Genomic DNA, 72,089 nt, shown 5'->3' with positions numbered 1-72,089 from the left:
GACGTCGCTCCAAAATGAGTTAAAATGAACATTTTCACTCAAAATTCACTCCAGTCTCACTCGAAATTCACTCTTTTTTGTATTCACTCTTTTAAGAGTGAATATTTTCACTCTATTTTTTTTAGAGAGTAGATTAAAAAAAAAAAATCATTGCTCCCAATGGTTAACAGTAGGCCTACCTTAAAACGCGGTATGGGACTTTTCACTGCTGCGCTTGTAAAATTGCACTTTCAGTCTTCAAATTTCAATACTTTCGATTAAAATTGTATCTTTCAATTTTCCCGGAATTTCCCTTCTAAATAAATACCAAAACCGCAGAGGCCTACCTTTCTCTAATGACCGCCTGTCAGCGAAAACCGTCTTTCGTGTTTGCTTTGAGCGCCGTTCTGTAAAAAAGGTCTGACTTTGCCATAATGAATAATTATGATGCATACTTTCGAGCCTTATTATACCGTGCATATTGGATATATAAGATATATATATATATATATATATATATATATATATATATATATATATATATAATTTTATCGCAAAAAGAGCTACCTCCATTTTTGTTAGGTTGAGATATTTGTGATTAAAACTGCTTAAAACAAAGAAAACAACAAGAAAATACGGGATATTTTTAATCGTTAACTTCTAGATTATTCCTTTTTATGTGAGGTATTAAAGAAAAAGGCTAAATTTTGCTCTATCTGATGATGGACTTACTTTGAAATGTTTAAAAATGACGCTTAGCTCATTGGTTTTGCAGTGAAACCCTATATCGGAGAGAGAGAGAGAGAGAGGGAGAGAGAGAGAAGAGAGAGGAATGATATAATATATACATGTATTTCATTCCTCACTCTCTCTCGCTCTCCTTCTCTCTCCTTCTCCACCTCTCTATCTCTCTCTTTGTCTCTCATAAACTTATTATCTCATAAACTGTTCAAAGAATTAAAATTCTTTAAGAATAATAATCTGCAAACAACGAAGAATACGTGTTGCGAGGAAAATAATTATTATGTGTGGGGCTGTTGAGTCAATAATGACTAAATTACTTTGTCTGTTCGTTTCTTAGTAAGATGCTCTTTTGGTGGTTATGACATTCTTCGGTTGGTGTAGCGTGGTCTTGTAACAGGTGGGTGTAAAGTATTATAGTAAAAAAAAAAGTTCCAGAAGAGAGACTGATCCGATTGATTAGTAGTCACTCGAGTGAAGTTCATTTCAGCCTTTTAAAATGGCCGTATAATTGATTAGTATCATTACACACAACGGTAATGCATGACATGCAATAGACTTGCTGATTACACTATTGATAAACACATGGCACTCACTTGCCTGCTCCCAATCGGGGCCTGAGTGGATGAGAATATTATCATCTGCCGGGTGGAAAGAGGACTGGTAAAACCAGTAACTGCCAAATAATCCTGACGGCCGAACTATCGAGAACTACACGGTTGTGATACAACGGGTATAATAGTGTACCGGTGGCAAGGGGACTGGTAAAGTCAGTTTCAGGGTCGTGGAGCAGAATCCTCTCTCCCTTATAAGCATTATTCGGTTTTAAAAAAAAATGCGTCAAAGAGCGTATAAGAACGTGGCGGCACTCTAACTCGGGACCTCCGTTCAGCCTCATCATCACAGAACTGAGTTCTGTGCTCATCATCCTGGGCTCCCATTTACTGATGGAAGCGATAGGTGGCGCTTTTAAAGCACTGACGTTCGCTCCCATTGACGGCTTTCATAGTGTGAAACACGCCCCCAGCACCCTGGATTCCACATCAAGTCGACTCAAATGGAAAGACTACATCTTACCGGAAAACACAAATTGCTAGAAGCTTCACTTTATCAGTCAGTAGACTGGTTTTTATGGATGAAGATTTGAGAAATCTTCTTTCCTCAAAAATACGTTGCGTAGCTATTGCAATTCTACAACCTGATCTTTTTATTGATCATGAATAATTATGTCAGAAAGAAAATTTAAGCCAGCTTTGGATAAGTTCAGGTGAACCGTGTATGCGATGAATAGTATAACGTTGAGACTTTAAATTACCGACTCGTATAGAAACATGACAAACTTAGATATTTCATATAACTTTTTTTTTTAATTCTACGTGTGATTTAAATTATTGAAATTAATGAACAACTCGAGACACGAATTTCATTAATTTGAATAAATGCGCAAAAGACCTACCCGCTGAATGCTATAAAGATTAGATCCAGCACTACAGCGGTTGGGCGGAAGCTCTGTGGACTAGGATCAGGACTTCGTAGGTTCGAATTCTGCCTGTGCATATTTGCCCATTACTTTTTTTTAATTTGCACAGTTTACACAATAAAACACTGATTAATTTGGTAGGTACTTATACGTCGATGTAGGGTTATTAATCTATTGTCAATCAGTTGCAATAATTCTTATATCAAATGAATTTAGGGGAACAGTTTCATAAATCTTTTTTTATCCAAAAATAAATGTACTTATTTATTTACAGTCTATTCAGGACTCTTGCGATATCCTCGGGGAAAAAAATGATTTTGGTAATTTGTAGCAAAAACTTACTAAAATACAATGTATTTCTTACTTCGGTGTTCTTCGCTTTCTACATTCATCGCGGCTTAAGTTCTAATCTTTTGAAGAAAAAAAAATCTGTGGTGATTTTTCTTGTTATGCTATGGAATACAACAATACGAGAAAGTTGACATCATCTAAGGGTTTGGTCCGAAGAAGTGAATCTGCAGAAAACACCATTGTGCACTTAACAATGATCTCCCCTCAAGGTCGAAAAGAAGAATGGGAAAATAAAATAAAGGCACCGCAGAATCACTAATCTGTTTCCTGCTCCACATACCAGTGTGTGTCATGGCCAACTATGACAGAACACGATGTTATCTATCATTGCCAGTTGATGAGTCAGTCATCTTATTGACATAGCTTACAGCTATTTTCGGAGTTGGCGAGTCAGCGACAAACAAAAGCTTTGTACAAAACAACATCGGCAAGCGCAAGTCGCGATAGAAATCCGTCAAGGAGTATAATAATTATCCATATATAGCTTGGTTTTACCTACGAAAATGTTTTCCAAGAAAGGAGAGGTTAACTCGAAAAATTAACATGTGAACTCAGTGAACGAAGATGGACGCTTCAGTATTGGAATTTTGAGGAATGTTTGGACATGCCGTTTAAAAGTCATGAATGTTTATAAAGGTTTTGTTTAAAGCATGTGCCATGAGAGCTGGATATGAACAATACGACAATTATTTATACATGAGGTCACAATAGTACAACGATATGAACTAACAATCTTGGGCTTGAGTTGAGTTTTTGTGGAAATTCTTTATGATAAACAGAATATATACCAAAAAAAAAAAAACCAAACACAATGTTAGTTAATGATAATTATAACACATTTCTTGTTACAGACAGGAATTAATCAAGGCTCATTAAAATCTTCTCCTCCTTTTCTGAATTATAAAGATAAAGTGCTCTTCCGTCACACTTGAAAAATAACATTTCTTTACCTTACTGGACTATGACTGTTACGTGCACGTGCTGATAACTTTGCCATCCAGCCATGACGCTATCTATACGTGCATTTAAAGGCCCTGTTTACCTTTGGGAGCAGTGATTTAAAAAACTATTCAAGATATCACATTTGATGCATTTGTGTAGGTCAATTGTATCACAAAACATCCTACTATCATATAAAATGTTCGCAATAAAGCCTAAAATAGAGGAGACATCACTATTTTTTCTCATTAAAACCATAACTGTAGACGGTTTAGTCTGAACACATTATACTGATTATTCTTTTTAATAATAACTATTGTTCACATTTTGCATATTCAACAATACTTAACATCGATTATACTGGTTCTAATTTTTACATTTGTTGTTTCTATCCCTAAATCACAAATTAGAACTATTTGAAGCACTAATGCTGCATGGGTTTTTGTTTCATCTCCAAACGGTAATTTATGCCTTTAAGCATTTAAAAGAAAGAAGAAGAATCAATAACAAGAGCGTATTGTGGGATTTTCTTCCAAATTTGTGTTGACGTGTTCGTTTCTCTCAATCTATACATCTCTATGGGGAAACTCCCATTAGCCTGACAATGCAAAGCATTATGCACGCGTGGTATTTCCTTTCCTTGTGTTACACGATATGAGAGAACGACCTAGCATAAGGAAAAAAGATCATGTGACTGCTAGCTCACTGGTTTTCTCTTTATGACTTTACCCTCATGACCAACTATAAAGTTAAAAGGATGGTATAGTATTGGTGGGGATGAGGATTGAGTTTTTAACTTTTTGAAAGATACTGAGAAAAATCTTATGAAATATTACAGAGCATAATATACCACTCTTAAAGTAATTCAAAGTTTAATAGGAGGAAATAATCGGTTTTGCAGTGGCTGAGACATCCAAAAACAATGTAGAACAAAGAGAAAGGTGGGTCCCTCCATAATTTTATTTTGTATTGCTTGTTTTGGATATCTCAACCATTTCAAAACCAATTTTCATCAAAAATAGTCGTTGAATTTCTATGGCTCTTTCATACTTCTAAGAGGTTTTGCATTATCTCACCAAAGAAGTTAGAAACCTGAAGCCCGGGTCTCAACCATTACTACACTATCCCTTTAAAACCAGCAACCTAGCTAACTTCATTCATATTGATTTCATATCTCGAACTCCCCATGGGCGCCATTCAACACGAGGGGAAAATGCCTCGTTGGAAATGTGAGAATTGTTTATTTTATTATCATTATTATTATTATTATTATTATTATTATTATTATTATTATTATTATTATTATTATTACCATCACTGTTATCATGATTATTATTATTATTATTATTATAATTATTATTGTTATTATTAGTAGTAGTAGTATTTAGACAGGGCAGAGCCAGGCAAAAACTGCCTTTTTTTCCAGTCAAGGTTTTCTCACTTGATTCTGGTACTTTAGACCATACTTAACAAAATAAGCTTCTGCGCCATCTTGAAATCTGTCCTGAATCCAAGATGGCCGCAAAAAATCCAAAATGGCCGCCAGAGGACCTAAAACGTGCCTTCTGTGCTTAAGATTTGTCTGGGAATGGGTTTTTTTTTACTCTATTTGATGATAAATGGTAAGAGAAATAAGATTCAGTGGATTAAAATTAGAATCAGTTTCTTTTTTATTGCGAAAATCCAACATGGCCGCCAGACGCAGCTCCCGAAATTAATAAATGTCATAGTAACCGGAGGGCCAAACCCTAAAAACTTGCTTACTTAACGAGTGAGTTCCACTCTCTCTACAAACTAAGTAGACCATGCTTATTTTCAAATTTCTATTGTAACAAACAACATACCACTGGTCTACCTCAAAAAATTTGTTGCAAAAGCCTCCAAATCCAAAATGGCGTCCAAGATGGCCGCCATATTTACTGAATTTGCTATTTGAAAGATAGAATTTGATAGAAACATCATATTTCAACAAATGTGATGTCATATGAAAGAGAATAACATTTTCTACAAGTTGATACCATTTTTGTGGGAGATTGTGATAACTGGATTGAGATTTTAAGGAAAAATACTCATTTTTTAAATATTTTTCTGAAAAAAAGGAAAATCATGAAAATGCTTGATTCAGCATAAATCAGAAAAAGACTGAAGGATTATCTTAAAACGTTTTAAGAATTTTGCTTAACATATGATTAATATTTAGAGAAAATTAGGGGTCAGTACCATATGTGGTTCAGGAGTTATAATGTCTCAAACTTGAAAACTCACTATGTAAAAATTTCCACGTTAGCTGTGACAAGACCTTGTTGGTCGTAAAGAGAGTCTGCACGCGCCAAGACTACTACACGCACCACTGGCACTGACGCTTGTAGCAGTGCCAGTGGTGCGTGTAGTAGTCTTGGTGCGCGCAGACATTTTTGACAAACAAGAGTTTGTGCCTGCAAACTAGCTTTTCATACCAAGTGGTAGCTCAGGTGACGCCGATCGCTATCATTTCAAAGTAGATTGTTCTGGAGCAGATGAGATGAAGCAAAAAAATTCTTTCAAATAGAGGTAGAAGCTTGAAACAACCATGCTATAGAAAGTTTAAAACAAAATTTGGATCAATCACTCAAAAACTTCAAGATTGCAGGCCATCAAAGCTGACATAGTTTATTGTGCCAAATTAAATGTATTATTTTAATTTTGGTACAATTTTGTCTGTTGTCCTATCTATTTATAGTTTTTATATATTTTGAACATTGTAGTGCTATTTCAAACCGTCATGGGTTTTTATGGAGATATTTTTAAAACCAGTGATATTCTACTCCGAAAAAGGAAAAAAAAATCGAGTGGAAGTTTCATTTTTGAAGGAGTTAATAACGGAAATCAGTAAATTCACTCTTAAATGAGTGAAAATTTTCATTTTCACTCATTTTAGAGTGACCTTAGGGATCACTCGTCACTCTTTGAGTAATCCCTGAGATCACTCTAAAAGGAATGAAAATGAACATTTCCACTCTCGAGTGATCCTGATATCTAAAATGTGAAAGCATCTACCAATGGCATTAGTTCAATTCAATTTTGACACTATAACCCACATGAAATCAGCCTAAAACGATGTAAGAAAAATCTATTAACAGTGAATACACTTTCAGCATGCTTATTTGTAAATTCAATTCAATTCAATTCAATTCAATTCAAGGTTTTATTTCATTTTTCGACAAGAACATATAAACATCACTTCTTTTTTGGTAACAGAAAATCAGGTGCTCAAAACTATTTAGGATGAAAAGAATAAAATAATTGTAGCACCTTGCAATCATTACAGATTATCATAAAACTCGAGTGATTTGAAGTAAGTAAACATTGTGGATAATTCGAAAAATGGAGGGACCCACTAAAAAGACAAGTCTTGTAGAATGTAGGCCCCTCAGAAATGTGAATATACAGCATGAATAATCATTTTGGACAGTGTTATTTGAACAATATGCTGAAAAGTAATTTCGCACAACACATTTAAAAGCAACTTTGAGAAATTGCCGCCATGTCGGATTTTTCGGGGGGGGGGGGGGTGCTCGGATCAGAAGGGCTTTCAAGGACATGTACGGATCAGATATTATTACACGAGTAACATACAAGTACAAAAGCATATCTTTGATACAGAAGCATTTCTTTTTTAAATCAAAGATCGGGCCTTACCCAAACACTAAAATGAGCTCCACCCCCCCCCCCCCCCCAAAAAAAAAAAAATAATAAATAAACCCTCAATATGGTTTAAACAAGGACAATATATATGATAGACAGCAATACAAGAAATTCTAAAAATATATCAAATTATTAATTAAGATTTGACTCTGACGCAACACACTAAATGTATCGTTTACCATTGGAAGAGATATCACATTCGATTTATATGTGCAGGTTAGTTGTATCACAAAACATTCTACCATGTAAAAAAAAAAAAATATATATATATATATGTATATATATATAATATAATGAAGCCTAAAACATACGGAGATATCACCATTTCTTTTCAAGAAACCATAACATTGATAACTGTTGACAACTTAGTATAAAAAACTAGAAATGTCGCTACGGCGACTGGTATGCCTCCGCCATAATGCATGGTTCTCCTAATAGGTCTATAGTACAATGTCTTGTCAATGTGTGATGTCAGTTTCACACAATTGGCAAAATATTAAAATGACAGGTTTGCCACAAATCATTGTCTTGACAATGTGTGATGACAGTTTCACACAATTGGCAAAATATTAAAATGACAGGTTTGCCACAAATGAGCTGAATGTTCACTTTCCTAGAACTAGGTTCAATTGGATGAATGATTAAAACGTCAGAGTACAGGTATTTGGGGAACTGATGATTTTTACTTGACTTTTGACCCTTTTATAAGTTTATGCATTGAGTAATTTTCAAGGTATTGAGAAAAAGTATAATTTCAGTATCAAATGGCAAAATAGCATTATCTAAACCTGGCCTTTAACCTTTGACCTCAGTTCCGAAGAGAATCACTGTCAGGTAGAACATGCATAAATATGTAAGTTTCATGATGACACCTTGAGTTACTTTCGAGATATGGAGGAAAAAGTGCAATTAAGCACTTTCACTTGACCTTTGACCTTTTGACTTTTGACCTTTTGGCAAAAACTTCCCACAGAATATATATTTGGTAATACATGCATACATCAAGTTTAAAAAAAAAAACCTTCAGGCATTGCATAAATATAAGTAGTGATATTTTGAGGAGTTGACCTTGACCTTTGATCCTCTGACCTTTGACCCATGACCCCCAACTTTCCTAGATAATCACTGCCCATCGGTACAAGCATATTAAGTTCCATGAAGATACCTTGAACCATTTGCGAGATATGGAGAAAAACAAAATTTCAACCTTTTTTTCACAAAATAACCTGTGACCTGTGACCTTTGACCCCATGACCCTAAAATCCAAACAAAGTATTATCACCCAGGATATACCCTCATACCAAGTTTGATGTAAAACCACCACACGGTTCTTGAGATATCGACAAAAACAAAACGGGACGGACGTCCGGACGTACGTATGTATGGACGGACGGACGACTCGAAAACATAATGCCTCCGGCCACTTCGTTGGCGGAGGCATAAAAACATATCAGAACAATCTACTTTGAAATAACGATCAGCGTCACCTGAGCTACCACTTGGTATGTAAAGTTAGTTTGCAGGCACAAACTCTTGTTTGTCTAAAAAGTCTGCGCGCACCAAGACTACTACACGCACCACTGGCACTGTTGCAAGCGTCAGTGCCAGGGGTGCGTGTAGTAGTCTTGGCGCGTGCAGACTCTCTTTACGACCAACAAGGTCTTGTCACAGCTAAAGTGGAAATTTTTACACAGTGAGTTTTCAAGTTTGAGACATTATAACTCCTGAACCGCAAATGGTACTTACCCCTAATTTTCTCCAAATATTAATTATATGTTAAGCAAAATTCTTAAAAACGTTTCAAGATAATCCTTTAGTCTTTTTCTGATTTATGCTGAATCAAGCATTTTCATGATTTTCCTTTTTTCAGAAAAATATCAAAAAATGAGTGTTTTTCCTTTATATCTCAATTCAGTTTTCACAATCGCCCACAAAAATGGTATCAACTTGTAGAAAACGTTATTCTCTTTCATATGACATCACATTTGTTGAAATATGATGTTTCTATCAAAGTCTATCTTTCAAATAGCAAATTCAGTAAATATGGCGGCCATCTTGGACGCCACTTTGGATTTGGAGGCTTTCGCAGCAATTTTTTTGAGGTAGACCAGTGGAATGTTGTTTGTTACAATAAAAATTTGAAAATAAGCATGGTCTACTTAGTTTGTAGAGAGAGTGGAACTCACTTGTTAAGTAAGCAAGTTTTTAGGGTTTGGCCCTCCGGTTACTATGACATTTATTAATTTCGGGAGCTGCGTCTGGCGGCCATGTTAGATTTTCGCAATAAAAAAGAAACTGATTTTGATTTTAATTCACTGAATCTTATTCCTCTTACCATTTATCATCAAATAGAGTAAAAAAACCCATCCCCAGACAAATCTTAACCACAGAAGGCACGTTTTAGGTCCTCTGGCGGCCATTTTGGATATTTGGCGGCCATCTTGGATTTGGGACCGATTTCAAGATGGCGCAGAAGCTTATTTTGCTAAGTATGGTCTAAAGTACCAGAATCAAGTGAGAAAACCTTGACTGGAAAAAAAGGCAGTTTTTGCCTGGCTCTGCCCTGTCTATATTATTAGTATTATTATCATCATTATTATTATTGATGCTCGCTCTATAGCGTTTGAACGGCTAACCGAGGGATTCAAACAGCGTCGCAAAATGAAGAAGGCCCGATCAAGGGCATTTCGGGGTTCTTTCTTTTTCTTTTTCTTCTTCTTCTTCTGGGGGCAATCTTCCACTTTCATCCTGAAGATTCTTGCTGATATCAACCGGTTTATTTTGTTTTCCTTGTCTTTTATTCCCCTTGTTTTACCTTGTTTTTGTTTTGTATTGTACTGTTTTGCGTGTGTGTGTTTGACCACTTCATCGGGATTTCACTCCGCATGCTCTTTACGAGAGGAGTGGAGTGGGTCCTCAAGTGTAGGGCAGGGGGCTTTAAGTCTTCTCGGAAGACTTGGCAATGAAGATTGAAGTGCCTTGCCGAAGGTTACGTATACTGGCAGGCTTGGGTTCGAACACCTCATCCATGTCATTATTATGTGCGTGGAAGCCCGCGAACTTATCTGCATGGGTTTAACGGTCAGCCACGGCGACGGTTCATAGTTAAAGTTATTATACCCCACGCATTCAAATAAAACATGGTGAATAATAGGAGAGATGGGTGATTCCTTATCCTTTTGACGTGAGTGTTGTTGTTGTTTTCATCTTCAGTGTTTAGATAGAATCAACATATGCAATGAAGGGGTTTACATATGAAGGGATATGTTCCTTCTATTTCTCATGAATTCCTCCTTCAATACGTTCAACTTCAGCATCCATGCTCATGTCAGTCTTTATAGTAGTAGCCTATTTTACACGCTATAGAAGACAAAAGGTGCAATTCTCCTGAGCTTCAACGGAATTGCAGTGTATTCATGTTTAATGGCAAATTAACAACCTAATCTGTATAGCTTCCATAATCATCATCATCATCATAAATTAAATGACAATAGTGAATTTCTTTGTCAACTTTGGTGTGCATGAACAAGTATAATAGTACGAATATTTGGTTCGGGAGAGAAATGATGGCGAATCATGAATTACATCGATTATTGTCATTACGGGAGTATAGAACCTCGTACAGAATGTAATCGCCAGCCCTGCACGCAACGGATCGCAACGCACGTCCCACTTCGATAACATGCGAATCAGGGAACATTATCTTCTAAGAGCTGACACGGAAGACGATGCTCACGCAGCGGCGTATCTCGTCCACTGCAAGGACGCAATCAGTTCACGACGCCACGAGCTAGCCGGAACCAACTGGCACAGTTGTCTCCTCTTCTCTAATTGTTATTTGAAGAACTCTCCGTAGTTATACATCGTATCCACCAGTCCTCTTGACACAGTTCCCACTGGCAGCTTGGCGGTTCAATCCGGGAAGCGCTGTGCTCTTTCGTGCAGCACGAGTGTTTGCTGATGTAAACGTCGTTACCTCCGTCTCCCCATTCGGATACCGCATCGGCCTGTCGATCTATATCTTTGGTGTGCTCAAATATTTCAACGGACGATTGGAGGTATTTTGCTATTTGATGGAACACGTCTGAAACCATAGCCTTGTGGTTGAATAGAAATATTCTGGTAACAACTGTCAGCATGGGTGAATGACGATCGGCAAAGTTTAGACTGGACAAACTCCAACCGTCCATTAAGTGCGTTGTATGTAGATATCGAACAGACTAGATTTCTAGTGATGACGGTGACAACAAAATGTATCTTTTGTGCGCTTGCAACAGCCCCTGCTTCTGTGGGATAATCATGTGGATACATTAATCCTTTGCTTCTAAGCTTTATGACGGTTTCGCAAAGACTTAACACTTGCAGTATCGGGAGCCCAACGGGATCGAGCGGAATAAATGTACCGATAGAATTGATAGAATCTATAGAGTCCGGTATTTTGGGTAAAATGAATTAATTGTGCTCACGTCATTGGTCACGTCAGAAACGAGTTGCAACACAGTCGCATGACACGGCGGTCGATTCATCATTCACGGTGATTCGCCAGATTTTCGTCAATCTATAATCACGTGATCGGCATTACGAGAGAGTTATTTGTGGCCATCTATTTGCTTTATGTGTTCCTTCCCGCTCTAAACTCCTTGTCAACTTTTGAGTACCTCGAATTTCCTAAGGGGGTCGTGCCGCGACTATTCTTTCCGGGTGTACGGAAGCCCGCTGTTTAGTGGAATGTGTCCCAATACGTAAAGAGGTTAATAATAAAACTTTGGTTCCTGACAAGCACACGTATGTACCAATATTTGCCGCTGGAGATTCCTATTTTCAAGCCGACTCGGGTAAACAGCAGCAGCGACTGGTTGTCCTTTCGCCGTCTATACCTGTGAGGCGCAAGTCTGACATCGGAGAAATACTTTTAGTTCTTACAATCACACATTGACCCAGAATCTATTTTTTCTACACATTTTTTGTTTCGAAAGATACGACGCCATCTCGAGATATTGGAAAAGTGGGACAGTGATAAACCTGCGAAAGAGGAATATCATTAGAAAATGACAACGCTTTAGGCTGTTTTGTTCCCTTCCTATCGGCAATTGTATGACCAAGTTAGTGATGGAGAGACACGCGTTTAATGCTAACTGTGATAATATTTCTCTTCCAGCATTTGTTGCATTGTATGACGTCTTCGTACAGTTTCTGTGACACCTGACCTCTAGAAGACTGGTGAAGCTATTACATATTAACAAACGTTTTCTGATACCAAAACTTCGGAGCAGGAAAAAAAAAGATAATGCACTGGCATTTCCTTGAACTGAACGCCCGGATTCACCTTGTAACCCTGCTTACGGGATAAACCCGTGTATTCAAGTATTTCCAAATCAGTCTGCGATAGTATTGTTTGCGATACGGATTGGCATGTGCTGGATTTTTTTTCCCTTTTTGTCTCGTAGAACGAAATCTTGCTGGAGAAAAAGAGAGAAAAAATGGAAGATTCTGTCTATTCCCTCCATTCCAGCATGTTTCAAACGAGCACGCAGCATCCGAGTACCGAAGCATGGTGGACTGAGAATGCTACGGAAGTCGAGCTCGAAGTGAATGCGACGGACATGGCGTTCGTCACGCGGGAAGGACGGTCAGGTGACAAGGTTACGTTCGTCTCACTTCAACCCCCGAACATAGTCGACTTGGGCATCGGGTTCGGACACCTGGAAGGAGCTCAGCTGCGCGCCGCGCTTTCGATCATGACCATACTCGAACTCCTAGTCATAGTGAGCAACATCCTCGTCATCGCGGTGATCCGTCATCATAGATTGCTCCGTACGACCACGAACCTCTACATCATTAGCCTGGCTGTTAGCGATCTTTTCTGCGCGTTGGGAATGCCCATTGGACTCTTGGCCAAATACATACCGGACATCTTTCTGCATTCCGTTTACATCTGTATCTTGCCATTTTGTCTTTTAATGACCGTCTTAGCTTCGGCCATATTGAATCTTCTCGCTGTTTCAATCGATCGATACATGGCTCTTGTCAGGCCGCTTCGATACCAAGTCATAATGACTAAAAGGAAGTCATTGTTGTTTATTACTGGTGCATGGAGTTTGTCATTTCTAGTTGGGTTCATATCGATGGTGTGGCAAAAACCTCCGTACTACAATGACTCAAACATGGGATACTGCCAGTGGGACCGTGTAGTTACCGAGGGTTACATGTACCTGTACTCTGTGCTAATTCTAGCCATCCCAATCTTAGTCATCATAGGCTTGTACATCCAGATCTTTTGCATTGCACGAACCCACGCCAAGAGCATCGACAAGACTAGGACACGGGTCTTCAGTCCCAGGGCCGACGCTTCCACCGTCGATTCTGTATCGATGGCTGCCCTTCAAGCACCTGTTGTATCTAGACTGAAGAAAGCCTCGGATGATTGCAGCACCACGTCCGTTTCAACTAGTCGTCGACTAGTCATCAGTCTCGAGACCAGAGTCGCAATTACGATAGGCGTGATCGTGTGCACATTCGCTGTTTGCTGGCTTCCGCTGACCATCACTCTTTTGCTGAGTGTGTTTTGCAAGGACGACGGCTCGTGTGGCGTCACTGCCGAGGTACGCGGGTGGCTAGGGATCCTAACGCTGGTCAACAGCTTCTTCAATCCAATCATCTACACAGCCAGGACTAAAGAGTTTTGTGACGCCTTCAGAGAACTCTGTTCGAAATCGAAGGCGTGGTGTCTGACGAGATCACGTCGATGTTACCAATCAGGTTCGGACGATGATCATAGTCGTTCAGCGGCGTACTCCGCCGCACCAAGGGACTCAAAATCTAGTGTCATCTTCGAGGTCAAAGCCAGCATTAAGTGCCATGCGGCAACTCAGACAGCCTTTGACCTCCAAGGCGAGAATGGCATTCATATCATTTCTAAGACAACTGCATCATGCGATGCACATGTGTGATATCATGATGTCAACTATTTAAATAATTATTATACCAGGAAATTGTTATACTGAAACGTTAACCTTTAAAGCATATTATAGCTGGAAACGTCATATGAATTTAATCACATGCTTTACTAACCTGAAGCTGGTCAATAGAACCTGACTAGAGTGAGATTGTGAGTCGTACTGGTATAGCTTGTATATATGTAGATACACGCCGAGAACTAGCATGCCGTTAGTCAAAGTAGCGGGACTAGCGTGAAGCTAGCCAAAGTGGCGGAACTCTCATAAGCTAGTCAACACGGTCAACGTGATGAAATAGCCAAGCTGGCGGGACCAGCGTAAAGCTTTCGCCATACTGAGGGAGCAGTCTCGGGACATTTCCCATACATTCTAAGAAAAATTGGTTCAACTTTGCACCTTTAATTACCATATCACACTAGGACCACTTTTACAGGTGTAACTTTGCACCTATCAGACCATTGTCTTTATGCACCTTCCTGGTCTGAAAGGTGCAAAGTTCCACCCGTTAACATGGTAAAGATGATCCCAGTGTGACATTGGTCTGCTCCCTAAAGGTGCAATGTTGAACCTATTGTGTGTGTGTGTGTGTGTGTGTGTGTGCGTGTGTGTATAATGTCATGATTGCATTGCCTTATTTTTCGGTTTTTATGCACCCTCCTGGTCTGAAAGGTGCAAAGTTCTACCTGTTAACATGGTAAAGATGATCCCAGTGTGACATTGGTCTGCTCCCTAAAGGTGCAATGTTGAACCTATTGTGTATGTGTGTGTGTGTGTGTGTGTGTGTGCGTGCGTGTGTGCGTGTGTGTATAATGTCATGATTGCATTGCCTTATTTTTCGGTTGGAAATATTCTTACTTAAGGTAGAGAATTATGATACAAAATATTGGCGTAAGTACTCAGAATGCACTTTCAATCAACGTAGATCGGAGGCCGAGATTAAATACAACTGCCCGGGGCTAGTAACGCAGAACAGAGCATTACCACTATGAGAGTAAATTGTGTAAATGAAGTGTCGGTATAAAATTGACTCGCCTATACGACGTTTTAAGTTATCTTGAATGATCGCACACTATAACGAGAACAACGAAAGGATGCACGTGGTATCAATCCAACCAATCTCAAATCATGTAATAAATTCATTGTTTATAATGCGACTCGCTTGATTTTGTAGCATACGTATAGATAGATATTTATTTATTTTGTTTTTGGTCGATCGTTACAGCAATATTGTCGTGATTCTCGTAGATTAAATGTAGGAAAATATAACCCTATTCTGGGTTCTTTCTACCTTGAAAGAAAATAAGGATGAATAACAAGCAGACACTTTTAACTCATTGAATTTTTGCCTGTCTCTGATTTGACGCTTTCTCTTTAGCTGGTCTTAAGGGCTTTTTACACTTGTAAATTTTTGCCTAGCCCCGGACCAACGGTGGGGCTAAGGGGGGGGGGGGGGGGGGCCTTAGCCCCACCGTTGGTACGGGACTATCCTTAGCCCACTTTCTGTTTACACTCGTTTTTGCCAAAGTGGGCTAGCCCCACCGATAGTACGGTACTATCTGGCCCTGCAAAATAGCAGGGGTTAGCACCGCAATTGCGGTGCCAAGCAAGTGAGTGTAAACAGAACGAAAAAAAAATCCTGGGCTAAGCGACGGAGACGAAGTGCGACCCTCACTGACCAATCAGAAACGAGGTTATCAAGTGCTGCCGGTGCGTGCGTGTACGCATACAGTAAACAACGTAATTATGAATATTCATGTGGTTTGGAAAGTCCGGGGCTAAGAAATATGAGTGTAAAAAGGTTAGTTTTCTCCTTAGCCCCGGGCAAGAGATAGTACGGGACTAATTGGCGAGTGTAAAAAGCTGAAAAAATTGGTACGGGACTAACGATAGTCCTGGGTCAGAGAAAGTCCGGGGTTAAGAAACACAAGTGTAAAAAGCCCTTTAGAGGATTGATGTTCTCACTTCTTCGACCCCTTTTGTAGGCTGCAAGACAAAGTACTGTTTTATGATATTTTTTATGAGAACTAAGTTGTCACCTCTGCTCAATGCTGCCATAGTTTCACAAAAGCGCAAAGTTTCGAGTAATAATAGACAGACAGAGGCTAAAATCAAAATGTAACATTGTCGACCAAGAACAGGATCGAGTTATTTACAGTACAGTATACAGTACAGTACAGTACAGTACAGTGGGCGTTTATTGTCACCCTGAAAGTCAAATTGTATGATTCCAGATTGTTTGTTTTCAAGATCCCTCGAGCATGTTGATAGCTACTGAAATCAATTGTCATATTTCTTGTATTGTATTATTTTTTGTTTTTGTACAAAATGGCGTCAAAAATATTTACTTATTTCCAGACTGTTGTTGTGGGTCTGGAAAATACAAAAGCGCGTTGCCAAAAGTTATGGCCTGTGTGGTGAAAATTTGAAAACGTTATTGAGAGAAATTTTCGCATACATATCGGACTTCATTTAAATGTCTGGAACTTTTCACGCAAAACGAATTCCTGTTTTATCATGAAGAAATTGCTATTGTTTCTTTGTATTGTTCGTTTGGTTGTATTTTCCCGAGAAACACAAATTAGAAAGTTCTGCAATTCCACGACGTATACAATGTAGTTACGTTATATGCCTCGATTAAATTATATGCTTCGACAGCAGCCCTTTTGTTTCATTTTGTTGCGTCAGCTAAGTCGCATGTAATGTTCATCACATAAGAGCGTTTTGATTAAACAAATTTCTCTTCTTTCGTGGAAAAAGGAATGTCATTCTTTTCTCTTAAATCCTTGTTCCAGATGCACATGGAGAGGGAGAGAGAGAGAGAGAGAGAGCTTTAGAATGAATTTTATTTATTATCAAACTTCGCAGCCAATGGCTGAATTATATTTCATTTACAATAGGAACAAAGAGAGAATGTATCTTTTATATAGGGATTTATATACTACACAAAAAGAGAATATAATATATACACAAAGAGAGATTTACACAGAACATAATCAGGAAATCAAATTGCGTGTTTGTGTGTGAAAGAGAGAGAAATAGAGGGTGTAAGAAATAGTTTTTAAATTAGGAAATTAATTTCTGTGTGTCTCTGTGTGTGTCTGTGTCTGTGTGTGTGTGTGTGTGTGTGTGTGTGTGTGTGTGTGTAAGAGAGAGACAGACAGAAAGAGAAAGAAGGTAATACATAGTATTTTTTTGTAAAAAGCGGAAGGAGTAAAGAAAGGGATATCGAGCTTTTGCCGTCATATCATCACCGCGTCAATCGTGAGAAGTTTTCCTAGAATCAAATTTAAAGATAATTGTGACGGTGATTGGTGATGGACGCCACTTTTGTGTTTATAAACAGGTGGATAGGCATACAAACTAACACACACGCGTATGCACTCGCATTAATGGAATGGCTGCCTCCAAGCCATAGAATGTGACCTCGGAATTCAAGCAGCCTAACAAGGCGATTAAGAGTGCACTATGTGCGTTGACGGTATGAGACCACTGGCTTTTAATTAAGCATAATATAAATGCCGATTATGATCGTTGTCTTTCTGCGTAAGAGGAATACCACCCTTGTCAGAAGCAGGCGATGTCACTCTGGAGTGAATAGTGGCGGGTTGTTTGTTGTTTCGCGTGTATAGGCGTGTGCCTACGTTAACCAATGACACCATGGAAAATCGATCCAGTCAAGAACAACATAATAATATGATGCACCTAATACATTCTGGCGGCATTTCGATTTAAGTGTTCTGTTTTTAGTTTCGTTGGTCATTCGGATGTATATAATTATATGCCAGGGTGGTCACTCATACGACGAGTTTAAAGCCCATCGCGACGCTAATATTCTGTAGATATCATTTTCAACTTCAAACCATCTCCTTTGACATACAGTCCAATAAGTGGACACATTATACCTTAAAGAATTCCATGGAAATTTAGTCTGTAAACCATATACTAATCTTTAAGATCAGTACTTTGGTAATACCAAAGTACGCCCCGTATGTCCCGTTAGAGAATGAATTTTGAGAATGATTTTGGTGCCTTCTTGCATCATTCGTCCTAAAATCTTTAAGAAACTCATACATCATTGTCCGTATAGCTAGTATCTATTGCAAAGTCAATTGTTTTCTACTACACTGCAACGACTTTAGAGTAGTGATTGCCAAAAGTTAAATACGTATGAAGGCTGCAACGGCGGAATTCCATGTGTCTCTGCGTGAATATAAATATTGTATGATTTAGTTGTTTTTATGTTACAATTATCGTTACTATTACCCCGCAGGGTTGGCTTGTACAGTTGCACAAAACCGCTCTCTAAAATGTGCCCTGCAGTTTTACATGAATTTACACAGTCATCACGAAAATGTATGGAACATGAATTACACATATCGCGTTATAATACAACTAAGTATTAGAGTGTAAATCAAACGATATGCACATTACTATCATGCAGATCCAAACTAAGGATTTGATAATCAAATGAAGAGTTTATCCCAAAAAGAGCTAACTCCATTCTTGTTAAGTTGATAAAGTTGTGATTAAAGTTGCTAAAAACAGAAAATAATGAAAGATACAGGATTTTTTATTCATACATGTAACTTCTAGAATATTCCTTGCTATGCCACAAGTGAGGTATTACTGGAAAGGTATAAGTTTGCGCCATCTGATGATGGACTTACTTTGAAATGTTTGAAAATGGCGCTTAGTTCATTTTGCAATAAATCTCTTCAAATATACCATGCACTGAGAGGTTCCTGTAAAAACTATGGATTCTTCTATGACTGACACAGCAATATTTTCTGAGGGGCGCAGCCCCGAAGAATCCATAATTGCAACTGCAATTTCTCAGTGCGTGATTTTGATTATTTTATATCAGAGTTGGAGCGGGAAGAAACCTATAATAGATGTATGCATACACTCAACTTGGGAATCATTAACACATATAAAAAGAGATCAAGAAGAATCTCAATTGCATTCATTGAATGCATAGAGACGTTGATGAGAATTTTCTTATCAGCAAGCTTATGCTCAAATCAAGTCAAATATATAGGAAGGGCTTTTGAAAGCTGCTACAAACAAAGAAACGTAGGAAAATGTGGAATACTTTCAATCAAAAGTTCAATACCATTCCTTGTTATGTAACAAGTGAGATATCACTGGGAAGTTTTTTATTTTGCTATTTCTGATGATGGACGTAAAATGTTTGAAAATGGCCCTTTTGCGACGGAACTCTTCATGCATATTTATTATTTTGGGTTGTGTGTTCGGTATACGAGGACGATGAATTGTGACTGCGGGTATAGGAAACTTGTAATATGACTATATCTCGCTCAACGCTGCTCAAAGGGCTGAACGATTTTCACGACAATACATTTACACACGAGGCTGATAATTAGCACATTATTAAGCAGTCTACATTATAAGAGCTTTGGTGTGTGGAAAAATATTGTAGAGCTGGGGAAACGCGCTTTCAGGAGATGTGCCTGCTGGTTAGACTCCATTATGAAAGGACAAATGAGTGCAGATATATGGTTTGCTTTTGATTTTTTGTGGTCTCCTCTGCCTTTTTTTTTTTTTTTTTTTTTTTTTTTTTTTTTTTTTTTTTTTTACTGTTATCGTTGGCGTGTGTTTGGCATCTTTGCCATAATTATTATTGCTGCTTTAAATAGAGCCCGAGTTTGGTTTCTGTTTGCGTTGTGCGCAGGTGTGCTCTTAGTTTCTGAAGAATGATTGAATATACAAAATGCACAGGATAGAGTGCTTTAGTGGAGATGTAGCGCACTCGAGGGTATTTACAATTGTGAAACATGCACTACATTGTAAATACCCGAGAGTGAGCTGCATCTCCACTAACGCCACGAAATAATCCTGTGCATCATTTGTTTTATAAAATGGGTCGAAAACTAATAGCATTTTTCACGTACCTTTGTAGGTCAATACCAGTCAGCTACATGTAGCACTTGCTCAAGAGTCAAGATGTCCGAAGATGTTCGTCCCAAACATTTACGCACGTCGCACTCGGAAATCACGCACATGTAAGTACTGTACGTATAAGAGTACTGTACACGTACGCCACATAATATGTTATAATGCACACAAGAAAGGCCGGCCGGCAGCCCGAACTAGAAGTTGCTTACAGGATTGACAGCGCGTATAGTAGCGCGCGACGCACTTGTAACAATTGATTGAGTGCGCACTGCTAGTGTAAACATTGTGACGTCAGGCCGTGCATGTTATAGTGAGAAATTAATGCACGCACACGTGACTCATTTCAGCGCTTCCAATTGGCTACATTCTTGAACCCATTTTATAATCATTGCTAATGAATGATTGTATGTTGTTGCGTGTGTGTGTGTGTGTGTGTGTGTGTATGGGATTATATACATGGCTATACGATATGACATGTATGATCAATGTGTGTGCGTATTGTGTGAAAACACATGGGTGCGAACGCGTGTAGAATTTGACTGTCCCAGAAGTTTGAGAGAGAAAGAGAAGACGAAGAAGAAAAAGAGAGGAGGGGGGGGGGGGGGGGGGGGAGGGGAGAGGAGGGTGAGATGTCATTTGTGAAAGAGAGATGCAGAAGAGAGGATATTGCTCTCATCCTATAGACTGGGCAGTAACGGTCACTTGGCGACCTATAAAAGGTCTGCACGGCACAAGGTTTATTCCGCACCGATATTAAAACGCGATTAGCAAATTCCTACTTAGCCGCGTGGCGTTGAATTTCCACGAACACCATAAAACAGTCGCACCGGTTAGTTCCTTGTTTACACAGAGCGCTTTTTATGTCCTCTCGACAAACATTGAGTTATAAATATCACAAGCTGATTTACATTACTCGTCCCGAGAAATACAAAAGAAAGAACATATTACTAATGCTCTCTTTTTCTGTCGTAGGCCGAAGCTAAACTGACAACAATGGGGTTCACTTAATATGATATTCGAAAGCACTGCATCCATGTACATGATGTATGTCGTACGCTGCAGAGAGAAAATTATTGCGTTCTTAACTACAGTGAAGCAAGCATGGGGAATTTGGTCGAGATGTGGTCATAGAAAGAAGAATAGGAAATGCAAAGGAACAGAGGAAAAGGAAGATGAATTATATAGGACAGAGAAGGAGGAAGGGGAGGAGGCAGCACAGGGACAAGGAAGAGGAGAGATGGGCAACAAGGAGGAGGAGAATAAGGAGGTAGGGGGAGGAAGGGGAAGAGGGAAGAAAGAAGGGGAAAAGGGAAGAGGAAGAGGAGGAAATGGGCAACAGGGAGGAGGAGAATAAGGAGGTAGGGGGAGGAAGGGGAAGATGGAAGATGGAAGAAAGAAGGGGAAAAGGAAAAGAGGAGGAATAGGAGGAAAACGAGGACTCTAGGAGCAGCAAAAGGACAAGGAAGAGAAGAACTAGGAGGAAAACGAGGTGGAAGAAGAGAACAAGGAGATGGAGGAGGAAGAGGGGAGAAAGAGAAGGGAGCAGGAGAGGAAGGAGAAGAGGAAGAGGAGGAGAACGAGGTGGTGGAGGAGGAATAAGATGGGAGAGAAGGGAGGAGGAAGAGGAACCGGAAGAGGAGGAGGAGAACAAGGAGGTGAGTGAGGAGTAGGAAGAAGAGGAGGAAGAGGAGCTGGAGGAGAAAGATGAGAGAAGAGGGAGGAGGAGGAGAAAAAAAAAGAGGAGGTGCAGAAGGAATAGGAGGTTCAAAAGGAGGAGGAAAACAAGGAAGTGGAGGAGGAGGAGGGGAAGAGGGGGAGGAAGACAAGAAGGGACAGGAGGAGAAGGAGGAGTAGGAGTAGGAGGAGGAGGGAAAGAAAGAGTAGGAGAAACCAAACTTGAATGAATCAATTATATTGAATTGCATTTGAATTGAATAGAATTTGAATTGAATTGGATTGGATTAAATTGAATTGAATTGAATTGGATTGAATTGAATTGAATTGAAGGAATTGAATTGAATTGCTGCAATAATTACTTTTTGTATTATGTGGTGGTGGTGGTGTTGCTTTTTGCTTTTTTCAATTAGCGAAGCCAAATTGAACATGGTGAGTGGACCTTTAAGCTTCACCCAGAACAACCTATTGAGAAGCTCGCAACGGCTTCTTGGTTCTGCCGAAGAGAAAAGATTCCTCATATAATGGTCGCTAGCGATATGAGCCTGCCCTGGCAACGAAAATAACGTCTGAAAGTAGATTGAATTGTGTTTCTCCGGAACTTTCATCTTAGCGTGATGCTGCAGTTGTTTGTTTAACAGCTCGGCGCAGCATGACATGTTCATCCCGATCACTATTTAAAGCGGTGTTTGTTTTTCAACTTTCACATTATGAAAGTACAGTATATAATCAAGAGTAGGCTCTCCATTGCCAGCATTCTTGTTTTATCCCCCCCCCCCTCTCTTTCTTTCTCGGGGGGGGGGGGGGGGGGGCAATTAGAAGCTGAAGGGGAATTCCCGACCAATTAATATCAGTCTGAAAAGAAAAAGTAAAATCTTAGAAGCAAAACTGAAAGTTTGATAACGATCGGATAAAAATCAAAGAAGGTATGAAATTTTCAAGTTTCGTTTCGCTTTCGCAACTGCTCACGAACATTTGATATGAATATGTAAATGAGTGGGCAAATTATGTCATAACTTACCAAAAAAAAAAAAGAAATGGTAATACGAAAATTAAAAAAAAAAAAAACTGCCGCACATTCGACTTTAATGCTTTAAACATGTAAAATATAATGATTATCCTGGCTGAATAACTTCAAAAGAATTATCAATCAGACACATTTTATTACGATGTCACAACAAACAAAAACGGGAAAATTTAAATTGCAAGATTGTGTGTACAAACTATAGGGCAACTTGTGAGGCACTGACATCATCAACTCACCTTTTTCACATATACATACACCCCAGGTATTCACAATGACTGTCGTATTTCAGGACCTACATGTACTTTGTACAAAATAAGCGAAACTTTCTAATTTTACACCTTCTTTAATTTCTTATCTGATTTTAATCAGATTTTCACTGTTGTGCTTCCCATCTTATTCTTCTTATCACCCCAACTTTAAACTGGTCCAATACAATGTATTTCTTTTAAAGGTGTTATGTTATGTTTTGTTTTGTTTTTCACCCAAGCATGGCATTTTATATCTGGGTTAAGAGAAACTTCCGCGTGGGTGAAATTACCTCGTCTAGGGCATACTCGGAACCTCCCCCTTTATGAAAACTTTACAGCCTTGTCCAACGACAGAGCTGCAATAATTCATAAAGGTCAGCTAGCTGCAGAACAAATCCTGACGCACCAACTTATAACAAAAATACCAGTGATACGATAAAGTACGACAAGCACACAAGAACACACCAGACTGTAGACACTCGTTTCGTAAGACGGTTATTGCTTTTGCGTTCTTGTTTTTTTTTCCCCTTCAAGACATACAACTCTAGAAATACAACAAAAGTGCCAGTAAATATTGTGAAAGGACAAACTAAAACACACACAAAAAGTGCAGAATCGTATCATTAATTTACAATAACTTTATACATTCATAACACAGCTACTGGCAATTTGCTTAAAGAGAGAAAGATGTAGGGTCATAGCATACGGTAATTTCACCTCTCGAAAGAAAGAAAGAAAAATAAAAGTTACTCATTCTAACATGAATTCACCTGTCATTAAAATACTACTGGACAACTAATAGGAATGTCTCATCTTCTACAGCGCATGTACAGGGCCATGACAGTATTATCTACAACCACTGAAATATTTTTCTTTTCTCTCTCTCTCTCTCTCTAGACATAAAAGATGAAATCTAAAGAAAAAAGAAACATGAAAGAACGACTCGAAGAACGCCTACTACTGATCTGGCGCATCGGTAAAGACGAAGAGAAGAAGCAGCCATACATAAAAAGACAAAACCTGGGTTCAATCACATCTACAATTAGTCTTACTCAAGACCTGTGGTTGTTTTGTTTTTCTTCCCTTGAGATCGAAAGTTGAGAATGCAAATCAATCCTAGGTAAGAAAAAAATATTTTAAAATAATCAGAAAAAAAAAAATCAATCCCTTTGAAACGGATGAGTGGACTAACAAGGTATGGTCATAAAATTTGGCGTACATATTTTTTTTTTCTTCTGAATGAAAAAACTGTCACAAACTCAAACAACAATGGAGATCTACTAACAAATCACAATCAAATGAATAAAACGCCACAGTCGATCTGACAACGACCACAACTATCATGCAGGGAGAGGCACCAAAACACCTACACACTCCAGCGATATCAGCCCTTAAAAGCTTGCATAGTATCATCATATGCCTAACCTCAGAAAAGATGTCGGTTTACAATGTACATGTACAAAGGCTATTGGAAGAGCTCGCATTTGAAATTCAAGCAGTGAGCGTTTGATATTCCATCTATAGTATTTTTTAACTTAATGCTTCATTACACCTTTTAAGCTATTTCAGAACTTGTTTGGATTTAATTCTAATATTAAAATAATATTTATTGTGCTACAATGCCAATCATACTACTGATATGCAATACTCTGACATTTAAAAGAATAAAATAAATGCATAAATAAAAATGTAATGTCCCAACAAAGAGCATTACCTGTTATGACAAGTTTTGGTGATTGACTGCAAGTTAAAGAATACTATTCAACAATGATTGTAAGTTCACAGATGAGTTCATGAACTTGGGAAAACTGTAAAGAATGCTTCTTTATCAACTTCCCTCCATGGACTCCATTTTCTGACAACAACCCCTATTTTTGTGATGACCAAATGTTGCAACAACGCTTGATTTACATACCTGCATCTGACAGCAGGACATCCCACATTAACGAAAGAAATTGAGTTCTATACAAAATGGGTCATAGTTACAAAAGGAACCAGAAGACTCTCATCTACGATGGGACAATGAGAACATCTATTACAGGATATGTGTTTGGCCTAGGGTAGCGTCATTGGTCCATGTACCAGTCTCCCCAGAGAGTCAAGTCAGGTCAAAAGGTCAAGCCAGTTTCGTGACCGCTCACACAACCAGCCCCGAGAGGGGCGAACTTGCAGGTAAGAGTGGTTCAAAGTGGGCCAAACGTTTAATCTTCAGGTGCACAGCCTGGGTGGGATTTGAACCTCAGACCTCCAGCTAAAGAGTCAAGAGCCAAATCCGCCATACCACACCAATGCCATTCAAAGACACTCTCACGAAGAAGGAGGTTCATATTTCTTTGTAATTTAGAATAAAGTTTGTTGTGACACTTATCAAAACCTTTATGTGGAAATCATATTAATTGTATTCAAACTCCCATCACAGGTCAAGATTCATACAGCCCCATAAGAAAAACCTTGCAGCCTCTTTTGAGACTTACAAGATCGAAACTGATACCTTGCCCGGCAGCACCAGACCTTTTCAATGAGCTGACACTTCGAGAATGCTACAAAGTAAATCGTTCCCCACAGACACAACTGAAGATATGTACCAGGATCTGCCAGTCAATGTTGATACTAATTGACGTTTAGTACATGTCCCCTTCAGCACACAGCAATTAACCATAATCCTCCGATGGCGCTCTGCATTTCTTCAAACAAATGTTTCTCACACATCAATTTGAGTGGTGCTTAAAATGCATTCTTTTTCTTGGGGGGTGATAACGTTCTAAATAACTGAACCTGATAAAGAGTAATGTCTGAGCAAATAACCATATTACCTTCTTTTCTTCTTTCTTTCTTTTTTTCTTAAAATGATTTAGCAGTTATTACATCATTATCCACCTTTGCATAGTAAGAACGCAAGTATTTTGAATGCCTCTAGGAATTCTGCTTTGCACAAAATTATGCTGCTTGCCAGTCCTTCTATTTTCTGTATGCACTACACTCACTTCAAAGGTTAACCTTACTCTGTGCCATGGGTAGTGAACATCTTTTGAATTCTGAAACCATCTGCAATAAAAGAGGCTTTCATCTCAATCAATGGTCAACATATCATTGTGCAGCATCCACAAGCTGTGATGTTGCCCACAGACAAGGACCACCTATCAAAACTACATGAAACATAAGTGTTGACCTGGGGGGTGTTTCATAAAGCTGCTCGTAAAGTTACAAGTGACTTACGAGCCACTGGTGATCAGTTCTTGTGCTGAATTATGGAAATTCTGATAAGTATAGCACATCAGAACTGATCACCAGTCGCTCGTAAGTTGTTCGTAATTTTACGAACAGCTTTATGAAATAGGGCCCTGGACTGCACTCTAAACATCCACTTTCCATCACGTTTACAGACATTCATTATCATTGACACTTTGAAAAGGCTATGACTGGACCTTCTAGTGGACTTTACAGTTGACATACCTTGTAGGGTTATCGACATCGACCCTTTAGTTAGGGGTTTGATAAATTGACACATCTTCCCGCACATCTAATGCAAATGATCTCACACGTTTACAAAACCACACTTGAACATCAGACATTCAATCCACTATTCCAGTTTGAAAGTCTCAATAAGGAAGTGTGTACTGGATGCCTTCCTGTACTTCCCAATATCACTCTTGCTCCAAAGTGTTGGCTGGTGACTCATCTTTATAACAGATTTTCATTTTTTCCCCCTTAAAATTATGAGATTTCATGGGAGACGTAGAAACAAAACCATCGATTTTGAAAAATCAAAAGATTTGTGGTAATCACTGTGTGCTGTGGACTGCATTGGTCTCTACCTTAGGTTGAGATGTTGGGATTACCAAACATCCTTGAAAACTTATGAAAAGAAGGAAATTGAACCCAAGTGGGATGACATCAGGTCCACTGGTTCCACCGGCCGCTGAGATCGAGAGGCACGTGCTCTCGCAGCCGTATTGACCTTGGGAAACATTGCCCCATAAACACGTCGGGAGACCGGTGCGGTAAGACGGTCAGGGCTGACCGCAGGAAAAAAAAAATAACACAATAAGAAATCATGACAGGTACTGTACAGAGGGACTGGTGGACAGGATGAAAGGAATAACAAAGATGAATACACCACAACTCCTGCTATGCCATCCCAAACCGCTCTGCTCTCTTCCGTTTCTTTGCCTGAAAGAGAATAAAACATGCAGAAACAAATGAAGCACATTCCAGAAATTGAATTTCCTTAAGAGGAGAATACAACAACTGCATAGTGCTGCAATGAAATCAAATCTATTTGGGAAAAACAAACTCAAGGTTTGTATGCAAGAAGCCAGTGTTGTCACTTCAATGATCGAAGATGCATATGTACTTACACGGAGATACCTTGAGCCATTTCCAACATATGGAGAAGAAAGTGAAATTTTAAGCCTTTTCCCCCGAAGACCTTTGGCCTTTGACCCCATGGTCCTAAAATTTTCCCAAGAGAATCTTTATCTGGTAATACATGTACACATTAAGTTTCACAAAAATTGACCTTGACTTTGGACCTTGAACATGTGCACCCAAAAGCTGATAGGCACTTTGTCCATTCATGCATGCATATATGCCAAGTTTCATTTGGATACCTCAAACGCTTCTTAAGTTACGTCGCCCACAAAATTGATTACGGACAGACATAAATGTATCAACAGACAACCAGAAAACATAATGCCTCTGGCAGCACTTTGTGGTGGAGGCTAAATCAAAAATTTTTATCTTTATTATTACTGTCATCTTACCTCCGCATCATCACCGACGCTGACCTTGGTATTTGAGCCGGGGGCCAGAACAGCCCCGAACCGCTCCTTCCTTTTCCGTATCCGCTCCGCCTCCTCTGCCTACAAGTTGTGCATGGAAAGAAATAAATGGGGCTGCGGGTTGCTGTACATTTTTTGCTAATGTGGGGAGATGGCTTTACTTTCCAAGCTCCTAGAGGGAACTTGGGAACTTAGGTCGAAAATCACATAATGTAAATAAAATCATGAAACCAACATTGCCTGTTTGGTTCCAACCAAATTAAAAACTCATTTACAAGGCTTGTGCTTGAGCAATGATGCATGAAATAATATTCTATAATAGAATGTGATGCAACATTCGGATGTAGACACAATCAACCAAATATTCTTAAGACCTTGTATTCCTTGGTTTGCTGATGTGAATGAAGCAGATATAATACATGCTCTGCTGAAGAAGGGGGTCCCCTGCATTTCCAACTATTTCTCAACTCTTTATTCAAAGTGTTTGCGCTGCTAGTGTACCCTTAATATTGCTTTGTTTCTTTACCTCATATGTTTCTCCGATGACTGTATTACATGTACATACAATGCATAATGATGTACAACTGTATATTATTCCTATAATTATGCCGACGCTTTTTTAAATTTGGTATACTGTACTAAAATGGAAGGCAGAAACAAAACTGAACTGAACTGAACTTTGACATACTGTGTCAGGCGTCAATGCTTTCACCTAAAATATCTGTAATTTTACATCATGAAAACTGTGGTCTTCTAAAGTATTTTAGATAACATCTTCCCTTATGTTCAAGGGTGTGTACAGTTCTGGTTGAGGTGAGGATTTAGCTTTTCACGCTTCGAGAGATATTCAGAAACCCCTCTTTTAGATGTCACAGAGCATGCAATTCTAAGGGGTATCAAAAGTTTATTTGATGAAAATCCGTTTTGAAATGGCTGAGATATCCAAAAACAAGGTGAAACAAAGAGATCCTAATAAAAGGTATGGCCTGTCGCCTTTCATTATCATCATTTTTTTTTTTTTTTTTTTTTTTTGGGGGGGGGGATATCTCAGCCATGTAAAAACCAATTTTCATCAAATAAACGTTGAATCCTTCTTAAAATTACATGCTCTTTCATATTTCAGAGGTTTCTCATTATCTCACTTACGATTGTTCAAAACATGAACCCCCACCTCAACAAATACTGTAGAGTCCCTTCAAAGGGTACTTCTATCTCAAAGTCCATCATGATAGCAAAAGAAAGGGGGTATGGTTGCAAGAAGCTGCAGGGAAGCAGGCGGTGTACACGTATATATATGCACATATAAAAGAGTATCTCTTACCTTCATAGCAGTGGGTGATACCGACGTGCCAAAACGTTCAGCCCTCTGTTTCAGCTTTTCTGTATCTACCGACTACAGTGAGAGAGAGAGAGAGAGAGAGAGAGCCATTGTAGATTAATGTGTGTTTGTGCGCATGTTTTCTTTGTTTTATCAACCCCATGACATGTCACGCCACGTCATTTGATATTCTAAAATGAACCAAGACTAATTTTGTGAAATAAAAAAAGAACTGTCACACCATATTGTAGCAATGCTTTTGTGAGGGTACTAGTGTACATTACACAAGATATTGCAAAACATGCACGTATATTACTTCTGTCTTTACAAACTAACACACAGCTGTAATAATAGATACATTGTGGGTAGCAAATGAGCAGCAACAGGGTTCCTAAGAGGACAATCTTACATCCATATCCTGAAATCTAATCCCTAATCATTGTTGCCATAGAAAACATGAGACCCAGGGGTCTCGTGCTCACCCGAGTATCGCAAGTTCACCTTTCACGCAGTCACTAATTAAAGTTACACAGAGCTCTACTAAAATTTGACTAGGCATTCTCAAGTAGAAGATGAAAAAGTACAAATGAGGGCCCAAATTTGGAACCCCCCCGCTCCAAGGGGGGGAGCACCCATTGATCCACCATGAACAAACTTGAAACTACAGTCATCAATGTACTTACTCTTAGCTCTGTCACTTCTGGTTCTAGAGAAGAAGATCCCCTGGAAAGCTTCCTTAAAGGGGGAGCATATACCCCTACCTGCCAAGTTTGGCAAAAATCCATCATGGCGTTTTCAAGAAGAAGATGAAAATATACAATTTAGGCCCCAATTTGGACACACCTCATCCCCCCCCCCCCCCCTCCCTGCACCAAGAGAGGCACCCCCGACTCTGCCATGAACAAACTTGAAACTACAGTCATTAATGCACTAACTCATAGTATTAACTTATCTCTATCACTTGTGGTTCTAGAGAAGAATATTGTTAACAATTCTTTAATTTTGGGGGTTTGGGGCCCCCATGGGTGGGTGCATGGTGCCCATGCTAACAAATTAAGATCCTATTCCCCTAGGGATGCCACCTGCCAAGATTGGTGAAAATTCATCATGAGGGTTTCGAGAAAAAGATGAAAGTGTACAATTTAGCCCCCCATCACATTGACAAATTATATTCAAAATAACCCCCCCCCCAAAAAAAAAAAAAAAAAAAAATTAAGTGAAATAACTTAAACCAATCAGTCACTGAAATGCCAGAAACCGCCTGTTTGTTTTATGCTTATGAATATAGAAGTATGTAATTTGAAAAAAAAAAAAATCAAAGATCAACTAAGGTATGTCAGAATTACTTCTGTGACACAGAATTCTCTTGGCAAAGTCTAGGCTTTAAAATAAACATAACTTAAAACAGACAAAACTAAACATGCAGTGAGCTATTTTATATCATTTAGAAAATTGTCCAAATGAAAGCAATATTGCTGTACTTTCCAGTGAACCATGGCCATTATGTACAGAATCTTCAGGGGCTAAAAGGTTTTAAAAAAATGTTTACTTCAGATATAAGTAAGTCTTCAAAGAGGCTTTAAATGAAGCCAGTGTCAGAGACTGACTAAAATCTAAGCATCATATACTGTATATGACAGCTAATATACAGCTGAGCTCTGATGTGATCTGTTGTCTTTGCATTTGCTGTTCCCCTGCACTCCACACTTTTTTCCTTTTATTACCTCCGCCAAGGGGGGAGGTTATGTTTTCGTTACTGTTGGTTTGTTCGTTCGTTCGTTTGTTTGTCCGTGCGCAAAATAACTCAAAAAGTAGTTCACGGATTGGGATGAAACTTGCAGGAAAGGTTGAGAATGACACAAGTACCAAACGATTAACTTTTGGTAGTGATCCGAGAATTTTGGGGGAATTTATGAAGGATTTTTTATATTGTAGCAGGTGGGGTCAATGAACTTGCGAGTTCAGGCTGCGTGCATTTGAGGTTTGCATGCGCGCACTAAAGTGCGTGCTCTCGTCTCTGTTAGGGCGAGGCGCGCCGTGCAGCTGAGGGTTTATGACGTAACAAAGGCTTCTATATTGGGATTCAGGCGACTCTGCACACAATGCAGTACATAATAGAAGAACAAGATCAGTGGTGGAAATGAGCTGCATGCTTGGCGGAGGTCTGCGCTCTCAGAGTGCTTTTCTAGTCTAATACTGCTTTGCCAATCCTAGCTCCGAGTTACAACCTTCTTGGTCTAACTGAGGCATTCTATGCAATATCAAGTTTATGCAGGTCCATCGACCACCCATTGAGCTCACCACAGATATACCCTTGGCCTTTGGTGCTGATGTGATGCCCTTGGGTGCCATTCCAAACCTGCAAATGAAAAAATCAATACCAGGTTTGTTTGTTTGTTTGTTTGTTTGTTTGTTTTTTAATGGGGGGAGGGTTAATATGGATTTCTTTTTTTTAATAAAAATTAGTAAATCACATAATAACTCTATAGAGATACATAAACAAACTTGAAAATGAAGTCTATTGTAAAAGCAACCTACAAATGTACATGCTATATAGGATTTATTGAATTGATTGAAAGTCTGAAGTCACTCTGTCGGTGGTGTTTGGAGTATGACTTTGTTGAGTGAGTTGAGTCTTCATGCGACGATGGTACTACTACACTTTCAGTTGAGTCCTTTACAATGCAACTTTCTTGTTAGTTTTTTCTCCATCGATACCTGAGATATTTAATACATTCACATATTTTTTGAACAAAGTTAAAAACTTGATGGATATAAGACAGGTCAAAATTCATCATATTACCTGGCTGTCAACAACATGGTATTAAACTATGCCCTATTTTCACCGATATCATAATGATGGACAATTTTATGCATGTGACCTTGATCCAAGAATCTATAACCGAAACCGATCTGGTAGAAATGCTGGTACCCAAAAGAGAGCGAAGTTTATCGTGATAGACAAGTACTGACTCTAAGCATGGCTTTAAGCATGGCTTCACCTACACGTTAACTTTAATAAAGCAATGTAATTAATAATGTGTTGACTTATTCAAAGGTAACTGTATAGAGAACTGAAGTGATAATGTCACAGTCTTTTGCTATCGCTTGGGTTGAGATAAGCTGCGTGCATGATTAGCAAAAACAGTGTTTACAGACATTCGGGCCAGGTGAGATTGTTTCAAACCAGTTTCCATGGTGATGAATGGCTATGACATCACACTTTAGTACTCTTAAGATATCTTTTCTTATCAAAATATCTAAGAAAACAAAAACAGTCAAACAACCAAAACATAGATATATATCTAAAGGAAGTTGCAAAAATTGGTGAATGACACAAATTATTACTATCACTGGATTCATACACCATTTACTTAAAAGTAAAAACACTTTATTTTTGTTAAGGTATAATGGTGCATTTCACACTAAAAAATGATGAATACACCTCCCCTGTACGCAGCCATTTATACAATTTGAATGCACAGACATGCCATTTGGGAGAGAAGAATAAGGAATTTAATATAGGTTTTGTCTCTGATATCTTCCATATGTAACCCTGCATCACAAAACCAACAAAAAGTCACATGCCTTGATTTCACATGAAGACGCAAAATAGGTGATATGTGTCAACTTAGTCAATCTTTAGATTTTTATATTTCCTGAAAGAGCGATTCTTTTTCTACATAACTCTAAAGTTTGGGATCATAAAATGAGTGGGAAATCATGACTTTTGCAGTTCTTCTACATCATGGTATTGTAGGGAAAAGTGATTCTGCATGTTTTAACGACCCCTTTTAGTTTCTCGAAAATCCTTTTAATACACATGCTTCACTTTTCACTCGAAGCAACTTTTGAAAGGGTGATGCCACTGCTCTGAAAGTTTATTTCACTAATGAAAAGAATGCGCATAATGAGTGTGCACTGTGGTTACTATGTAGTTTTACACTGTGGTTTTGGCCCATTCACTTTGTCCTATTCATTACTCAGTGCACAGCATGGTGAAGATTAAGCCCTTGAATAGACCCTGAATTTCAAAGCCTCTTTTCTCAGTAAACACTTTGCTGGACAGTGAACTTTCTATTCCTTATTTGGATAGGGCAGGAAACTCATCTGTATTGAGTTATACATCATTTTAAAGCTTGGAGTCTGCTCTTTCTCAATCTGTCCTTAAAGGCATAATTTACCATTTGCAGATGACACAAAAACTCAGCATTAGTGCTTTTACAATATTTCCAAAATTTGAGTTAGGGATAGAAACAACCACTGTAAAAATTTGAATCCATATAATTGATGTTAAGTATATTGAAATACACAAAGTGTGAACAAAAGCTATGATAAAAATGTTTCCAGACTTAACTATCTACAGTTATGGTTTAATGAGAAAAATAATGACATCTCCTTATATTCTAGGCTTTATTGTAAAAATTCTACATGGTAGGGTGTTTTGTAACACAACAGACCTACACATAAGCATCAAACGTGATATCTTGAACATTCTTTAACCCTTATCAGGCTGGGCTTTTTTGGCTATGCTATATCTTGGGGGGGGCGGATTCCGCTCCCCCTTCAGATCTCGCCTATGGAACGCGTGATCGCCGAAAATCGGCACATGCGACGCCCGCGACGTATACTATCAACATGTATGGTTGCTTTCTCCGAAAAATTTTTCTTATATTTTTTAATATATTAATTAATTATTGTAATTTATGCATAAAATCAGTTTTGGGCTCTAAATCACTTATTAATGCTCTAATTAAGCTAATTTCTTTTTAAAAATGTTTCTTGTATCATTCTCCTGAGACATAGGGGGAAAAAAAATCAGTATCGAAATTAATTTCTTATGTATTTGATTGTTTTTTTAATTTCTTATGTATTTCATTGTTTTTCGACCTTTTGTTTTTGTTTGTTTTTTGGCCAAAATTTGTCACAGACATTTTTCGAAGCTTTATTATGTTAAAATAGATTAATTTCGTCCATTCTAAGTCAAGATATGAATTTTCATGTGAATTAATTGAAAAAACACAATTTGCATCGGATTTGTACACAAAATCACGTTTTGGAGCAATTTTGGGGTTGACAAATTTTTTTCGAACGGGCATCGGGTCAAAACGGTACGCGCGGGCGCAACAATTTTGGTCTCAAGCGTTGCGCGATACTTGACAGAAAAAAGTCATGAAACATCGCGGCGGGAGCTTATCGCGCTGCGAAGATATTGCGCGAAACGTCAATACTGCTCCCTAAGGTAAACAGGACCTTTAATTAGAAATCCATGGCTGGCAATTTTTTGTTGGCTTTGTGATGCAGGGTCACATAATTATGATACCACAGATATCTCTCTTCATTCAGATCATGGTTTAGGATATGAGATGGACTCTCCAGAGGAGTTAACTGGGGAGTAAAATGAAGCCTATTGAGAGATGACAACTCACCTCTCTGCTCTCGCCTTCTTCCTGTCTGCATCTGACAGCGGTTTCTGTACCCCAAACTTCTGTGCCCGCAGCGTCTTTTTCTGTAACGACGAATCAATAGTGCTACAAAGTGATGTGGGGGGAATCTTGGAAAGATACATGTAGTCCAACAGTGATTGCATGCACAGGTTTGCTCATTGTCAGACTTCAGCATTCATAGATTTTTTGTTTTAATATATTCTTTTCCTCTTGCTCTTTGACAGTAACATGAGATGCTTGTTCTGTGGAAAGGAAAGAACAAGAAGGGGACTTGAACCCTACAGCTTATGGACTTAATAATAACTGACTTGTCATACCATTACTTACAAACACACACTCTTTCTCTCTGGTTTTCATGTTGACTGTCCCGAAGCCAACAGTCACACTGGCAAAGTTGTAGGCCCATTGACAACCATGATTCTGGAAAATGGAGGGTGGCATAACCTCACTACAAGTTTTGCAAAGATCTACCATCTGTGGGAAGTCTTTTTTTTTTTTCATCCGTCTTATATCATTTCCCATACATACAAAAGACAGAATCTGGGACGATCAGTCCAAACAGATGGACCACCTAACACATACCAGGTAGTAAAAACAATTTGCATGGTACAGAGAGGAAGGAATCTCATTTTAAGACATTCAAACATGACACCGTCCCTCTCTCTATCTTTTATCTGATTCAGGTATGAGTGGGAGAAGTATCTTCCAAGAAATATCCGCTTGAGTTGATGGTACATTTTCATATCTCATGACATGATAAAAGAATATCAGCTATGAACCATATCTAAGAAGTTTGTTTATGTTTACACTTTCACTGTTACATCAGAATAAATCTCCTTTGCATTTTCTATGTAATCTCTGTGTGTATACTATTTCCCCTATTACTGATAGACTCAGTAAACAATAAAACAATTCTTTTTAGGATGCAAACAGTGGCACAATATGACTACATCAGAATCTTGGGGTCCTACAATGTGAGTGCCATGCATTACCTCGTCATCTGTCAGGGGTTTGCTTGTCGCCATGGTGACCCGTTTGATTTCTACCGTCTCTGCTTTGGCCGTCTCCTCCTCCTCTTCGAGCTGAACTACTTTCCTTTCAATGTCGTCTCCGTCTTCATGATCGCCACCTTCCAAGTCCTGGGATGGGGGTGGGGGGGGGGGGGGGAGGGGTTACAAAAAAAAAAAATAAAGACATCAGTTATGTAAATGGAAGATGGTCACGCATGGAAAGCCACAGGGATGACAACTTTATGATTAAACAGAACCTACTACATCTTGAAGTGCACAGTCCGTTGCCCAATTGGTATCTCCCTTTCTCAGCCTCTTGCAGAGTGTCACACTTTTAAACAGTGGTCTAAGTTTTTATCGGGGGATGGGGGGGGGGGGGGGTAGGAAAAAGTTTTTTACCCATTTAAGAGGTACAGACCCAAGCAAATCATCCCTCATGAAACCCAGTACAACATAACTTAAGATTTTTTTACCAATGGATTTCGAAGGCAACATGTGCACGTGTACTACAAATTATGTAGCAGACACCCCAAGACAAAATGGCGACCAAAACTGAAGTGCATGTGTGAGTATGAGCAGATAGATGCTCGATATCACTGTCAGCACAATGTCACCCTATTGTGTAGTCCCACAAACTACAGTACATCCGACTGTAAATCAGGAAATGTTTTGGCTGTGCAACTGGCAGAATCTATCTCATATTGGTACAAATAAATTTTAAGTACACTCTACCAATGGCTCTGTTTCCTATAATACCATGCACAAAGTTTGGTCCACTTACATTGCTTTCATTCAGCCACTGACGTTACAATAAAAAGCAAGATGTAACGCACACTGTAGGGTCAAAGTGAGGTAATGTTATCCCTTGCGGGTATAAGTGATTTTAATAGAGGAATTGCAGGGAATTCAACTCTTTGGTTTGTTTCCTTGCAGCACACAGAGCTGTGAATCTACCTTGCATGAAATCTAAACTCACCTCCTCCTGATTCAGTAAGTCTTCTGCATCGTCGTCTGCAGTCAGGACAGCTGTATGGTATGGAGAAAATGATTACAGATGTCTTATTATCATCATTGACATGGACGCATAAATTGAATGGTTTCCAAAGATCTAACTGAGTTACTAGGTGATTGCAGATCTAACCATATCACCTTGAGCAGTAATTCTTTATACTCACAAATGTGTGACTGTCCAAATGTATTAAATCTATTGGTCAACATTCTGCAGTCTCCAAGCTGCTTCTGTTGAGCTACGTATAGAGCAAGTTACAATGTATCTGTGGCTGCATATTATACAACTGTCATAAAAATGACACTGCATCATTTGGTGTGTTATCCTGCTGTATGTGCTCTACACTTTTAATTTTTGTTCTTTCATTCTTTCCTTTCTAAAGCATGCAAGGACAGTACTGTGAATATGGCCTGATGACTGAAAAGTAGTCATGTGATTTGTATCATATGTGATCCTGCATCATACAAAACCAACAAAAAGTCGCCAGGCATGAATATCTAGTTAAGGGCAGATTCTATTTAAAGAGCAGACTTTAAGCTTTAAAATAATGTATAAATCAATTCATATGGACTCTCCTAACCTATTGAAATAATGGAAAGAAAGCATGCACTCTGGAAAAGTGTGAACTGAGAAAAGAGGCTGTGAAGTACAGGGTCTATTCAAGTGTTAAATCTTTACCAAACCGTGCTGGCTGTGCTATGAATGGGACAAAAAAATGGATGTAAACCACCATAGCAACAAAAATGAAGGGATTATCAGATTAAGCAGAAATTGAGCATGCTCTACACATTCTGTCCATAATTGATGCCAACTTTCTAGGCAGTAGCACTTTCCTTTCAAAAGTTATTAGAGTTGAAAGTGAAGAGTGTGCAAAGGATTTTCAAGAAATGAAAAGGGACCTCTACAGACATACCTGATCACACTACTCTACAAAAAAGGGTTGTACAAAAACTGCTGAAAACACACTTTCCCATTCATTTTATGAACCCAAACTTTTAAGAATAATGTAGAAGAAGAATAGCTCTTTCAGATTATATGAAAAACGTAAGATTGACTTGGTTGACCCGTTTCATGTTTTTGGAGTCCTCACTTAAAATCAAGGGGCACGACTTGTTGCTGGTTTTGTGATGCACAATCACATGGTCATGATATTATGGACATAGAGTGTATAATATGTGACAGTGTGAATCCCCTGGTGAATCCTCCCCACTCATAAGCGGATCGGGGGGTGGGGGTGGGGTGGGCTTGCGCCCCCATTCTTTTTTTTTTTAAACAAAAGAAACTAGAAATGTCGCTACAGCGACTGGTTATACCCCCACCAAACAACATTTCATAAGCTTTGGTTAAAACAACATTTCATAAGCTTTGGTCAAAAAACTGAGGAAGTAGTTAAATCCGCAAGATCTTTCCTTGATCTTCTGCCATTAATATGCCGTTACCATGGCAACGTACTTTCGGGTACTGTCAAAAAATGCGTCTTGCACATCTACAACCAAAGGCACACATCTGTACCAAGTTTCATGGAAATTGGGCAAAAACTGAGGAAGTAGTTTGCAACACAAAATTTTCCATCATTTTGGCTCATAATATGTGAGCTGTTACCATGGCAACATACTTTTTGTCACTGTCAAGAAATGTGTCATGCTGACCTATATCCTAAGACAAACATTCAATATGAATTCCATGAGAATTGGAAGAACACTGATGAAGCAGTTTTGCCATGAAGCATTGTGCCCTATATTTTACCAATAACATGCCGTTACCATGGCAACGCACGTTTTGCCACTGCGGAAATATGTGTCTTGCACATTAACATATTCAGATGAACATCTGTACCTAATTTCATAAAAATTGATCAAAAACTGTGGGAGGAGTTCGCGACGCAAGATTTGTACCCATTTTTGCCCATAATATGCCGTTACCATGGCAACGTACTTTTGGGTACTGTCAAAAAATACGTCTTGCACATCTGCAACCCAAGGCACACATCTGTGCCAAGTTTTATGGGAATCGGTTGAAAACTGAGGAAGTAGTTCGCGACGCAAGATTTGCAACGGACCGACCGCCCGACCGCCCGACCGCCCGACTGCCCGACCGACCGCCCGACCGCCCGACCGTCCGCTGATTCCTATATACCCCCTTCAAACTTCGTTTGGCGGGGGTATAAAAATGAAAAAATTGAATGGGGGCATGGGCGCCCCCTTTAATTTTTTATTTTTGAAGAAACCATTTTTGTCACCTGATTGTAGTGGGAGCAAAAAATTGCACTGAAGCCTGGAAGTGGCACCAGAAATATTTTTGCCGCCCGCCCCCTTTTCGGAATTCCTGGATCCGCCCCTGCCACTTAATGGTGCTATGTGCAATGGTTCATCTGTACGGCAATTGTAGGTGGAAAACGGGCTGAAGCATCACACCAGAGTAAGACAGAATGTGGGTCGCAAGGGTGCATATTTGCCAAAATTAGTACAAATATTTCTAAACATGCATCCACTACACAGGTAAGCCCTGCAGACTACGCAGCGAATCACATCTTTGTAGTGACCACCAACCAGTATCACTTTGTATGCGGGAGATCTGCAGTGCCCCACCTATATACACTACCACATGGTGCTGTGCATTGCACACAGAATTAAAATAAGACTGCAACCCATCATTTCTGACACAGGAAATGTTCAAGTATGCATATGTAGTTGGTCCTTCGTCATGCTGCACACAGTATACCACAATGCAAATATCTGCAGCATTTGCAACACACACACAAAAACCCACATCAAACAAACCAAAACTACAAATATAAACAACACATCTTGCTGATGGTTCAGTTTGCAACTGTACCATGTGGTACTACGTACCACAAAGTGCCACTGCAAACCATCAATGCTGACAACACACAACAGAGCTTTAGCAGCCATTGGAAACAACCAATCTTGGTTAAGAGTACAAAGCTAAATGTACAAAGAATTGCATGCAATGGTATATAACTGTTGAAAGTAATGAGTTTGAAACACACTGATGGAACATTCAAGGAAGATTTTAACAATGTTTCCAGTGCACAAGATCTACATGTAGACTGCATGGCCCTTCATGCTTCTAGAGTCTCAGATTTTGCAAACATGTGAAGCTATAAAAAGATTAGGGTTGAAGATGAATGTTAAATGCTTCCAAACAGTGCAAATCTGTGAGTAACACAAAGTGTACATGTATTTCCCCACTGTAAGCAGTGTTACATATTAGAATAACCATTCAGGAAATATCCCAGTAGCATGGTGATGTTTTGCTTTGTTTTGTTTTGTTTTTTCATAGACCGCTTGATAGTGACATCATTCCAAGCAATTCTCTAAAACCTTTTTTTAACGGTGAAATATAGTTTTCATGCATTTGAACATTAGAATACCAGCTCAGTAAGCAGAGTTTGACAATCGGGACACTGAATGACCACAATGTGTTATGGTGTCTTTATCATGCACCTGCCACAGTATACTAAAAGCATACTTTACCCTCTGGCATACCTACTGCAAAGTCGGAAAAGCAACATGCATATATCGACATGGGTTACTCAGTCCTGTGACATGCATCTGAACTTCACTACATTGTCTCTGTCAAAGTCAGTGCATTTTAATGCTTCACAGGACATCCTAGTGGAAATGGTAATTTTCTACAAAGCAGGAAAACACTCATGCTTCCCCTTTTTTCCCCACATGTCTACTTTGGAGGACAAAAAATAATGTGCAGGCTACACAAGAAGTTTATTGTGCAGAGCGTGAATACAAACCTTGTATGTGGTAAGCCTGCAGTGTACAGTACCTACTGCTTTGGTGAAGGAAGCTTGTCTGAAGGACACTCGTTTATTTTGACAGTATAGACAGACCCCTATTAACATTTCCTTTCTTTTTCAACACAAACATTGTTGAACTCATCTGTAGATGTTATAGCTCAAGACTGTGTATTTCCCTGTTGGAAAATTACACATTAGGAAGTCCTGTGTTGCATGGCCCACCCCAATGCCCCCCCCCCCCTCGAAAAAAATATAAATAAATAAAAAATGAAGTTTTCACATATGTATACTATTTGCTCTTACGCATAATATTTGGTATAAGACTCATATACCTTTATGCCAAATATTTGATAACAATCTTTCTTTCTGGTACAAAAAAAAAAAAAAACTTTCTTTTTCATAAAAAGGATAATTGTACATTTTTGTACAATGTAGCATTTCAATCATATTCTCTTCATCTTGAAGTGTCCTCTAGTCAAATTATTGACTAAGATTCTTTGGGGTAATCTAATGCTATGATTCAGCATTAAATAAAATGTGGTGTTAAAGGATCATGACAAATTTTAATTTATCTTATGAGATGTCAGAATAAAGTTGATCAGCCGCTTGCTAAAAAATCCACTGTACACTTGAGAAGACCTTGTTACAGGTGTATAGAATGATATCAAAGAAAGAAAAGTGTGCCAGTTTCCCTGAAATCAAATTGAACTACAAATTCAGAAAATTATTGAACTTACTAAGAGTTGCACATGTTCTCGCAAAGTAGTCCATGGGCCAAGACCCGAAAAATGGGTTGTTGGTACCATCTGAGGTGGCACAACCTTTTTGGTGTCAGTTTGTTTGTCGGGCATAGATATGCTTATCAAGCTATGATAGCATTTCCAAATGAGTAGCTTAGTCATAATAAATGAATTTTTAACCAATTTGGTCTCGTTTTTATATCCCTATACGTCTGAATCGAAACTAAACCGCTATACAAAGAAGAGCACTGCCTTCTGTATGTCCACAGGTGTTCTGTTGTAAACGCGGTGTGCTTAGTCTTTAGTCAAGGCAGCGAAGGGAATATCCAAAGGGTTATGATGTCCACAGCTGTCACGCGGTGCGCTTAGTCTTTATCTAGACCAATGTACCGTTATCGTATCTAAAGTTCCTCATAAAAGGGATTATCTATACTGTTTTTATACTACCCTATCAACAAATACATCAGTTTTAAACAAAAATCACTCTGTTCATTGACAATATCATTCATTATAATGTATCGTAGTGTATCGGTACATTGTTTTTGCATTATCTTATATTGTTGGAGGGAAATAAAGCGACATTGGCGTGGTATCAGCGTTTTCACCGTAGCGTTTTCGTCGGAAAATGATAAATAATTGAAAGATACGGTAAAATTAACGAGGAATTGCTTTTGTTGTTGTTGTTGTTTTTAGATAAAAGGATATACACTGTATCATACGCTTTGGATATTCCCTTCGCCATCTAGAATAAAGACTGAGCGCTGTGGACATCATAACCTTTGGATATTCCTTTCGCTGCCTTGAATAAAGACTAAGCGCACCGCGTTTACAACAGAACACCTGTGAACATACCACAGAGCTGCATTTTACAGCTCTATGGAACATACAGAAGACAGTGCTCTTCTTTGTATAGCGGTTAGTTTCGATTCAGAAGTATAGGGATATAACAACGAGACCAAATTGGTTAAAAATTCATTTACTATGACTAAGCTACTCATTTGGAAATGCTATCATAGCTTGATAAGCATATCTATGCCCGACAAACAAAATGACACCAAAAAGGTTTTGCCACCTCAGATGGTACCAATATCTGGCCTGGCCCATGGACTAAAGTAGTGATATGGTCCAACCATAAATGCATATTAGATGAAGAAATGATGTGTTACTCTACTATTACTCATGTCAACTGGAAATGTGGAAGTGCACTTTCATGTAAGGGGGTGGTGCAGTGTATTTCATCGAGATCTACAGTGTAAAGACCCCAAATACCAAACTAGCTATAGATGTGCAACAGTGAAGAAGTGGTGTGATGGTCAGAAATACAAATATGACATATTCACCCTCAGCATTAACATCACTGTCTAGGACAGGATCAACCCCGACAGCTGAAAGAACAGTTAATGGGAACAAATGTATAAGTGACAAAGCGAAATAATATTACATTTAGGGGCATGCAGCATATGAAGGTTCATGAAGCAGACCTCCCAACCTGATTGAAAAATAGGCACAATTTGGCTCAAAAGTAGGAAAGAAAGAGCAGTTCCCATACATTGTAGGAGTGTGTAGTAAAATCATCCAGAAAAATAGGACATTCCTGTTGAAACAAGAGCTGGGAATGGTCGAAATTCAGATTCTTTCCTCCAAATTCAGTGTGGTTGAGAGGTCTGATGAAGAACAAGATCGACAGTGAAATTAACACTGTGGAACAGTTTGTATTTAGACTAAGACACAATCCATGTAGACAAGGGATGTCCTACATCAATTTCACTGAAAATACAAATTGTACAAGTACAGCTTGTAAGTCAAGCTTCAGCAAAGCATCAGAAGCATGCAATCACATCCCCTACGTTTGCACATTATGTGTTTGTACATCGATTAAATCAAAGGTTAAAAGGGGAGGGGAAGAAAGGTGTTACAGAACAGTGAACCACAAAATATAGAGCAAACAGACACTGTCTCACAGATGAAGCAATTACATGGTGTACACACTGATTAAAAAAAAAAAAAAAAATTCTGATGAGGAACATTGCAAAGAAATACTTGTGAAGGGACATGACATTCACATAATGGACTTAGAACTGTTCAAAAATTGTGTTCGCCAGTGGAATTCAGGATGGTTGATTGATGGTACCAGAATGGCTGATATACATGTACATGTCTTTCATAATGTACAAAAGTATGATCTGTTGGTCTACAAAAGGTAATTCTCATAATGGTAATGAATTTCCTTGGCTGTATCATGTTGTTGTTTTTTTTTATTTCATTTGATTGGTAATGCATGTTCTTATTTATGACTTAACCCTAAAAAGACTGGGGGGGGGGGGGGCCTAAAAGGCCCCCCCCCCCCTCGACATTTCGCGCGATTACTCAGCAACACGCAATGCTCTCGCTGCGATGCTCTATGACTTTTTTCTTTCGAGTTTCCCGCACATTTTGACACCAAATTTGTGACTCCCGGGGGTACGGTTCTGAAGTTACATAACTTTTTGTACATGCACGTGAGACCGAAAATGGCTCAAAAATGTGATTTTGTGTACAAAGTCAATACAAATTGAGTTTTATCACATGGTTCATATAAATATGCTTATTTTTACTCTCAATGGCTAAAATCAATTTGTTTTAGTAGTATTATGCTTCAAAAAGGGTCTGCCACAAATTTTGCTGAAAAAAACAACAAAAACAAAAGGTCGAAAAAACAAAGAAATACATAAGAAATTCATAAAACAATAAAATAAATAAGAAATCAATTTTGATACCGAATTTTTTTTCAAGTACATTTGCTAAGAATGCTACAAAGAATATCTAGACCAAAAATGAGCACTTTTGGAGCTTTATTTACTGATTTAGATAAAAAAGTCTGATTTCTCGCATAAATTAGTATAATTAATCAAAATAAAATAAAAGAAGACTATTTTGGAAAATTTAAATATACGATCTTGTAGATTACATCGCACACTATCATTGTGCAAATTTCCGCGGCAATCGCGCGATCCACGGCTGAGATCTTAAGGGGGGGCCCTTTAGGCCCCCCCAGTCTTTCGAGCTACCAAAATAGCCCAGTCTTTTTAGGGTTAAAAGTTATCACAGATACCTACCATCCACATCTAATGCAGCTGTGAGTCTCTCCACCAGCTCTGCCTTGTTTCCCTTTGAATTAAGGCCCCTGTCGGTCAGTTCCTTTCGTAACTCTGCAATCTGCAACATCGGGGGAGCAAAAGATGTTATGAAAAGATTAGAGGGGGGGCAATAGATGTTAAAGGGGCATAGTCTCGGCAGTGTAGAGGGCGCTGTTGATGATACTGCTGATCACCGTCAGCATTGATACGAAGATAGCCGAAGTTGAGCTGTCATCAAGAGTAAAGCGCGTACATTGTAGGTGTTGCTAAGTAATGTTGCCTTCGTTGTCTTCTCTGCGCATCGCGCAGTCTGTAGTAATGCCAGGGTGCGTGCATAATGTGCTTGTTATCATGACATCACAAAAGAAGTTTGCTAAAGCTGTCATCCCCCTCAGCCGAACCATGAGCCGAACTGTGATCGGACCACTGACTACAGTAGATCGGACTTCTTCGGACTCGGGGAAGTGGGCCAAAGCGTAAGCGCTAAAGAGGAGTCGATAGTGTAGGTCTTTATAGGAAACTTGCGCATTTGACTTTAAACACCGGGACCATGCACCTTTAAAGATATAAGAATGGGGGAATAGATGTGTACAAAGACCAGAGGACAGATTCAGTGTGAAGAATGCTCCTTTGCTGTTCACATAGTTTACAACCAACAATTATCATTTCAAATCAATGGGAAAATTTCATGTCTGTAAGATACCCTCTTGTACCCTTACCATTATTTTGACTCAGTGGGTGTTGATATAATTTCTTTTGCTAATCTAGTGCGATCAATAACAATAGATAAGAATGCAGTAGCACCACCCCCCCCCTCACACACACACACACACACCTTTCTTACAGGCAAGTACTCCTAATTTCACTCACATTATACAGTATCATTTTCTTAATGAGTGTATCATCATAAGAAAGATTTCTCACTCCCTCAAACACTCCTCATGTTTAGTTTGACATTCTCTCGTTAAGCTTTGAATGGGATGATATGCAAATTATCCAGCTGACAACTTCCAATCCACAAAGCCTAGGCACAAAGAATGTTTCATAACGAGCTTCAGAAACTGTCACTCCCACAGGACACAAAGAATCAGCTTTTTCCTTTCACTTGCATGGTGTCACAAAGCTCCACTGATATGACATGGTACATCATAAATGTATTTGTGATAAAATACTCTCAAAAAACTTTTTTTATTACATGAATTTGTTGACCTGTTCTTCTTAATACAGTAGGACTGTGACACATGAACCATGGTGTCTATACGACCAATGGAGGCAGCCATGCAATGAACCCCCAAGGGTGTTTCCATTTCTTTGCTTGATGCGTTGATGGTGCATAATAATGTAGCCTACACTGTATCTATGGCATGCAGTTGCTATCCCTGGACAGGAAGCTGCAGGAACAGTAGAATGCTCTAACCTTAGTCTTCATATTATTTCAATTGGAGCCGAGCCCTAATCATGTTTTTGTTTTTGTTTGCTCTTTTGTTTTGTTTTGTATTTTTGATGGACACTCTTGAATTGAATACATTACTAAATACTATCTACATTGCATTGGGTACAATGCACAACTGTAGTGTAGACTACACTAGTTCACTCCAGTTGCACTGACTGCCATGGCCCATAGCCATACATGCATGCCATGAGTCTGTCAGTCATGACTTTTCAGTGTTGGCCAATCCAAAGCCGAAGGCAAAGGCGAACGCGAATCACCAACTTCAATGCATAATTGCACCAACCATCTCAAGCCAGGTCCAGCTTGTAAATTCTGTTAACACAACAGTAAGTGACTAACAGTGCTACGATGTCGATGTGTACACTTAAATTGTAATTTACTTAAATTTAGATCTAATTGTAGGCAGGGCTGCCAACCTTGAGTGAGAGTTTGGCGTGAGACACTGCGAGGGAGTGGAGTGACCTCCTGGCTAGCGCCTGGCGGCCTGCTGTGCGGCCGTACGTACGTACATACTACATACACAGTCAGTGTATGTAAAGTGATGTAAAGCACACTTCATAGCCATACATGTACTGTATTTTGCCAAAAGAACAAGCTACGCTCACGTGGTATAGGTAGAAACCAATCGTAATCCAATAGCTTGTCTTTGCGCGCAAACCGAAAACGATTATTATTGGTTAAGCTTTACACCCGCGCGGGAAAATCTCGAAATTTTTGGGCTTGGGCATATCGATATTCGGAATATCAGAGAATTTGGAGATATATTTATTTTTGTAGTCATGTACATCCCATTTTGGGGGTTAAGCGTGAGATTTCGTTTATCAGAGTGAGACGGTCAAAATTGGTTGAATTGCGTGAGTCTCACACTCAATGCGTGAGAGTTGGCAGCCCTGTAATGTAGGTTGCTAGGTGAGTAGGTCGTGTAAATCTACATTAGGCCAACAGGTAACACTACACAAGGATTACTTCCTTGGCCTCGGGCTTCAAGTACACAAGTATGTTCTAGTCAATACGGCGAGGTGTAAATACATGTATGAACACGTACAACAAAACAACGAGGAGTATGCCACGTGGGCAAAATCGTCAAATAGGCCCCACTGCAGTGCGCGTGCACCCGTGCGTTAGCAAGCAAGGGTAGGTCCTAGGGCCAGGGTTAGAGTTAGGGTTTAGGGTTAGGTAGGGTTGTACTTGTATTTATGGTTAAATTGGCCGTGGCGTTAAATTAGTCGAGGGACATTAAGGAGTCCTTCCGAGAATAAAAAGTTGAAGATCAAAGCAAAAAAAACGGGAGAAAGATGCTATGCTGTGGAAATCGGCCCAACCGCTGTATTCAATCTCGCATAAACGCCGTTTGGTGGGGCCGCATTCACGAGTATTAAACTTTATACTGTGGAAGGAAGCCCCACCGCCGTGCTACTGCTAGGTCAGGTGCTTACCTCCCGATGAACGCCACACGGTGGGGCTGAATTCACGAATATAAACAGGCGAGCTGCCGTAGTATTAGTACGGGCACGCAGTGGTGGGGCCTATTTCACGAGTATGCCACAACGTGTTACTTGTCACTTTAAAAATCTACCAAGTAGGGCCTATGTTTAGTGTATCGTTAGACCGCCTACCTACATCTACACTACGTACGCGTACGCTGAGGTGCAAATGCGGTTTTCAACAAACATGCAAGCCAGCGTGTGGGACTACACAAATAATCTGGGGAGTCAAAAGACGCGTTGCACAGCGTGATCATCTTGCCTACATCACAATTTCTAGAAAGATTTGCAATTTCTGAAGTAGTGCAACATATGGATTGATACCCTACCTACACGTCGATACCCGTAAATCCTTTACATATGAGAGTATATTTATGATCACACCAAATGAAATGTGGCTTACCTTCAGCTTTTTAACAGTGCTTGCGTCCGCCATTTTGATAGTTAGTTTAGCGCCCTCTTCGGCAGAATTGGTCGCTCAAATCTTGTCTACTGTTTCCCACCGAACTAAAACATATTTATGTTTCCCCGTATTGGTATGTGGAGGATCATGCAAAAAATGTGTTCGTTGACTACTCAATGATCATTTTTCCTCTCTTTCCCCATCATAAGCGATGATTATCAAAATAACAGCAACAACAACAGCAATCATCATTTTCAATATCTGCACTGAGGTATCGTTTCACAAAGCAGTTTGTGCAATAATCGGAACAGGTATAACCAAAGAATATAGCTATACTCTTTGGGTAGAACTATTAAGTAATGTCAACACAAATTCATGGTAATACTTCTGGCTGCTAGTAACTCAATTAATTTGTAATTCCGGCCTGCACCAAAGACCTATATAAAATTAGGCAAATTCACTGTTTGCGGCCCCAGTAGAAAAACCCATTACAAATCAAAGAGCAATTCAGAAATTGATGATAATTAAATGACTTAAATGGGCGTATACAGCAGTATAATCGGTAATGTACTGGTCATTAGTGAGTATTGATACCAAATAAACTTTCGAGATAATTGCTGCTTACACAATATTTAAACGTTTGTCGTAACACTATTATTCCCCCACTGTAACATTTTCTTTTTTTATGAAAATTGCGAGTCGATGGTAATGTTGTAGTGTTGTAGTTTGCGTCCACTGAAACAGGCAATCGTCCAAGGTTCCAAGGTGCTTTTTTTTTTTTTTTTTTTTGGTCGTACATAAAGATATAAGAGCGTGTTATTATACTGGGGGCACTGGCGGGGGGGGGGGGGTGTCTAAGTATAAACTGTTGTAGGTGTATTTGTGTAATTCTCTTGGTGGATCATAATCATTGTTGAAGACTTGTGACGGGTGGGGAACAGTCTACTATGGTGTCTTGCAAAAATTGAGTAATGGTCGAGCTGCACGTGTTCGAAAACAACACCTGCCTTGACAATCCCTATCAGATTTATTAAACCTCCTCTCAAGTCTTTAACTTGTTCTCAGTTTTAGGAGGTCGTAATGAAATTTTTGAGTAATAGAAGAGTATAAGATTTGAATGAATTTCATGAACGATGATGTTTAAGCCATCAAATCCAGCCAGCGCAGGTGCACTAATCTTCTTCACAGTAACTCCACCGCGGACATTATTCTAAGGTTTCACGTTGCTTAGTGACAGGAGGAGGGTGGTTGCGTGACTGGCTGTACGCCTACTTGGCTATGATAGGACGCTGGCGACTTCCGGGGAAGAAGAGATAATACTAGGTGGCTGGATGGTCGCCTCAAGGGGACGTCCAGGCCGAGCGTGACCAACACGAGAGCAGCGCTTCTTCCTCAGTGGTTCTACGATTTCACCTCTGGCGCAACCAGCCTGCGTCAGAGGCGTTGGATCTCCGATATTCACACGGGAAGATCGTGTTCCGGTTACGTTGCGCCACTGAGGCGCCGAAATTTATACGCCCGACACCCGCTACCCGGACAATGAAGGATCGGTGATTTTTGGGTGGAGATGGTTCCTTAGGTAGCTTTACTTTTGGAAGCATTTATCTTTTGAGAGTTTAAGTGACGATCAGATCAAGGCAACATTATTTCTTCATTTTACAATGTACAAGACAAAATAATTTCACCTTCGGAGTAATCAGACATAGGCCGACTGATGTAATATTGACATTAGGAATTCAAGACAAATCCGTAGCTCCACGGTCTTACCAGTCAATCTGCTTATCTGTACAGTTAGGCCTAATCCCTTGCATAAATATGCTGAGCAACCACTGTCAACTGTCTGGCAACATAGTTGTAAGCCTTCAAACACGTTCTTCGTGGTTATTGATGAAGGGTATCATTCTTGCTGTTGTCATCAACGCATCAACATACTGTACACTGTAAAAATATCGGTATTAGATTTAACACCACGGGTGTTAAATCTAACACCGATCAATCTTCAATAGAGGACCACACCCACAGGTGTAGAAAATGTATTGTGACGGTGTTAAAAAGTGTTCACCTGGCACTTCGTGGTGTTAATTTGACACTGTATAGCTGGTGATACTTTTGACACTGCGCTAGAGTTAATTCATTAATGACACCGCGTGGTGTTGATTTGATATTGGTGGTGTTAATTTCAATGGTATAACACCCGTCCAGCTTTAATAGGAGACCACATCAACTGGTGTTACTGTGGTGTAAATTTGTTTACACATTTTTTTTTTCAAAAATCAAGTACTTTATCGGAAAATTCTTCATCGTCTTGTTGAAGTTCAGAATTAACAAGAAATTCAGTAACTAAGAAACTATTAAAAAACAAAACAATTTTATATTTTGAAATGACACCCGGAGGTGTTAATCTAACACCATGAATGAGCACCGGCAGTTTAACACCAGCTCGGTGTTTTACATTTAACACCGGACTTTTTGCAGTGTAGCTCCTATTCTGTTTCTTGTGTAAAACATTCCAGACCGTGAGTTCAGGAATGACATGAAATGAAACGAAATTGAACTTATTCATAAGAAATCTCCAGACATGCAATAATAATTTCGATTCTAAAGCACAAACCGCATGTCAGTTCGCAAAATCATTTATACAATAAACGTGATAAATGACTAAAGATCATGCCATATTGTGTATTTCTATAATTGTTTGAGGAGGCTAACTTAATAAGTGAAGAATAAGTTAATGGCGGCAAATATTTTCGTCATTATCAATTTTTGCCGATTGATTAGCAATTACAGAGAGTCGATGAAGCCTTTACTTTTCTAAATTTAATCCAAAATGCTTTTAAAGCGAACAATAGTTCATATTTCCTCTGTTTTCTACCTCTCTTCTCACCTTGCAATGCAAGTTTGTCTTCATTATATGGAGACAAATTTACATAGAGATTGAAGTATGGCAAGATCAAACACTAATCTAGTTACAAGCATTTTACCCACTACTATACTAGTAACTCCTCAAACTTTCCCATACATGTATATATTGTCACTATCCATTATGTAGCCATCTATCTATTTATCTGTCTATTTATGACTCTGACATTTTCCCTCAGTGTTAAAACATACACGTTTTCCTTTAATCTGTTCACGTTTTTTTTTACCCGAAGAATAATAAAGAGCTGCAGTTGCGAGTCACGCGTAATTTGTAATGATAATGATAATTGATGACTGACGATTTACACCTCTTAAAATGCGTTGCGTGCGTTGCGTGAGCAAACCATGCTGAGAGCAGTATCTAACAAGTCTAATATTCAAATTGTGTGATCACTTTGCCTAAATCGGGAACCGCGTGGGAACGGGTTGGAATCAGCAGGGAAATTCCCAGACTGTAAATTCCACGTGCACTGAACATGAATTACAAATAATGATCCTCAATCGTGATTCGTGCTAAACCCCTTTCAAGGACACATGTGACACGACTTCAGAAGTACTCAAAATGAGCTGTGAAAATAAACCTGATATTCTGGGGGGGGGGGGGGGGGGGGACCCGGATTCATTACCTTATATAACAGGAAATATAACCTATTCGTTGAAATACAGAGCCCCCTGTTTGTATCGCTCCTATGAAGAAAGAGATAAAGCAAAACAAACTAATCGGAACAAACGCATTATAATCCCCAAAGAGGCAGCGGCAGTGTGTCTGTATAACTACGAACGTATAATTGGGAAAAATGCAATCGATATCATAATACAAGAAGGTGGTGCAGTTGTTTCAGTCCTGGGCACCATTTCATGAAAGTTATCAATCCATGCTGTCAGCGTCTGACAATTTCTGCAAAAATTATCTTTTGTCTTGATTGGTCAAGAGGCTCTGGTCACCGACTGTTACGATGGCGATTGTCAAAAACTGACAATTATTTGTCAGGGCCGACAATTTTCATGAAACAGTCTCCTGGTGTCTTGTATTTTAATATACGTATATTTTCTCCACATGGGCGATGTCACAGTTAATGTTAAATCTCTGCACGTCACATTTTATCACCTGTCCATAGTTATGTGTAAAATTTTTGCATAATTTGACTCAATGGCAAAGAAAGGCTTAAACATCAGTGCGAGAACACATTATCATTATTATCTTCGTACAGCAAATATGGCAACACACAAAAAACATACAGTTGCGGGGGGAGGGGGGGAATCCACCAGTTTTTATTTATTTCACAAATACATCAATGCCTAGCAACAACTGAAAGCGAATTGATCCAGTCCTGGATTTCAAAAACCGTTTTCAATTGCTAATTTGGTGCAGATTACTCATGATCCAAAAGAAAAAAAAAAAGAATACTGCTTAGGAAGAAAGTCTGTTTCAATCGACAGATTTTGTGGTAGCTGCAAAATAGCAATCATTAAGATATTCTTACTGAAAATGTACTCCAGAATCCTATATCATTTCAAACTTTCTGAGGAAATATCTCATCACAATATGAGACAGCAGAGTAAAAGGCACGATCAGATATCTGGAAAGCAGGTCACAATCAATTCAGATGACTGGATCATCGTAAATTACCATAACAGTGTAAAGTCAGAATGGCAGCCGTGAAATGGATACCAGTGGTGTGGCTTACCCCACCGAGGGAACGCAGATTTCATTGCGAGTCATGTTGCCAAAAAGTCACACCCGCCACCCGCAAATATCCAACATTTGAGAGTAGTCTAGTCTTTGGGCAAGACTTATATCGTTTTGGTGCATATCAAAGAATGAACTATTTCTGTGATGCAACATTTCATCGTATTTTGTCACTCATAATCATGGTAAATCATACGACATAATTATTTGGGTGCTATAATATGAAAGAGTTATTCAACAATCCAACATTTTACCGTTTGGATCAACGCTCTAGTTATTTTTGAAAGTCTGTTGTAATAAGTAGGCCTATTTTAGACTGAGAAGTTAGAATTTTTCGTTGCCCATCAGCATGATGTGGTTTCACCTAGACGCACTCCAATTACAGCGACACTTACGTATGCGTGGTCACACATGAGGTAGAAGACGAGACGAGATAGAGATTGTGTGTGGTGGTCGGTCAGAGTATGGTATCCTCAAGTCGGCGATTAGGATTTACATGCAGGATCATGTTTCTAGTTCCAAACCCTTGCGGGCGTAGCGAGTTTCATATTGGTGGGCATGAACACGTCCCCAGGCTAGTGCAGTGTGGTAGACCGTAACGCTGCCCCGCCTGTGCTAAATATGGACTAGAAAACAGCTTGCGTAGACTCAAAGTAGAAAAAAAGAAGTTCTATAGAGAAGACAACTTTGTGAGACCAATCTCTTGTGTAATAATCAGAGCATTTGTTAGTTGTTTCATTTGATTCTTAAAGTGGGGAAGAGAACATCTGCCTTTAAAGTTGATTGTGTTTGTAGATTTACGCCTTTTGATTAGAACAAACAAACAAACAAACAAACAAACAAACAAACAAACAAACAAACAAACAGACAAACAAACAAACCGGACAGAAGACAATCCTTCATTAGTAATTAACGAGAAGACTATAAAAGCATCATTAACATTCTGTCTTTGCAAGTAGTCTTTTCTTCAAAATGTGGAATTTCATTTCCATTTTCTTCAAAATTCATTTTACATAAGCATCAGTCATACATAGAATGGGCTAAAAGAGTATGAAGAATCTCAGGTTAATTTGATAATTCCTTTATTGTCTTTGCTACAGAGTTTTGCATCCCATTCTATGTCCCATTCATTGCATATAATTATCACAGCATGGTGAGATTTTTGAGAAGACCTTAAAAGTCAAAGCCTCTTTTCTTAGCACAAGCCTTTTCCATAGGATGTAGGCCCTACTTTCTTTCCATTATTTAGATAGGTTAGGAAAGTCTATTTTTATCAGGTTATGATATACATAATTTCAAAGCATCTAGAGGCTGCTCTTTCAGAATCCATGTCTGGTGACGTTTTGGTGTTTTTGTGATGCAGGGTCACATTTTTTTTCTTTTCTCTCCCTCCCCCCCCCCCCCCCCTCTCTACGAAAGAAAACACACGCTACTGCACGAACCCTTTGAAATATGAATGTACTTGTGAAACAATACTATACTTTTTTTTTTCATTCAATGCCCTTGAGAACGTAAGAAATGGTCTCGCTTTCAAAAAAAAATCAGAACTAAGTTTTCATCTCTATTTTGAGTTAGCCTTTACGGCTAACAAGATTTTACCAGTACTTGTTACCACAGACTCAAGAAAAATGCTGATCATGAAAAGAGTGTTCAGAATCATTTGTGGCTTTGGTTAGTTCAGCGAAATGTCTGCCTTGTAATTCGGGAAGGCGAAGCGCCTAAAAGGCCATGTGTCTTGAAACAACCCCTTCTGAACTGGGCGCTCTTTGATCGATGCTGGCGTGCTAACATTGCCTCGGGAGTTTTCGCGGGACACAATGCAATTTTGTCTGAGATGTTAGAGGGAGTGTGGTCCTTTGTGACGACAATCAATACGTCATATCGATTTGCTTTTCTTTGTGCTTCAGTGCGTTGAGTTGGCGTGCCTGAGACATTGCTGTCTTTCTAAGATGTGAACACATTGTAAAACCGCGTCGTGTTGTAAAAAAAAAAAAAAAGGCCTTTCCCGCGCTCTTGTTCGAAGACAATAGATTCGAAGGAATTGAAACCCGAGATGATCCATAAGGAATGCATAATGAGATATTCTCTTTCTTTACTACTTTCTTTCTTTCTTTCTTTCACTCCCTTCTCTCTCTCTCTTTCTTTTTCTATGTAGCTGTTCTACAAATGACTGAAAAAAAAAGAACCTTCAGGGTATGGAGAGTTGAGCAGGTGACTTGGGACTGTGCTCTAAGATGGCTTATCAATGTATCATGTGTTTGGTAATATTCCAAAACTCACTGTATCTTGTGAAGGGGCTGGCATTACTGTTAGAATGTAATGATAGATACCTACGGATCAGCTAGTATGTTTATTTTGTTGTTGTTTTTTATGCTTGGGAGAATAAATGCCAGAAACATCTATTGTTGAATCTATTGTTGAAGAGTAATATCATGAAGAGGAAAGAATGAGTGACAAAAAGGGTCATCATGAGGAGGGGGGGGGGGTAAGGAGAAGGATCCCTGAGGTCTAGAGGAGAGGGAGGGGTGGAGCACATCGCTGAAGGATATTAAATCAAATATGGTTATTGAGAGAGGAAAGGCACAGAGATGAAATCATATTATGCGTGTGTGTGTATATATATAATATATTAGACATGTTAGAGGAAGAAAGGAATAAGAGATGGATATAAAATAGTGATACAATAAAACTAATTGTAAATTAGATTCGGAAATTCATTTGCTTTCGTAATCGAGATGTAATTTCTTAGTGACATAAGTTTTTCTGTTTTTGTTTTTGTTTTCACAGGAATGTATGATTAGAGGTTGTTTGTCCCTCGAAGATTAGTGGCGGGAGAGGCAAAATGCCAATGTGTCTTGTAGTGTGCTTACGCGATGTAAACATTTATCACTGAAATGCATATATGCGTTCTGTGAGATGTTCACAGTTTCCTACATCTGATGTCTCCCTTTGATTCGATGAGGGTTCGAGATGATTGTGGGCTACAAAGATTAAGGTAGTATGCAGGAGGAACATGAAGAGGAAATAGGAAGGAAAATAGAGGGCATGAAGACTAATACAGGGATGGAGATGAGCGGAAAATAATGTGAAGGACAAAAGAGAGAATAAAAGAAAGCTTAGAGAAAGAGGAGAGTATAAGAAAAAAATGGAGGAGGAAAAAAATAGAAGAGAAGAGTAAGAAGGAGAGAGAGAGGGGGGGAGATGGAGAGAAAGGGAAGAGAAGAGCGAGTCGTCGATGTAGTAAACTGGAATGAGTACCGCCTGGAGACAAGGTTCTTGCGATGTGGGGAAAGATTTCGCGGTGCACTAATAGCGGTGGAATAGGCTCGTCGCCTCCTAATCCAGCGCTCCACAAATGTGTTCTGACAAAGAGAGCGCGCTCCATCCGAAAGAGCTCCGAAGATTATCTTTAAAGCAACCCTCTCTCGAGAAATATCTAGCGAGCAATCTAAGATGTCTTCATGTCTTCCTTCATGCACATTCTCGACGCTATCCATAACGATGCCGTCTAAACAATAATCCCTCAGGCATCTTTTTCTTCTTCTTCTCGAGAACGCAATGTCGTTGTCCTCCAGTATTAAGGTAAGAGGTAGGGGAATAGATCTCTAAGTCACCATCCGATGATGATGCCCAGTACGGGAGAAGAGCGGAGACTCACCATCACCATCATGTCATCCGCTGTCAGTTTCTGATCCTCCAATTCACGACATAACTATAGATTTTGTCTTGGCGACTATTCCCCCTTGTTCGGCAAATACGCCTGGCTTCTTAGCCCCCTGGAAGAAGTCTTTTGGGGATTGGCTACGTGACACAATGACAAGTTCTCTGCTTCCTCTTTCTCCTCGAGCTCGTCATTTTCACCTTCTCCCCGGCCTATTTGCGCCATTTACCCCGCGAGCGGTGGTCGATCCGGAGAAACTTTGCTGGATGATGATTCATGGAACGGTTTGGCCCTCACTGGTGGTCTGTTGACACGGATTGCCTCTAGGCGGCGCCCTCCAGGGAATTAAGGCACTATGGATGAAGTCAACCTCCACGTTATCATCTCTGCATCATAGTGGTTATTTTTTTTCTCTCCATCTCTTTCTCTCTCATCTTATCTTTCTCTCTCATTCTGTCATCCTCTCTCTCTCTCTCTCTCTCTCTCTCTCTCCCTCTCTCTCTCTCTGTCTATCTGTCTGTCTGTCTGTCTATCTGTATCCAATATCTCTCTCTCTATCTCTCTCTATCTATCACATCTATCAATTTATCTGTCTTTCTATCTACCTCTGCGCATATATATCTCTATCTATCTGTCTATCTATCTATCTATCTATCTATCTATCTATCTATCTATCTATCTATCTACCTATCTGCCTGCTTCTCTTTCTTTCTCTCTCTCTCTCTCTCTCTCTCTCTCTCTCTCTGTCTCTCAATTTCTCTTCCCTCGGGTATATCTGCCTCTATTTATCTCCCTTTCTATCTATTGGTATCTGTCTCTATCTTTCTTTTCCTTCACTTCAAGGTACACGGGGCTCACCTTTTATCACACTGCATCTAACTTACATCAGCATCCTCTTCCAACCAACCACTCTGCTTTTAATCACGACATTTCAACTCAGCCATAATCTGAAGTTGTAGACGCCAAGCGCTTACTGTGGCTGGACCGTTCTTGTAAGCATTTATTAATGGACTAGCGAGTATACTATAGGCAAGATACAATCTAAGTTTGGTAACAAATACTGATCACTACATTGCCACCTGTTCAGTGTTCATTTAAGTCTCCCGATGACCAATATAGCAGTGGCTAGATGAAGTGTTATTTCATGTGTTGACGTCACATTGACCGCCATGATTCTGAACGCTTGAATCATGTTATTTCGACAAAGTTCTCTATACTCCAAGGTACAATTTAATATTATGCTTATTGTTCTTCCAGGCTCAAGATACATCTTGCGTAAACTGTTCAGTGTGTTGAAGCAGATAAGATGACGCACACGTGAGCCATATTACATTAGCTCTCGGGGCAGGAGAAATGTAATACTCAATTCTCCTTGTCACTATGTGTTACAGGACTTACCACTGGGTTTTCTTCACTTTTAACATGCCATTATCGTAATAACTATCTCAATGTGTGCCAAATTTGACCTTCTTTTGAGGTAGCAAAATATGTTCATTTTTCGCTGATTGAATGCGATATTCTAGCTCGCCTCGATTCAGGCTCTAGAAAGAATCTTTCACAAACACCCTGGGATGATAAAGAGGACTTCGACAGATGCCTTCGATTCCTTTGACAGAGAACTTCGACAAGTATGTGAGGATAGTTGCTCAAGGAGGATTATTTTGAAGGAAAGTAACGTAATTGGGGTGGAGAATCAAAGTTTTACTTTTCTTACAATATCCCCAAATTCGCCTAATTTCCATTGCTTCCATTTCTCGTCTGGTCACGTCCAAAAACCGATTTCTCTCCGAGGGAACATTCTCCTTCACTTCTTTCCGTATCCCCATCCATCTCAAACACTGCTAGCATTTTGCAATTTCGTCATAACTACTTCCTTTTGTTCCTTCGATTCTCCTCCAGGTTCTCTCCGTCTTACAGTCGCTCGCCATGACTCGGAAGAGACCTTTTGTATTCTCTCGCTGCCGAGCAATTAGCTTAAATTAATGGCAGACGAGCGGAGTCGCTGGGGCCTCGTGCCGAACCCCACGCGGGAGTGTTGAGGTTTTCCTCGGCTCGCTGTTGATGCAGGGCGGCCGGGGCGCGGCCCAGTAATAGCTGATGATGCTTTTGTTCCGCCTTCGAGCACGTGCGCTGCCCTGCGACAATCTATCATTCAGGCCTCAAAGGGCTGCCTCTCACCCTGGAAGCTAAGACGACAAATAAAAGATCCCCCAACACGCACACAAAACCCAACAACAGCAACAACAAAAATTCTCTCTCTTGTATTGTCTTCTCTTAGGATGTTGCTTCATCTGGCAGACATGGTGAGGCATATAATTACGTCAGAATATTTGCAAAGCTTATTATTATTGCTTTAGAAAATAATCAGCATGTAAACAATTTTTCAGTGATTTTTTTTTCGAAGGGGATGGGACATAATATAAAGTATTTTCATACTTTTAAGCAACGCGACGTTTATTAGTCTTTATTCTGAAAATTTCAAGGGCATATATACGAAAAAATATCTGTATGCTTAGCAACACCACGGAGTAGCTCCATGACAACACTGACGAGAAATAATTTGTTTATAACACATAGGGCCTACTAGTAGCCACTTTATTTCAACACAAAAACTTCAATAAGTAATCCAGCTTCTGAACGTAATTATTCCAACCGATTTAACATCTACACATGCTCCCCACGTTCGAACTCATTTTCATACAGTCGAATGGAGTAATGCTATCGGCAATGTTTTTCCCCGACACCGCATTTTGCGTCTTACATCCTTGAACCACAATTCCAAAATGCGATGCATCCACTTATTATTCTCCAGTCAGCCCCGCTCGTGATGTTGCACACACTTTTTGCGTGTGGTGTGCTATTATGTTGTACTTCAGCTTTTGTGAGTGTATTCATACCGCGGGGAAATGCAGGCAAACGCCAGTGCGAGGTTGTTCCGTAGGAGATCACGTGGCCAAGTCTCGCCGTCGATGGGTTAAATTAGCGCCCCGTTTCGGCTCGAGGGATGCTGACTATGTACGTCACTACTGAGAGAGAGGTGAGCATCGGGGCAGACGACAGGCATCGCAGAAACCGCCACGACGTCGAGATAAGCGCGCGAAGATTGATTTCATTCTAAAATAACCACACTGCTCGCATAATCACCCGTTGGATCCTCTCTTACTTTCTGATTCTAGCTCTCGCTCGATCTCGCTTTTACTTTGGCGTTTCTGCTAGTCGCGTGTCTGAGCAAAATATTCCAGCATCTGTCGAGATATTATCCTTGATGAGAGTATATTTCAATCCAGATGAGGAGTGCATTCTTAACCGAACTCAACCTGAGACGACATTGTCAGGGGCAAATTGACCATCTCAAGTTATGGAAAAACATCCCCTATTTCTGTGAACTTGATCTCTCAATCGATTTGTACGTGTTTATAGAGAGCAGAATACATCGGTTTGCTGAAATATTCGTGTTCTTACAATATTGGTTCTGAAGAATGAAATCACATTAATGGATTTGGGATCGCTGACAGGTGTGTGAAAGAAATTCCTAGTGTGTACAGAGCACGAGCGCATCGAGTAACAATTGATGGTCTGCGTAAACAGAACACTGCCCATGCAACGAGCTTCCACTGCGTTTGAACGTCCATGAACTCAATGTACGAATGTTTTGGATTATGATCGAAGCGTTTTGCTCCGGCGGGTGTTCCTGTTAAAAGCTCCATCGGCTGCTAAAGTGGGGGCATGACATTTGGTATCGATTGCAACGAGATCGATATCACAGAAGCACATGCGGTCATCATTTTCTAACAGTTGGCGGAATTTGTGGAATAATGGATTCTAACTAGGAGATTGTGTGTTCTTGGAGGGCGATTAGGATCGGTCGTAACGGGTGGATTGGATTACATCTTTAAGAAGTTTGTGTCGGATCTATATAATCTGCATCTTCGGGACTCTATTCTGCGCGTACAAGAGACCGTTTTCTCACTTCTCCCATAAATACAGAGTTGCAGTTGAAGCAAGGTGAGGTATGTATGATTGAGTTTCTGGATGTGAAAGGTATCCACTGCTTAAATCATGGCTATCAAATATCAATTCAATTATATAATTATATATGATATACGTTTATATATGCACTATTATATAAGAGAGCAAAAAAGAAGACAACTATATATTCATCATTAATATATACTATGATTATATAATCGGACAAATCGTAATATATGTAAATATACGTCAAACCTACTTGCATGTAATCGTGTTTGTCGGTCGTTTTGTCTTTACTTAATACGTAATATGGGGCGTGTGCGTGGGCTTTATGTAAATATGTATCACGCGTCGGGCTCAAAGTAATGGTACATGTACATGACTTCATGTTTATACATAATGTTATATCTATTCGGTGCATACACCGTGTGCTTTTGGCGCGCGTAGACACTTTACATGTCGCACCAACCATTAGCTGAATTCCGGTTCGTTTTATTTTACACAGTACATGGCGTGGATGTCTCGTGTTCGTAAGGTAAAGCGCGGGACACTGAATGACGCCACTTAGGTGCAAACGGCGGTCACGTCAAAACGCATCCTTTGGGGCATCTAAGAGACGGAAATAGAGAGAGAGAAAGAGATAAACAAGGAGGCTGAAAAACCTCACTTATTCACATATATACGACCACAAAAAGGCCCTTCTTGGGGAAAATCAAATGGTCTAAGTTTTGCCTTTGTTCGTATTGTGCCAGTCAATGCCTGTGCAGCAATGATGAACAGATAATGTTTATAATTCAACCAAAGGCGCGTGTGGATCATCAAAATTCCACCAAAGACCAAACGCATTTGACGCTTTTTGTCTCACTTTATATACTGTTGTCCTCGTTTTCTCTTACCCTCTCTTTTCTGTCTGTCTGTCTGTCTGTCTGTCTGTCTCTCGTATCACTTTGATAAAGATATGATATCAGATGACATAATTATATATGAACATGTCAGTCATACGATATGGTGACATGGAACAATAAACACAATATTTCACGATCCACTCTGCATTATATTTGTTACAAACTGATAAAACAATTTGATTTGTGCAACACATGCTGTGTATTTTTGTTTCTGTCTTGGTTAGATGGAAATTAATGATAACTGAATTGAATTGAATAATCATAGTAGTAGAAGAAATAATACTGTTAACAAAACATAATAACAATTACTGCTTGTATAGTAACTTTGCCTGCATGACCAATAATAGGTGAAATACGCTGGTATAGCCGACTTCAAAATAATGCAGCTGAAACATAGAACAAAGAAAAAACAGGATGGAAAGTTGAGAGAAATGCACTTATTTATTTATCATTTATTTATTCCGTCATATTTAAACAGGGTAGTCCCCTCAGTTTCTCAACTGCTTTCCAGGGGAGCCCTGTGTACATATACATGATAAAACACTGGATTACAATAGACTTCATAAAAAAAAATCATAGACAAGTATAACACATATACACAAAACAATACACGCTTAAAAAGATACTAGACCATGGAGACTGACATAAAATGTATTCAGAATTCGGCATTGACAAAGTTTATTATTGAAAGAAAAACTGTGTAACAAACATTGCTGTAAAGACACACCAAAAATAAAAACTGAGCTTAAAATACCATAAAAGGGGTTAGTGGAACCAAAAAGAAAAATCATTAAAAACAATACAAACAGTTTAAAGATAATTGTTAAAACAATCAATAAATAACCACTGTATTATGATAAGTATTTGTTTAAATGATTATCAATGACATTATAGATAATTATCATAATTCGGCATCTTCAGGTGCAGCTCTTCTAGTGTTTTCTATCTGAACAACACTTTCATAATCATTAATACTCTTACTCCAATATGCATGATTATGTCAAAATGAGGGCTGTCACATTCAGGTTTGATTGTGATGTCATCAACACTTTGTTGTAATCGATGATTAACACCCTTCATTATTCATTATGAAACCCGTGTTGAGACCAAAATAATTCATTGTATGGCTAACAGACGCTTATTTAGTAGCCTCAAGTAAGGCACGCTCCAGTGAAAGTAGTTGTTTTATCAACTTTCAAGACAAACACATACCATGGAGAAAACTAAGGGGATATGATCCTACACTGTTATAAGAAGCTTACATTTTTGATATCTGACAAAAGTATGAAGCAAATTGATGTACATTATTGTGACAGGCATTGGAGTTCTGAGAGACATTTTATGAATACTGTAATCCTGTCGTAGAAAAGGTGATTCAATCTTCGGGTTTTTTTTTTTTGCTCTCTCTATCTCTGTCTCTTTCTTCTAAATTGATAGCGCAAGTGTAGAGAAGAAACCATCTGGAATCAAACACGATTTCTTACAAACGTTGTACATTACTTACATTCCTACATTTCAGGATGATTGACATATGGAAAACTTCGTTATGTTCGAGTGTCGAAAGAAATCGATATCATATTCAAGGACAGAAAATGTTGATTCAAACATTGCAACAATCCCATCAAGATGCGTACGATCTGAATTCGATACTTCGTCTTGCGCGCTTCGTTTCAATAACTTTACCCCCAAATATAAGTATTTCGGATGTAATCTTCATTTTCTCCGCGCGCCACATACAGAGGAAATACCATCTTGAGACCTGCCGCAGATTCGCTCTGAATAAATTTCGAGATCTCTCGTTCATTCTATCTCACTACGCTCCGCGAGTATATATAGTGGGGGGCAAAATTCAATAAGTTCACACTCGGTTTAATCAACAAAGTGAGGTTTCATTTCATTAGGGAGACGGCGAAAAGAGAAACTTCTGCAAGCAGCGAGTGGAAAGAGATCCGATATTCTCTCAGTGTCAAGGCGCTGATATCACCCCGACATCGAGCTTCGAAATGTGTTCAGAGTATGAGTTACCAGCCACTCCAGTCGAGGGAGGGAAAGGGTGAAATTAGTAGAAGAAGGAGAAAGACAGAGGGAGGGGTATGTGGAAGTGACAAAAATCTCTAAGAGGCAAGCGATTTTCAACTGAAACATAGACTTGTATTATTTTGCGTATACATGCATATATATGTAACTTTATTATTGTATCATTTGATATCATTTCCAAGTTGTGTGTATACGATTGTGATAATAACCTAATTCATATATACAGTGTTGTGTTCTGTTGGATAAAGGAGAATGAAATAAAAATGAAATGAAATGAAATGAAATGAAAGTAGATAAAAAGAGCTACAAAAAGAAAAAAAAGGAGACGAACAGTGTGTGTGCATTGTGTGTGTGTGTGTGTGTGTTCATATTAATTTCATTGTGAAAATGAGCCTGATATAGAATGAAATTCAAACAAAGAATATCATTTTAAAAAGTGTGTGTGTGTGTGTGTGTGTGTAATGGAGAGAGTTAGGCTACAGGGGGAAATAGACGACAGGACCTACAAACATACATACAGATCGACAGACAGATATGACGCGCGAGACAAAGAGAAACGTCATATTAAAAAAAATAATAAACAAAGTCTTAGGGAAAGAGAGCATACGCAGGTGCAAGCAAGGAACGGTATAGACGCCAAGTTATTAAAATGCAGTCGGTCATGCAAAATGGTCTATGAACAGGGAATGAGTTGGGGGAATTTGAAAAGCTGTAGTCTTAACATACTTACGAAAAACAAAGAATAGAGAAACAGAAGAACAAAGGAAGAAGGAAATGAAGTGGTAGAAGAAAACAGGAGTTGATGAAAGACTAAAAGAGAAGGAGACGGAGAGAGAGAGAGAGGGGGGGGGGGGAGAATGGAGGAAGAAAGAAACTGACAACGAGGCTTTAACGAAAAGACAGCGCAAACAATAGGATCGCGTGCCATTCAGAAACGTCTGAAATTAAATTATGAAAACACTCTACTGCAGCAGCAGCTCCGTTATCAATGCAATTATGAATGCGCACTCATCATCGAAAATCAAATTCATTTTTTTAATTTACCTCGGGAAAACTTGAAGAATTCTCTCAGATTGTGTGTCTATACCAAAATTGCTGGGTTTTTTCTTTGCCTTTTAGAGGTGCGTTTTTGTATGTCGTAGAAGTAGAGATTCATGTTTATCAACCAGTCAACGGAAAGAATTATAAATTCGTAAGATATGGATGCTGATCTGTCTGTCTACGTTGAGGGAAAAAAAAGCAAACATCCCAAGGCCGTGTTTTCAAGAGAAATGTGATGATTTCCCAAGTTTTTTTTTCATTTAATCGTCACAAGTCTGAAGAATAATTCAAAATTAATAACAATGATAATAATGAGTACAGTAATTCCACTACTACTCACACAGAGAAATTACGGTTCTAATTTGCACCCTAGAGGGTGCATATCGTTGTAACACCAGCGGCTCCATTTAGGGTTCTATTTTTGGGGGTGCTTATTTAGCACCCTATATTTAACACCATATATGGTGCATATTTGCACCCCTCCATTGGGTTCCCTCTCTGCACCCAATAGGGTTCATATCGTTGTAACACCAGCGGCTCCATTTATGGTTCTATTTTTTGGGGTGCATATTTGCACCCCTCCATTGGGTTCCCTTTCTGCACCCCATAGGGTGAACAAAAATTCAGGTGCAAATTTGCACCCTTTCTGGTTCATATCGTTGTAACACCAGCGGCTCCATTTAGGGTTCTATTTTTGGGGGTTCTTATTTAGCACCCTATATTCAACACCCAAAAAGGTGCAAATATAGACCTCTATGCAGGGTTCCTCTTCTGCACCTCATACCTGCACCCATTATGGTTCATATTGTTATTGTTGTAATTTTGCACCCTATGGGGTGATAAAGTCACCGCAATATAGGATGCAATACAATTTGCACACGTCTCTATATAGGGTTACCTTTCTGCACCCCATATGGTGAAAATTATAACCTTTTTGTTAAAACCAAAATAATTATATACTGGATGCCTTCACTAACTTCACAAACAATTACCTAAGGTCTACTGGATGCCTTCACTGACTTCACAATTAACTAAGGTAACACTCCAGACATGAAGCAAAATAGCATGCATACAGTAGATTTACACACAGTTTCTCAGTCAATTAAATCCACAATCTTTCGAAAACTGAAGTCAGAGACTTCAATTCAACAACAAATAGAACATAAACATGATGAATACAGTGCATACTTACATATAGATTATTAACATTTTAATATATGTCTCATGGAAGAGGGACAAGTTAACAGCGATTTTCTTTTTCATGATTTACTTTAAAGTGAACATGAAATATACATTGTATTTCTACAAATTCTAATACGAGATGCATATTTTGTCATAAAAAGGGCAATGTAAATCAAAAATGTATGAAATTTGGTCAGTGCATTGAATAAGAAAAATAATATTCGTTCTTTCCATCACATGATTACCTTTTCTTCTTTTAAAGGAAGTTACCACATTGACAAAAAGCACTAATTCTTTTTACTCAAAAAATCCCTGAAGCTTGCGCAGAGTAATAGTAAACTATGTGACAAATATCTTTCACATTGTCCTTCTACTTCTAGAATGGATCATAGATATGCACCTTGAATTTACCGGTACATCTTACGGTAATCAAAAGCACCTTTATGACGCTCTTAGACATTAACAGCGATATGTCAACTCTGATTTCTGGTACACAAGTTATTGCCAAAACAATGAAGGGTATGGCAAAGTTCTGTCATATATATTTGAAACTCACTACTTGTACTGACATATTCCATCCAATTCCAAGCTTGAGAGCTTGCAAATGTGCCCCATTATACAATTAGTATACTTCACATTTTGTTTTTCATATATAATTACACCAATGATAAGAAAGGTGAAAAAAAGAATTAAAAAATGAAGAATGCACATCTAAATTTGGTTACTTTTTTATGCACACAGCTAAAGATATGTCCCAGTTATAAATCTTGGGCAGAATAGCACATCTGAAAACACTTATCATTGCATCAAATTAACATTAACAATTCCACAGAAAATGTTAATTCAGAAAGGGAAAATAAGGTTAACCAATCAGTGGTATTACAAACTGGACATAAAGAGGAAGGAATATGTCTTGTGAGACAAGTTTAAAAACAAATTTTTTGATACATTGTGGTTTTTTTTTCAAGCGATGGAAACAAGAAGCACATTGTACTCAGTAGACCATAGATATAATTACACAATGTATGCAGTTTAGCCCCAACATTCAAAATATTGTAAAGAGCAGTCGATTTTTCACATTCATAAAGCAGGTATTGGTATTGGCACCATCACAAGCATAATGATCAGGAGCAAAATATATTTTTATTACTATTATTATTATTATCATCATTATTATCATTATTACTATTACCATTAATATTTTACAGATTTATGATCATGCATGAGAAATACCTCAAGTGTTGATGTATACAGTCTCACAACTCTTCCAATCATTTTAACACTTAATTTTCACCAAACCTTACACAAATATATCAGCACTTTATACAACCTACTTAAAGAAAGCTTAAAATTATAATCAGAGTTAGAGGGCAAGTCCACCTTCATATAGACCTACATGTGGATTGAGTGAATGCGCTGCAATAAGCCAGTCCGGAGATAGCTCATGTGCACAAAGGTACAAATGACCTTTCATTTTTCTCAGTTGGTTACGCACTTCACTCAACTCAAAGTGACATAATGCAGCAGCTTGCCCACCATAGCCATTTATGGAACTCATATTCAAAGAAAGAATGAACCTAAGCAGTGTAGATGAAGTGACCAGTATGGTTCGTCAATCAACACTTAGGGAATCATCTATTTTATCAAGTGCTGTTTTGAATATGTTAACAAACTTTTTTTTGTGTGTTAACATTGCCAAATACCAGGCTTGCTGTCAAGTGGATGTACTGGCAGGCACCATTTATAAGGATTCCATGAATAATCCTAGCATTACAGATGCTTATCTCAGTGAAATTAAAAAAACAACCTGTCTCTCGGTACAAATAACCTTTTTTTCGCACATGCTCAAACTGGTACCCCGAACTGGCTTATACGATTAGAACACATCAGTAAAAAAATTGAAAAGCGGACATTCAATTCAAAAGTTAATAATCTTTAAATCCTTTGTGCAGTCGCATGCATAGAACAATTCAAGGAAAACCTAAAGAGAATTTCACATTTCTTTTCTCTTAGGAAAAACATGCACATTTCCTCGACAAGTCACTGACGTAAGGGCAATGATAATAGTTTCTGCCTTCTTAAAGAGTGAAGTCCAGTGTTCTTTTATATGCAAAAAAAGTAGATATGATATGTTGAGTTTTCTCAGGTTTTGGAACAAACTCTATTTTTCAATCCTTATATCATACATAAAGGGTTTGTGAGAAAATCATGCTTTTGTCAAGTGTCACAAAGCTACTCCACTTATGACATTGCATTGCCAGAGATTGCCCAAAATTGACATACATTGTGTGGCTGTCTACTACAAAAAACATCAGGCGACTTATTTTTTTTTTGTTCTCTACTTAAACAATCAATTCAAAGTGTGCAGGTGTTGTTGAAGCACTGAGGCTATCGATGGTGAAGAAATATCTAAAATATGAACAATACAAACTAACCCTATGTAGTATGAAATATAATGGAAAGCATACTTTGAGTATTTTATATCCATTAGCAGATTCATATTTTCATCCATAATCCACCCTCCCCCCCCCTAAAAAAGAAGAAGATAAAAGTGAATAGAAGTCAAGTTCTCTTAAGTTCGTTCTCTTGTATTTTTCTATTATATATTTCTTTAGAGTATTCTTGTAAATATTCAAGGCCAGTGCATTCTAAGAAAGGGAATAACCTGACAACAGTTTAAAAGACAGAATAAATAGTTATCATTATCTATGAAATTAAACATTTTCACATATATTTTGCAAAAGAAAAAATGCTAATCTTCATTTCATGGAGTGGCTTCATGCTCACCCTCGGCTAAAAACAGGGAGTTGATTACTTTCTGGATTAAAATGGAAAGATGTTTCTAGAGCCGTGGTGTTTAGCAATTCTAATGGGGGGGGGGGGGGGAGATTCAATGTGACCCGTCTCAAATTTTATATGGTTTAAACATACATGACATATTATAGGAGTCTCATTATTATGCCTCCGCCCTGAATGGTGCCGGAGGCATATGTTTTCAGGTTGCCTGTCTGTCTCCCGGTCTGTACGGATGTATCTACGGAAAGATTGATGGGCTTTCATCAAACCTGGTTCAGGGATACTACATGATGTTGATGATCTTATTGGCTTTTGGACTATATCTGCTAAAAGTCAAAGAAAATTTGAAAATAACTTTTTTGCTACTTCTCTAGTCAGGGAAATCGGTGTACTCGTGTGTACTGGTTGGTTGGCGCATTCAGTTGGATACAGCAAGGTTTCATCCTCTGCTTTCACAGGAAAGCCGACTCCCAACTTCTTGTTCTCGTAGTCAAGGTATATCTGCTCCTCTGCTTCAGCAACCTGCAGCTTGGTCTCATAGCTAATCTCATCTTACGCTGCATAAGTCGAAACTCCTCGAGCTCTAGTTTTTGATGCGTTTCTATAGCAGCTGCTTCAGCTGCCAAATAGTATGCCCTTCAGGCCATCACTCTCAGAAGAACTGGCATGGCTTCCACACTGACTCAACGAGGAACCAGGATTGACATCCTGAACATCTTCCATCTCCAGCTCTGGCATCCTATATGGCTCACCAGTCTCTCGAGGTTGACCTGCATCACTCATCCTGAAGACCATTATTGAACTTGATGCATAGCGAACTCGATGATAAATAATCAATCAAACACAGGTCCCTTTGGCCCAGTATGAGACCAAGCTAACACCATGCATCAGCATGGATCAGCAAGGTTCAACCTGTAATTGAATAAAACAAAGTTCAACATACAATCAATATTGGAATAGGCCTACATGTATCTACCTGCTAAAGTATGGGATCAAGTGGTTGTACTTCTGAAGTGATTTACCGTTTACATTACATACCTTGTTTGTGTGACTTATTTTATGTCATGTCTAGCACATGCAACTTCTCCAGTGGATATTATCTAAATTCACATATCGTGTATCATTGCTTATGCTCTGTGACTATGGCATTGCTAATTTATAACACACATTCTAGTTTCATTGATAGACAACAAGGAGTTAAGGCCAACCTAAATTTTCTGACTTCCCATCTTCATACATGTCTTAAATTCTCCTAAATGAACCAGGAACACTATTTTTCTTCATTAGGCACATCATACATGCATACATCGTTCTTTCTGTCAACTTCACAGAAACCAATATCCAACTGAGCCTCAACTCGGCTCAAACGTAATAATTCCCATTAACGAAAATGATGCGACTATATCCGGTCACCTATTTACGTACATACCTTGGTAACTGCGTCCAGCAGCCCCATACGCATAGCGTAATTACGCTATGCGTATGGGGCTGTTGGTCGTAGTTAGTACCTTGGTTGAGGCTTTCCGTATTACCGTGCACTTTCATTGACTTATTCGCTATGCTTTACTGTAGGTATGATCGCACTTCTGACATGTTAGTACACATGCACCTCGATACAACTCTTTCGCATCAGTTTTCACCACTCAGCATTCTATGAGCATAATTCACACATATCATCATCGATTACTGTGAAATATTTTCAACGGAATTACAGTACAATTATCTACTCACAACGTTTGGCTCATCAAAAAGATTAATTCATCACCCAAACCTCACGGTCGTCTGTCCATTCCAAACGAGGAACTTCAGTAGTATGCACGTACGTATACCGTGCGACCTACGGCGTGGCGTGCGCATGCAATTTTAGCTTTGCCATTGACCAAGTGCTCAACGGTCCACGCGTGCACGCATAATACGTGTACTTGTACTCGTTTGCTTTCTCTCTATGATAACGTCATTGAAATGATATTCTTGATCCCGGTGCGAGAAGAAAAAACAAATGTTTAATTCAAGTGGTAATTTTTTGAGTACAGTATTACTGATGACACTGTTACTCTTTAACAACGTGTAGTTATATTTTCAAATAAAAATATACGATAATATCCAAAAATAGTGTGGCATTTTAAGCAAACACCATTCAACACCCACATGTCAGCTTTCGGGAAAGACTATGGAATGGTTCCAAATTCGAACCCTTAAGACTTGGCTCCCTTTAGGGTTCGGATTTGCACCCCTACATCCATCCCGAACCCTATAAGGTGCCACGTAGTTAGATTTGCTCGTAGGGTGAAAATAAGAACCCTAAAAGAACCCTAATTTCTCTGTGTGTACTATTACTACTTCTACTACTATTACTACTACTACTATTACTACTACTACTACTACTACTACTACTATTACTACTACTACTATTACTACTACTACTACTACTACTGCTGTATGCTACTACTATTACATCTACTACTTATGATAATAATAGCAATAATGATAATGATGATGATGATTATTATTATTATTATTGTTAGTATTATTGTTATTGTTATTATTACATTATTGTTATTATTATTATTATTATTATTATGATTATCATAATTTTATTTTCATTGGTGTTGCTGTTGTTATCATAACCATCATTACTAGTACTATTTTCTTCATTTTCATTGTCATTGTCAAGGGTAGCCTCTTCAATGTTGCCGCTGCCCTCTACCAGAGGGCCCTGCTATAGTAGTATTATCATTATAGCGTTGCCAGATACATACACATACATACAATTAGGCTAGGTCGAGAGAGACACATAGTGGGTAAAAACATTTTGTCCAAAGACGTTTTGGTCACTTGACGGGATTCGAACTCGGAACCTTCCATTGAAGAAAGTCAAGAGTCCTATCCACTATGCCACAGCGTCCCCACAAATTTACAAGAATAGAATTAGCTCTCGGCAAAAAATGCTGTCTGAGAGATTACCCTGCAGAAGTATCAATGCAGAGTAATAAGTTTGTCCATCAACAGGTGCAACACGACGAATCATTAATCAAGGGTGTGTACAGTTCTGGTTGGGGTGAGGATTTAGCTTTTAACATTTTTGCGAGATATTCAGAAACCACTCTATGAGATGTCAAAGAGCATGCAATTCTAAGGGGTATCAAAAGTTTATTTGATGAAAATCGGTTTTGAAATGGCTGAGATATCCAAAAACAAGGTGAAACAAAGAGATCCTAAGAAAAGGCGTGGCCTGTCGCCTTTTATTATCATCACTTTTTTGGATATCTCAGCCATTTGAAAACCAATTTTCATCAAATAAACTTTGAATCCTTCTTAAAATTACATGCTCTTTCATATTTCTTAAGAGGTTTCTCATTATCTCACTTAGGAATGTTCAAAACATGAATCCCCACCTCAACCAGTGCTGTACAGTCCCTTTAATATGGTCTCCTAAAGTATAAGACTCGACGACTTATATCTGTATTTCGCATTCTCCTTTAATTTGCTGCAGTTGTTACACAGAACAAAATGATAGAAAAAAAACAACCAGTCATCTCGTCGGGAAAAATAGTCACAATCATTTCCCCCTGATATTCACAGTAATTCGAGATTAATTCAGATAATATTATAAAGAGGGACAGACCGAAAGATAGACAGACAAGTAGATAGACCGAATAATATAGGAAAAGCATATAAATATTTTACTTTTTAATACTTCTTGTGGTCAAAAGACCGTATTTTTACACGCTTATGCCATTATTCAAACATTCCTCTCGCAAAACTATAGATACAGGGGAGATTCCAGTCTGAGGGAAGTGAAGGCAGTGTTATTGTAGAAATACTGGACCAAAAATTGACCCATCGTAAAGAGACTCGTCGCATCAGACAAAAATTAATCATCATGATTCCATGAGCATCAAGTGCTGTTTCTTCTTTTTCATCCAGTGGAACACCGAAATTACATGAAAATATTTAATTTGGGTCAAACTCGTCTATCCGGATAAACGTAAAGGGTTGTAAAGACCCTTCACTCCTGCATCCTTCACTCCTGTATCTTTAAATCTGTCCTTTATATTTCGTGGCATACTCAATATTGATACCATAAAATGAAGGCTGGGGGGGAAACATTTAATGGGCGTGTCCTCTTAATCATGCTCTTTCATCTAGACTTCTCTCGCTCCGGCTGAGATTCGGTCCTTTCAAAGGCACGCGCACTTGTTCCAATCTCGTCAGCGAAGGGATGTTCTCATCGCGGAAAATCAAGGCTGCGCGCCTCTCAAAGAGAATAGCAAAAGAGGCGAGAGGAGCAGGAGGAGGAGAAGGAGGAGGGGCAGAAGAAGACACCTTGCTGATGAGCAAGGTGTCATAAACGTGTG

The 72,089-nt window shown here is 39.0% G+C and overlaps 2 protein-coding genes across 3 annotated transcripts; one reads left to right on the top strand and one right to left on the bottom strand.

Moving 5' to 3' along the window:
* The first annotated feature begins 12,687 nt into the window (after window positions 1-12,687).
* On the top strand, window positions 12,688-14,124 carry LOC139709619 (adenosine receptor A1-like). Its single transcript, XM_071621577.1, has one exon. It carries the CDS (start codon window positions 12,688-12,690, stop codon window positions 14,122-14,124), a length of 1,437 nt encoding a protein of 478 aa, XP_071477678.1.
* A 12,934-nt stretch (window positions 14,125-27,058) lies between these two features.
* On the bottom strand, window positions 27,059-47,564 carry LOC139709640 (SAP domain-containing ribonucleoprotein-like). Of its 2 annotated transcripts, XM_071621601.1 has the most exons (10): window positions 47,532-47,564; window positions 44,171-44,270; window positions 42,416-42,460; window positions 36,528-36,577; window positions 35,534-35,680; window positions 34,524-34,603; window positions 31,396-31,453; window positions 29,098-29,169; window positions 27,759-27,857; window positions 27,059-27,165 (listed from the first exon to the last, which is right to left on the bottom strand). In XM_071621601.1, exons 1-10 carry the CDS (start codon window positions 47,562-47,564, stop codon window positions 27,124-27,126), a joined length of 726 nt encoding a protein of 241 aa, XP_071477702.1. In that variant the 3' UTR covers window positions 27,059-27,123. The 2 variants fall into 2 exon arrangements, with proteins under 2 accessions (XP_071477702.1, XP_071477704.1); XM_071621603.1 differs by lacking the exon at window positions 42,416-42,460.
* Between the last annotated feature and the right edge of the window lie 24,525 nt (window positions 47,565-72,089).

Source organism: Diadema antillarum, unplaced genomic scaffold, assembly GCF_040938485.1.
Source record: "Diadema antillarum isolate AM-2024a unplaced genomic scaffold, OU_Dant_1.0 seq00001455_RagTag, whole genome shotgun sequence".
Lineage (NCBI taxonomy): Eukaryota > Metazoa > Echinodermata > Echinoidea > Diadematoida > Diadematidae > Diadema > Diadema antillarum.
This window is presented reverse-complemented; position numbering and strand designations above follow the sequence as displayed.

Excerpts from the sequence above, each read along its gene's own strand:
- LOC139709640 (XM_071621601.1), bottom strand. The coding sequence starts at position 47,564 with ATGGCGGACGCAAGCACTGTTAAAAAGCTGAAG. Across the intron at positions 42,461-44,170 it reads AGCTGCATTAGATGTGGATG|CTGTCGGGGTTGATCCTGTC; the intron begins GTAGGTATCTGT and ends CTGTTCTTTCAG. Across the intron at positions 36,578-42,415 it reads CAGTGATGTTAATGCTGAGG|CTGTCCTGACTGCAGACGAC; the intron begins GTGAATATGTCA and ends CATACCATACAG.
- LOC139709619 (XM_071621577.1), top strand. The coding sequence starts at position 12,688 with ATGTTTCAAACGAGCACGCAGCATCCGAGTACCGAAGCATGGTGGACT.